This window comes from Silene latifolia, chromosome Y (genome assembly GCF_048544455.1).
Source record: "Silene latifolia isolate original U9 population chromosome Y, ASM4854445v1, whole genome shotgun sequence".
Taxonomy (NCBI): domain Eukaryota; kingdom Viridiplantae; phylum Streptophyta; class Magnoliopsida; order Caryophyllales; family Caryophyllaceae; genus Silene; species Silene latifolia.
This window is the reverse complement of record NC_133538.1, coordinates 466,235,615-466,307,703: the sequence shown is the minus strand read 5'-3', so window position 1 is coordinate 466,307,703 and position 72,089 is coordinate 466,235,615. Positions and strand designations below refer to the sequence as shown.

At 34.9% G+C, this 72,089-nt stretch overlaps 1 non-coding gene across 1 annotated transcript; it reads right to left on the bottom strand.

Moving 5' to 3' along the window:
- Positions 1–38,749: 38,749 nt before the first annotated feature.
- LOC141635284 (small nucleolar RNA R71) lies at positions 38,750–38,858 on the bottom strand. The gene has a single exon (XR_012539983.1). It is a non-coding gene; the product is annotated as a small nucleolar RNA R71 (small nucleolar RNA).
- Positions 38,859–72,089: the final 33,231 nt, after the last annotated feature.

Sequence of the window (72,089 nt, the reverse complement as noted above, 5' to 3'; positions counted from 1 at the left end):
TAGGAATTGTCCATCCCCTTGTCAGGGTTAAAACAATATCTCAGGGCCACTCGAGGAGTAATGAACTGGAAATGCGTGGCCACGCTCGGAAGGTATCCAGAGTGGATAAATCCGGTCAAACAGTTATTCTCCAGATCGAGGAAACCACTCTCGATATGATCACTTGCAAGTACGACCTGAAAGACACCTTGCATTGAGTGGGAGATAGTAATAGGACAAGAGAATTGGTGACGCACACTTGTCGAGGACAAGTGGGAGATTGTTGGGAAATGTGTCCTCAACAATAGTGCGATCACATGATTTAAATATCATTATTAAATCTCATTTTAAAGAATACAATTGGGAAGTATTTTTATCAAACTGGTCAACATATATCGGTAATGATTGGCTGACTAGAGTTTGACATTACTGTCGTGCGACGGTGGTGATCAGTTGACCCCCTAGGTCATACCTATAGGGCAACACTCTTAATTGATCATTTAATTAATCGTATAATGTTGCGAGTTAATTATTTGAAAAAATTGACGGACGATTTGGGAAGTAAAATTTACGTATCACATTGAAATGTGATTAAATGAGATACGGTCTGAGTAATCGAATTGTATCATTACTCGGATGAAATTATTGTTTAAAGAAACAATTGAAATTGAATGAATTATTATAAATACAATCAGTTGTGATTTATAATTGGTAAAATATTTTGGTACAAGTAATTATGAAATTACTAAGTCGATTTTTGTATATGACGTATTTTTATTAATACGTTGATTTTTTAATATGTTAAAAATACATAAACAAATTTATGTTACATATGACATGTGACATAAGACAAATTGACAAAAATAATATGGAATCCATATTATCTCATATACCGAAATTAAGAGGAGATTTAAGCAAATATTGTGTTTGCTTAGATTAGTGGTAAACATTATGATGACTTACTTTAGTAGCCATGCAACCCTAGTTTGCATTGTGAAGGCAAACAAGGGCATGCATTGGGTCCTTTTTCTTCCTCCTCTCCCCTTCTACACGGCTCCACAAAAGAAAAAGGCAAAAGGATTTTTGTCTTAATTTTGGTCATACACTATATGCTAGTGTGTGTTCAATTAATTCATTCATTCATTCAACTCATCTAAATAAGAATTTAGAAAGATAAAAATACTTCCTTTCCTATTTCTCTCCCAACCGGTTTTGGGGATCAAAATACCAAATTATTTTGGGTCTTTTTTCACAAGATTAATATTGTACTAGTTCATATAATATTAATTTTATTAAGAGTTAGCTTTGGGTATAATTCCTAAGGAGAGATCCTACACTTGGATCTTTGTTCATCCAAAAGGAAAGCTCAAGAACAAAAGAAAAGGAGATTTCTTTTGTGCCCATAAAACCAAAATCACCAATGTAAGAACATGATTTCTCCTCTATTTTGCTCTTTTGTTTGCATGCATAAAATCCATATTCAATTTCATGACAAATTAATTTATAACATATATGAGTATGTTTATGTATATAGATCTACTTTTTCTTCAATCATATCATTGCATTCTTTATTATATCGTATTACCTACTCAACCTCGCGGTTGACCCTGTGTATTCGTGTACGCCTGTGATGATCCATTTACTGGGGAGCAGATTGACAGGTTGTTGAGACATATGGAGCTGGCAGGGGAGAGAGCATGGATCACCTGACTTAGAGCTAGCCCACTTTTATTTCAGTTTAGCTATCAGACTTTATTTTCAGTTTTGAGACATGTTCCATTTGAGTTGTAAACATTTATAACTTTCAATTTAAAGTACTGTTTATTTTTCCTTTGTTATCTACTGCCTCGGGTTTCCGAGATGGAAACACCCTTCTTTATCTGAGGAGTCCTAGTCCAGGCCCTTAAATAAATGGGAGTGTTACAAAGTGGTATCAAAGCGAACGATCCTCAGGCCTAAACCAATGAACCCAATGAACGTAGGATGTGTCTAAATAAAATGAACCCCTGGGAATAAACTGTTAGGAGCTCACAGTGCGGTTAAGAAGGCGCCCTTAATGCGTGCTCTTTTGCCCTCTCGCCAAACCGGGTAACCCGAGATAAATTGAGTGAATGGGGTAGTTAGAAGGAAAACCTTGGATATAATCGAGTTGATGTATACCTTGAGACCCATATTTTCTAACCATTCTGCAGGACAACGTTACGGTAAGTATTTTGTATGAATGATGACGTGATCATATGATGTTGTGGAGATGAGAAATTAATTTTCGTGTTCAGGTTGATAATCAATGAAGTGTTGGATTGTGGTAATCGTGAGCGTGAAAATAATTGCGAATTGATGATATTTATCTGGATGGATGTTGAATGACGTGTTGATAGTGCTATTATGTCTAGCGATATGCGGTTATGTGATCCCGAAGCCATGCTAGTATAGTATTGTGATAGTAATCAGAAACACTATTGAATTGCATGTTTCTAGTCATAGCAATCGTGATTTAGACGTAAGGAGTAGATCGAGATGCGAAGGGATTCTATGGGATAGATGTTTACGTAAGTACAAAGTGTGGGATTTAAGTTGGGATGGGTTAGTATACATAGTATGCTCATAAGAGCTTGTAACATAGTAAAGAATGACCTAGTGCTGAAACTCGTTTTGTTTGATTTTACTCTTTAATTGACCCTACTGCCATTTCTTTTCTGTTTATTGCCTATAGATGACAATTTTTTGAGAGATAGCCTCGTGAGTAGTGTTCATTTGGCGTTGGTTTCATGCTTATAGGATATACGGATTAGGAGTAATAAATATTTTAGTGGTCTGTGGTCAGGAAGTTCCTGTGCAGTGATGTTTTGACCAACGATTTTGTAAAAATCCTCATTTAAATTGTATTAATAATTTTTGCATAATTCCAACTCCATCGATTAGAAGATTCGCATATGTTTTCAAATTGATAAGCCACGAAAATTCTTGATGTCTCTATATTAAATGGTAAGTTTTGCAAACTGACCCAAGTTTCGGACCAATTGCTGTCACATACTTGTTTGGACCAACTGAGTTGTAAAATTCTTTAAAAATGGAATTCTTGTGCTTTAGACCTAATTCTTTTTCCCCTGTGTTTTTAACTCTCCGTATTTTATAAAAGTAATATGAATCAAGTTTTAATCGAACGGTTATTTGTTCGTGGTCTTTGGAAGTTACAACGTGAATCATGACTTGTAAAATGTGCGTTCTATGTTGAGTTTCATACAATTGTTTGGTTATTTCATGAGCCTTATTAATGTGACATTATAATGTTTTTATATGATGATAGTAGCACGGATGTTCAGTAGTTATGTATCTTAACAAGTGATAAAATTAAAGTTTAGTTGATAACATTGTTGGCATGATAGTATGAGTGAAATTGAATAGCTTAATTTGATTCTTAATCGAGGGTGAAATATTTTATACGAGTCCAGTTGTTTGCATATTTTATATATGTTTGGCATGTTGTAATATCTCTGGTGTGTTCATCATATTTGTATAGTGGTCGGATATATATAAATATAAAACTATATTGTCATATCTTGGTAAAGTTGGTGGCATTAAATGTTAACTTGATTGTTCTAATATACTCGCATGAATATTTATAATAATTATGTTTAAATGTTTACACATGGATGGTAGTAACGAGTATGTCTAAATGTTCACACATGTAGGATGTCATCTGAGTTCTAATGTCTTTTATGTGAGTCTGTGTGCCTATAGTTATACTTATTACTTTCATTGCATTAATTTATTTCAGTTGAACCTAAACTTATGATATGATAATAAAATAGTGTTGTTGTTCCTTATTGGATATGTTCATAGTTGTATTGTCATGAAATGCTAAGGTGATTGTTGCAATTGTCATGATATTTGAAATATAGTTTGATATAGTTACGATATTTGAAATATATTCTCGAACCGTCGCTATGAATTATATTTTGACGGAATTTTTTTTTTTTTTTTGTATGTCAGCTATGTTGGCCAATTATAATGAGATAACCCTTTGATGATTCACATGTTATGCGTATGTTTAAATGATAGTCGTTATAGTTACGTTTAATTGAGCCGCGAGTTGCCTATTTGTTCAAACCGTGCAAACCAGAGAACTTGTTCACCTTGCTAATCTTTTATCATAGATAATGTTTTACAAGTTATATGATGGTATATGTACATGTTTAAGTTGTTTATGCGATATCTTTTATTTTTGCTGAAAATGAATTATACTGAGTTGATGGATACAATTGAATGGTATGGTTGCTAAAATGTTAAACATATGTGTGAGATGGAAGTAATTTTGTTGCTATTGTGAATCATATAACTATTAATACTCAATTGTAATTTCAGTTGTTTGACTTCTACATTATTAAGTTAATTACTCATGACGCACAGTCGATGGTTCCGTAAGGAGTTTAACTGGGAATTTTATAATGTGCCTCCGATCTAAACTAATAATCTTCTTATATTGACTATATGGTTAGACTCTTGTCTAGTTCTTATGACGTGATAAATCGTTTTAAAATTTAACATGTGATTGAGTTGGTACTTATACTTTTGTGTGACCATGCAACCTGTGATAAATAGATTTATAATAAAGAGGTAAAATTTTGATTGAACACAGTTAATTTGTAGTTACTTGCTTTACATTATGGTACGAATCGTATGCTTTGATGAGACGTCACCAGGGAATGTGTACTATCTAAAAGGTCTCCGATTAAATGTTGTAGTCGTGTTAGCCGTGAATATAACTGAGTAAAGAAGTGCAACTAAAATCCTGATGTTGAGGTAATAGTCGTTCATTAGTAAAGATAGGACTGAAATGAATAAGATGAACCTGTAAATTATGAAATATGAGTCGACACCTAAGCTTGTATTGTTTGAAGGAATTGAATTAAGTTTATCTGATTTTGAGTTTCGTAGTAAGCTGTAAATTATGAAATATGGACGGCTCTGTTATAAGATTTATGTTAAGAAAGTATTCACCGTCCAGTATGAAAGTAAAAGTTTTGAAAATGAAGTTAAATTTTGTCGTGTGAGTATAAATTCGGAATGAGATTTCCAGGCAGATGTCTGGTTGTATGGTTTCATGATATTTGCTAGTCTGGAGGAATGAAGCTAGAACGGAGTCACAAATAGTGGGTTAATTTAGTCATGTTGTTCGTTCATGTAGTGAATTGGTGGGTTGTGGTTAGTTACGAATGTCAAAACGGGAAATGTAATGTGGTGATTTAAGTGAGTTATGTGTTAACATGGTATGTTGATATTAGCATGATATGTAATGAATATTTGTAAAATTGGTGTAGTTAAATACATTTAATCTTTTATGTCATTATGTTGGGTGCAGTTTAAATATATTTAACACCAAGAACAAAATTTTATGTATGATAGTCTTGTATGTTAACTTTCCAATATCGCTGTTTACGCGCTTGATTGACTCGACCAATAAGTTTGTAAAATTTGCCAATCAATGTGCATTCGTCATTCGTGAATAAATCACAAACCCTTTGTTATGAGGATTAAAAATATTTCTAGGATGATAAGTGCTGCAAAACTGGTTGTCTTTATTTTATTGGTGATTCTGTGTCTTGACCTAAATCAACTGTACGATTATGTAAAGGAAAGTCGATCGACCTATTAGGTTACAAATTTTCATAAATCGATTTATTAAGTTTTGACCCTAATTCTTTTCTTATGTTGATTGATTCCCTATGTTTCTAAGGTATGAGATTACAATGATTAGTGAAATGAATAATTACTAATGATTTTTACTGGTAACCTTGTAAAGCATTGTTCCATTCATAATTTGATTATTCACATGAATAAATGTTACCAATATTTCTTGGAAAATATGCTGCCACGAGAATACGCCGGATAGGATTATCGTGGTATGTTATGTTAGTGATCTTGCTTAGTAACCTTGATGAAACGATGTTATTTGACATGAACCATATGTGAGCACCTAGGCATCTTCATCTTTGTAACCTGAGTAGTAATGTATAAATTAGATTGACAAGCAGATCCTGTGAATGTTATTGCATGTATTGATTGATATGAAGAGTGTCTAGATTAATACTGAAATGTCTTAAGTTATTCAACGTGGCTTTTGCTCCGATCCGTGGCGATGTGCTGTAGCAGCAGTAACTGTAGCTTCCTTGAGAGAGCTTGTATATTGATTGTCTTTAGTAGGGATTAGTTAACTTGAGCGTGAGTTGTGAATCTTTTATCCTCTTTCATTTGTTAGCGATAGTTTGAGAACTTTTGTTATAATAATGAAGGTTACGGGGGACGTAACCATGTTTAAGGAGGGTAGGATTGTAAAATCTTTATACCTTCATGTGTGATTTCTCAGTTTGGCTATATTGGTTATGTGTTGTGTGGGTTATGTTGGAGTGTTACATGATGTGTTTCTGTTATGGTTAAACTTCAGGGACGAAGTTTATTTTAAGGAGGGTGGAATGTAATACTGCGTTTAATATTCAATTTGGTGGGTGCCTTACATACTTTTGTATATGCGTTTCATAATTCGTTTGCGTTGGTTGGTAGGAGAGGGTAAACTTCGGGACGAAGTTTCTTTTAAGGAGGGTAGACTGTAATACCCGGTATTTTAATATGATATTATATTAGGCCGAGTTACCAGCTGGGTCGTGTAGTGTATTTGTGACTCGGGTAACTATGTGACTCGGGTTTTAATTAATCTAACTAGGCTAGGCCCGTATCGTCTTAATAGCACCTATTCTATATGTATAACTCATCTAACCAAACCCTAATCTCCCTATCACCATATTCACTTTAACCATGAGAAAAGAGAGAAAAGAGAAAAGAGGGAGTCGTGTGTGAAGAACTCGTGAGGCATTGCGAGGCGATTTCTCAGCCTATTCTCATCCTATTTCGTAAGTAGACTATCCTATTACCTCTTTATTCAATTATTAGCATAATTATAGTAGTATTGGAATAATTTTCGTAACCCTAGAATTTGGTTTGGGGGTTTTGATTATAAATTGTATGAGATAAATGAATAAAATAGTTACAGCAATTTACAGATTCGTTGGTCTGTGTTATTTGATTGTTTTACCTGTCTTAAATTCTTCGGATGCAAAAAGTTAAAGAAGAAACTCATGTTTATTCCAAGCCTAGTTTATGCCTGTGAAATTTAGTAGCATTTCACCGTGTAGTTTTTCCTGAATAAATTATTTGTGAACGTCTATCTAAAAAGTCCGCGAATCAGTAGAGGCTAAAAGATTACTTCTAAAACATAATTTAGATATTGAATTGGTACTGGGTCTTTTTCATATATTTAATTTAAAGAGTTTAGATGAGTTAGGCGTTGGTTTTACTTAAAAATCATTTGTCAAACTCGTTTTATGAGTCTTTACTTTTTATGCGACGAATTATGTCAGCCTTTGGAAATCAGTCTGGAAACCATCGATATGTTTGGATTTGGGAAAAGTATATGAGATAAGAACTGTAGATTAGAGTGTTATGGTTCCAACCCAATTGGCCTCGCATCGATTCAATTTTCCTAGAATTAGTTATGTATTTTATAGTAAGTCTGTCCGGTTCTGGAAAATAAGAAAGGTCGAATTTGCCCTATAAGTTAAGGTTTCTATTGAGTTATGATGAGTCTTGTTTAGGTGCATGATTAATTGATAAAATGGGTTAAGTTTCTTATCGGTTTAGTAATCGTATGCTATTAATATTAGGTGGTGATTTCCGAGTCGAGTATTTACGAGTTTCTTTGGATTAAATTCTTATTGCTATATATCGAGAGGGCGAGTTTGTTGTGGAATATTACGAGCACCGACTATTTGACTCACAGCATCGAGGTAGGGGAATACACTGATTGAGTTCTTACGATTATAAAGAGTTGGCATGTTCGATGATTATATGACATATCCGATTATCTTATTTATCTTGTTGAGCATTATTGTTTCATACGTTTCATACATTGCATTTGCATCGGAGTTGGAGTTGGAGGAGATGAGATTATTGCGATTAAGGCCCAGCGGGTTCTCAGACTTGCCCTGGTGTCCTCGGCTACGAGCTGGTATATCGACGACGGTCGATTGATATAGTCTGCCGGGGATCGGTATGGTGGGCGTTAGAGGATGTGTGTGATGGAGTTGAGATTGGAGGATCATATCATTGCATTCTTTATTATATCGTATTACCTACTCAACCTCGCGGTTGACCCCGTGTATTCGTGTACGCCCGTGATGATCCATTTCTTGGGAGCAGATTGACAGTTGTTGAGACATATGGAGTCCGGGGGGAGAGAGCATGGATCACCCGACTTAGAGCTAGCCCACTTTTATTTCAGTTTAGCTATCAGACTTTACTTTCAGCTTTGAGACATGTTCCATTTGAGTTGTAAACATTTATAACTTTCAATTTAAAGTACTGTTTATTTTTCCTTTGTTATCTACTGCCTCGGGTTTCCAAGATGGTAACACCCTTCTTTATCTGAGGAGTCCTAGTCCAGGCCCTTAAATAAATGGGGGTGTTACATAGCGTCTCGCCCCGACGTGGAAGGTACATCCTTTGCAAAAGAAAAGAAGAAAAGCGAAACCGAAGCACTTAGAGGTCTTTTTAGGCCGCTTTCAAGCCATTTCTCAAGCCCTACCATCAACAAACTCGATGGAAGAGATAAAACTGCGTTCCTACGTAGCTAAACTTAGCTTAGTTTTGGTCACGGGCCGAAAATTCGGCAGCACTTCGCTACTATAAGCCTAAACTCATACAAAAGTGTCCCGGAAGACCTGTTACAAATAAAATTTTTGCCATGGTAGGAAGTTTACCCATCATCCAAGTATTCCAGAACATCAAATTGCACCAAAAATCGACACGTTTTAAGCTATTTTCGAGCCCTTTCAAGCGGTTTAACAAAATTGTCTTATTTTCGTCTCATTTCATCAACACTCAATGAAAATTCGAAATGAATACATGGTTATGCTCCTAGCATATTCAATTATGCATTTCTAATGTCAATTTCAAGGGACAAACTCATTTGGGATGGAATCCCCAATTTTTTCGACTAATTTGGGTATTAAAACCCTAAATTTTTTTATCCTATTCAAGCTACAAATGCAAATTAAAGAAAGGACAAGATACATACCTGGATTTGCCATGATTAATGGCGGATTTTGATCAATTTTTTGTAGAATTTGGTTGAGTTTTTGGTGTTTGTCGAGAAGAAGAAGAAGAAGAAGAAGAAGAAGAAGAAGAAGAAGAAGAAGAAGAAGAAGAAGAAGAAGAAGAAGAAGAAGAAGAAGAAGAAGAAGAAGAAGAAGAAGAAGAAAGGTTTTGGTTTAAATGAAAAGAACTCGCGCTGAGTTCTGTTTTATTTTTACTCGTGCACGGATGAACCTGGGAGAAACCGCAGTCTTTGTTGTGCCTATTCCCCAGGTCTGTTGTCTGCTGTGCCTATTCTCGAGCAGGTTTTGCAGCAGCTTTCCTTTCGAGTCGTTATAAACTCGTTAAGGATGGACCCAAGCCCTATATTTTCCCGCCTTGGGATGCTTCCATTAATGCAACAGGTATTTTTACTCCGTATATTTTCTATGGGTGTACCTTTTTCCAACCGTCTAGTCTACCTTTTTTACTCACGAACGATCAAAGGTCTTGGGAGTGATTAGGGATGATGAAAGAACTTCGAAGTGATTTAGGTTTTGGTAAAAATGAAAAGTAAAACTGTAAAACATGATTTATAACTTTAATCAACCTTAATCAAACCGCGGAAATAATTCCCTTCAAACCGGATACTCGGTCGAGTACCAAGAGTACTCGACCGAATACCCCTTACTCGGCCGAGTATTACTATACTCGGCCGAGTGTTCCTGGACAGCAGCCTGACCAGAAAACACACGACACACTACTCGGCCGAGTTAGGCCTATTCGGCTGAGTAGAAGGGCATCAGAAAACCGTGGTATTACAAATATTCCTAAATTTTATCTATTATGATGAAAATATCTACCTTGCGGAATAATGAAGCCTACATATTCCCTAACTCCTAAAATCAACCGCGGAAATCTTTCTTGCTGAGGAGGAAACTGCCCAAGAGAAACCGCAGTAGGTACTGCGCTTCTTGGAAAGGTTGCAGTTCCTGCTGCGCCTCTTCCTGGGCTGCTTTTTCTCCAGTTTCCAGATTCCCTCTAGATTTCTTTCCTATTCCTACTTTTACCATAATTACTCCGTGTGATTAGTATAAATAGAGGCCTTCGCCTCACATATTTTTCTCGCGAGTATCCCCTCTTCTCTTCTCCCTTTGCATTGTAAGACCGCGCTCTTGCTTTTCGAGGCCTACGTGCTTGTTCCTTGTGACCACATAAGCTCAGATCATTCTGAGTACCAGTTACGTTTGGATGACTGACCAATTTGACCACTACAATTTAATCAACTTAATCAACTTGTTCTAAATCCTCTTTAGAGGGCACTTTCATATTACATCGAGTCGATCAATCACCAATACGACAACTTAGTTAATCTCGCTTCGTCAAAAATATAATTCCGAGGGTGTAAATCCCAATTTTATTTAATGTATTTTATTTTTCATCAATTATTTTACGAGTTTATATCACGAGTACGCCTAAACCGTTTTCAAAGCCCTTCTTTCAAACCTATTTTTTAAAATAGCAGTGAAAGACGTCCCAGAAGAAACGCATCAGCAGATGCGCCTTCTGGAAGGATCGCAACATTTGATGCGCCTCTTCCAGAGGCTGATTTTCTGTTGCTGATCTTCTTCTTCCTCCTCGAATATCTGTTCTTTTTTTTCTTTCTTTCATCTTCCGTTTAATTTTCTTATTTCTTCCAAAATTCTTATATTTTCAGTTTATAATTTATTTTCAATAACACTTTTCAATAATTCCGAAATAAATCCCTTATAATGGATATTTGCGGATATATGATTTTAATTCTGTTCCTTCTTCAATTCTCTATCTTATAATTTTCATCTCTAATTTCAAGTTTGTATATAAACCTGTTTCCGACATCGTAAATAATAACTACCTTGCAATACTTCGTTTTAATTCATTTTTATTGCTTTACGACGGTTACGATGCATATAATTTGACTAAAAAACCTTCACTCTTGTTATATATCAATAATCAATACTAATCAAACAACCAACGATAAAAATTAACGAGTCTGACTTTCACAGTCAGAACCTAACTCAAGAATAGTCGCGTAAACTGATGCGCCTCTTCTAAGGGACGCAATAGATGTTGCGCCTATTCTGAGGTGGTTTGTGCCTCTGAACTCGTTTTGTTTTGACGTAAGCCTTCTAATTGAGATTTAATCGGTTATTATCCTTATTATCACTAGTAATTTGACGTATTTTATAATCTTCTAATTCTTTTATTCTTTTCTTTTCTGTTCAAATCCCTTTTTTTAAGCGTACTCATGACGTAAATTCGTTTATCCATTGTAATTCCATTGTAACTCAGTTATTGCAATTTATTCATCTTGTATGATTTATTTACTTGGCAATTCACATGTAACAAGGCTAAATTCCAACTTCGACCCGATTAATTGCTAAATTGTTTGTCCACCGATATAGTCTAATTTCACATGCCAGGTTTAATCCATGTTTGTTGCATTGCATGCATACAATTGACAACATATCGAGTATAGACAACTTCCATGATCATTAGTAGAGGCCTCTATTGAGGTGGGCGGGATTAGGTGTTCAAATAAACGAGCTTCCTAATACGTACCCTCGCCCCTTACACAAGATCTATGTGAACATCCGTGTTCATTGACATCATGAGACTCATTTCCATCAGCCTTTGATCTGTCAAAGGCACCATCTATTTGCACTCAAACAAGACATATGAAGTACGAGCATGGTTTGATATTTCCTCTTCAGGTGGATACGTAGACAGTCCTTTTTTACGTACGAAGGACAGAACCACAACACCCAAACAAGAATGCACACCCCAACTTAAACAAAACACTTGAACTACTAGCATGGTTTGATTTTACATCTTCAGGTGGATACGTACGCAGTCCTTTCTTACACAAGAAGGATACAACCATCCCCACACACAAAAACAACAACCCATACAAACTTCAAAAAATGAATACCTATTCCTCACAACGAAAAAAACAAAAAAAAAGTCTTTTTCCCTTCTCACAAAAATCCCCTCACATGTGGAATGTTTAGGACAATTCAAACCGAATTACCTTTACAAGATGGATGGAGAAATAACAAATGTTCGCAACATTCTTTTAGCACAAGCAATCCTCTTATTTAATTAATAATAGGAAGGATTATAAACTTGACAATAATAAAGCTAAACAAGTCCGCGACTTGCCACCCTATGGTGTCGACTTGTTGGAGTATGTGTCCTCGACAATACTGCGATAACATGTTTAAATCTCATATTAAGAATACATAAGGGAATGTAACATTTTATTGTCAACTGATCCACATTAATCGGTAATGATTGGCTGACTAGAGTTTGACATTACTGTCGTGTGAGGGTGGTGATCAGTTGATCCCTTAAGGTCATACCACTAGGGAAACATTCTTAATTGACTAATTAATTAATTGTATGACGATATAAGTTAATTAATTCCTTAAAATTGAACAAATGATTTTGTGAGTTATAATACGTATCTTATTGTAATTTGATTAAATAAGATTCGTTCTAAGTAATTAAATTGTTTTATTACTTAAGGTTTATTTATTATTTATGAAACAATTGAAATAAGAATGAATTAATTATTATAAATACAAGTAGTTGTGATTTATAATTATATGACCCATTTTAAGTAATGGTATTGTGAATTACTAGTTAATTTTGTATGTGATTTATTTTATTTATATATAATGATTTTTAATTTGTTAAAAATGCATTATTTAAACAACATGTCTAGTAACATGTCCAATATGTCACACAATACAAATTAACAAATTGACAAAGTTAAAATGGGATCCATATTAACCATATGGACCGTGTAAATGGAAGAAGGAAGGAGTTTTGTGCCTTGATTATTTTAATTAGTGGGTAACATCATTATTACCTACTAATTATAGACTATTATGGCTAGTCTCTTGTGAAGAGCAACTAAAAAATTTATTGGGCACCCTACCCACCCAAAAACCGGTGGCCTCCTCCCATTCACACTCAAGTAGTGCATTTTTACACTAAACTAATTTATTCCAACATTATTCATTCACTTGAATTAGTTCTTCTCTCTAATTTTGTTGTTGAACAAAATAATTAAAACTCTCACTAAATCACTAATATTATTCCAAAATACTAGAGGTAGTATACTTATAATATTAGTAATAATTTTAAGGGAACAAATATTAATTCTAGTAATTAAATTAATATTTGTAATAAGGAGGTTTTCTTGGTACAATCCTTGAGGAGAGATTCTATATTGAATCTTGTTCATCTATTTGGAAAAGCTCAAGAACTAAGTAAGGTAGGAGACCTTACTAGTGCCCTAATAGCCGAAATATCCAACGTAAGGAACCGATTTTCCTTCACTCTTGTATTTTATTTTGCATGCATAAGATCCTTAAATTTTTATGACTAAAACTTTAAACTAAAATATGTGATATGTAAAATATGATTTCTTACAAGTGGTATCAGAGCAACAAGGTTGTTGCATGCAAAATCGGGATAGTTTTTCCGAGTTAATTTGTTAACAAATAAAACTTGTTATTTAGGATTTATGTAGATAAATCATGAAATCATTTTGCATGTTAAAAGTTTCTGGTCCTAAATGGATTTTAGGTCATATGAGACGATTTATGGATTTTTATTGTTCATTTTATATATTATTGGCATTAATATGTGATTTTTATGAGAAAAATGTCATTTTTGGACGAAAAATAGTTGAGCTTCCAATTTTTCAGTGGTTTTTGGATATGTTTTCACATATATTATCTACTGATGGCATGTTAAATCTCATGAATAACTAAGTTATTTTGCATGAAATATGGATTTTATAAGCATAAATTCAATTTAAAGGGTTTATTAGGTTAATATGAGATCAATTACAAATCTGGTCATGGAATTTTTATATGTTGTCATATGTATTTTTACTCAGTGTGTATAAAATTCTTACACGTATTGTATTTCTTATGCATGATTTATGAATTTTTGAGTAAAAATTCAATAAATAGTGACTTAAATTAGTCTATAATGCTAAAACATATTTCATGATTATAGAAAAACATCATATGTTGCATTTTATCCCATATTTCAGATCTAAAAGTGAAAAGTTGATTAAAATTATATTTCTCATATTTTAATGGTCTTGGTTGTTAAAACCGATAAATCGCAACGATGTCTTTCTCGAAAAATTTTCGAAGTTTTTAACCTAAGTTTTGAACATTATGAGTGTCATGGTATTTTTCCAGAATGTTCATGAGTTTTAATTTCAAATTTTGAAATTATTTGGAATTTTTATAATTTAATTTGAAGTTTATAGCATTATATTGTAATTCTTGTTCCATAATGAACAATATTAAGTTATCAAGTTGAGTTATTGTCAAAATATTAGTGGAAACTAAGTTTTGATTCCTAAGATGGTTAGGGTAATTAACTTGAACATAAATATAAATTTATGAGACACTTTGTGATTTTAACAAATTTATAATCACGCAACTCCATAAAAACCGATGAAATATATGATATTGGCTCTTTAAAGGCGATTTGGCATAAAATTAAGCATGTTCATATATATCATAATGCTGCATTTTATTTATGATTGTCATATTTTTTATTTTATATAATTTTTTAATTATGTAATTTTACTTAGTATGGCCCTAGTTTTTTAATTGGTATTACCCGAAATGAATGGGAATATCGATTCGGTTGTAATTATTGTGATCTCGTATCACCGTTTTGTAATTTAATAGATTTATTTTTATTTTATTACAAATGTATAATAGGGAATTATGTAATTTATTTTAAATATTACTTGTAATTCCGGAGATACTTGAAGACGATGCCATTTAGAAAGGCATTTCGACAAGACGGTATTGCCTTGGGATGCGTGCCAAGACCGATGTTCAAGGGACCAAAGGAGTTGGTTTCCGAATTTGTAATAGTTTATTAGATTTACTATTTTAGGAAGGCCATACTAGGATTTTTTTTTTTTGCTTAGCATTTTCTTTATATGTTTGCACGCATCGCTAAATCGCCACAACTAAACATGCATTTTATATAATCGAGTCATCGACCGTGTCAATTATAATTATCGTAGTTCACCACTTTCGTTCACTTAAAACGTGATAGATAATAAATTGACATGACCTCTCGCTAAATCAATAATTGAGATATAGCCTTACCAAATAGTATTACCCATGAAGTACCAATTTCATAAGGGAGTTAAGCCGGCTTCACCGTAATACAAACCTTGTTACGTTGGCAAAATGGGGTAATAAAATGTTATTACATCGAAATTTGGATTGAGCTCAACGGAAGTATTTGTGACCGTAGTCGCATGTGTTCCGGGCTAAAGATAAATATTAGAGAAATTTTATCCACCGAGAATTCTAGAAGTAGAATCGATTAAAGAGTTAATCCACCGAGTTATATTGATAAGGGATGAATCGGCTCACCGTGCCTGAATTAATATGAATTTGGATCTCGGGATCATTTATAATATTTGAGTAGAGGTCACTATATAAATGCTTAAAACTTGTTTAAAATATTAACAAGTATTATTATTATTATTATTATTGTTAAAACAATAGATGTTTATTAATTCCTTCATCTTTATTTTGTATTCAAATTTGTTTTCTGATTTGCAATGGCAACTCCAATTCCAAACGCATCCACTAACTCGAACACTCTCACCAATATTTCATGGCTTCGATCCATCATGGATCGTTGTAAACTAGAAAAGAATGGGTCAAACTTCGCCGATTGGGATGCCCAACTCCGCTTAGCCGCGGAGGGTGACGATAAGATTCGTTACCTCACCGAGGCCTCTCCCGCCGCACCAACCGCTAGGTCTACTCCCGCCGCTAGGCAAGACTATTAGACTTACCAAAAGGAGTCGGCCGCGATAAAAAATGTGTTGATCTTTTCCATGTAGGCCGAACTCCAAAGGAGTGCTATAAAGATTAGCACTGCCTATGAGATCTATACGAAGCTTGTGACCATGTTTTCACAAGCTCCTAGGATCATTCAATATGAAGTGGCATCTGCATTCTTCGATCTCAAAATTAAGGAGGGCCAAAAGGTTAGTCCTCACGTGCTCAAGTTAATGGAACATGTTGAGACGTTGAAAATGCAAAAGGTAGACATTCCCGAAGAACTCATCATTGATCGAATTCTTCATTCCTTGAACAAGGTTAAAGCATATGTTCAATTCCGGGTGAATTTTAATATGCAAAACTTGAAAGTTTCCCTCGATGATTTGCACAAAATGCTTGTGCAAGCCGAGAGGGATATGGGGCTAAATGCTAGCACCACCAAGGATGTGCTCAACATCAATCAAAAGAGCAAGGGAAAATTCAAGAAAGGTGGCGCAAAGGGTAAGAAGCCAACCCCCTTTAAGAACAAGGGAAAAGCTTGTGAAGCTAGCTCCTCTATGCCCAAGAAGGGTGCCCCGTCCGGGGACAAATGCCACTATTGTAATGGCATTGGGCATTGGAAGAGGAATTGTCCTAAGTACCTAGGCGACATCAAAGCTGGAAAAGTTATTCCAGTAGGTAATTTAATTATCCCTATCTTTTTATGTTTCGATCTCAACTTTGCTATTGTGATACAAGTTGTTAAAATTCCCTTTTTATTGTAATTAGGGCATCCGAGCAAGGACAAGTGCAAAGAAAAGCAAGCCTAGGAGATCTTGAGGTAAGCTAGATGTAGCCGCCCATGTTGCTAGATCAAAGGGAGATTGGCTTTATTTTGTCTTTATTTTGTGTTGTATTTTGGTATTTTAGAACTATTTTCAATTTCCTCGTTCGAGTTGGGAATTTGCTATTTCCTAAAACAATGGTTGTATTTTGGATTTTGGTGACTTGGTTTGCAACCCAAGTCACTTACTTTATCATATTGGTTGTTCTAAAATTTATCATTATACATTACTTGCATCTAGAAACATAAGATTATCAACTTAAATTGATTATTTAGATGATTTTAATGATCGCGTCATTATATGTCCATAAGTTATGAATTTGATTCTCCTTTTGTCATAGTGACTAAAAGTCACAATTTACTCATGAAAGATCAATTATGAAGTTAAGATTGAGCTGTTGAACTCATATAAGGGAACATTACCAACATCATTTGATTCACCTATCCAACTCAAATCGACTTATCTAAGTTATCCATTTAAAATGTCTCGAATAAATCACTATTTAATAAATATATGATTTATCTCCTTAACCATTGTTATATGTGGCTCAAAAACTATCTTTGGAGAAATATGATATTTTTCTAAAGATAGAGTGGGAGAAATTTTAGCCACAAGCCTTGAGAAGGTAGGTACTGCGCGAGGATACCAAAAGAAGATGTTCTTATAGGTACTACGCGAGGAGACCAAAATAAGATCCTCTTATAGGTACTACGCGAGGAGACTAAAAGAAGATGTTCTTGAGGATACTACTCGAGGAGACCAAAGGAAGATGTTCTTATGGATACTACGCAAGGAGACCAAAAGAAGATGTTCTTAAGGAAACTATATGAGGACACCAAAAGAAGGGGTTCTTTTAAAATATAGATCATGATCTATGAAGTTACAAGAGATTTTAAAATTCGACATTTTACTTAAGAGCCCTATGAAACTAAAATCTATGCAATTAAATGGATTTATTTGAGATTGTTGAGACCAATCCAAAGTGAATGGAAGTTTATAATTAAGAGTTGTATAGAGTGGCATGTGGATGTCTACAGAACTAAGTTAATTGTTAACTAAGCTAAGGATTCAAAACATTGCTATTCATTATGAAAGTAAGTAAAGTATCTAAGCCACTTCCTAAATGGGTATTTTGAAAGTGATATGTGAATGACATATATGGTTTTGATTAATACTTAGAGAAGCAATGAAAACTCTATTATGTTGTGTTTCCATGGAGAAACATGTGTACACATGGACTTGAGTGTGAGCAAATGACTGTCATGTTTAGACATGAAGTTCAGTGGGAGTGATCATCCTCCATGAATCGCATAACTTATTACTCATTGAAAAATGACTAGACCTGGCAAAAGTATACCGAACCCGAAAAACCGATCGAAAATACCTTAATCGACACCTGACCGTACATCCGAAAGGTATAACTGGACTTCACCCCGAAACATGAATTGACCTGAATTGATTCGAAATCGAACCGAATTTGTAATATCCGAAATATACCCAAGATCGAGTGAACCTGAATTGTTTCAACCTGAATTGTTTTAATCCGAACCGATATATACCTGAACTGATTTCAACCCGTACATTGATGACTGAAATCCAACATTGGCACCCGAAATGACCCGTATGTACCTAGGCGTCACATCTAAGGTGTCTTTTTGTACATGCGTGTCACCCACTTGACGTCAATGAATTGATATTATATCGTAGTTCTACAAAAAAAAACATTATATATATTACTTTTTTAAAAAAAGTATTTGTATTATACCGAATGTTTTGAATAAAGACCAAATCCCTTTACATCCGATCCGATTGTGACCTGACTCGAATCTCATCTGCTCTGATATTGACCCGACTCGAACCTTATTTGCTTCGATAATGACCTGACTCGAACCAGAACCGACCCGAAATATCTACAACCGATTAAATGTGAAAACTGAATCCAACCCGAGTTGAACCGAATTGAAATCGATAAAAAAGATAAACCGAAATAACCTGATCCGAAAGAACCCGAACCGAAACTGGTCCGATTGACCCGTTTGCCACCTCTAAAAATGACGTGCACATAGGTTTTTAATTCTGGATGATATTTGGCATTATGTGTATCTATTATAACATGGGATGTTGGATTGACATTCAGATAGGTATCTTATGATAATAATGATCCTTCTTAATACAATCAGTTATGTAGGTTGATCATATTGATGAAATTTGAATTATCATAGAGCTATGATTATTCACTTGAACCTAAGAACTATTGTCTACATGAATATGATTACTAATGTTTCTGCCATTAGTACAATCATGTATACCATTATGTGTAATCCCCTATAAAATCTAGTGCAAAACAGTGGCGGAAACACTATCGAATGGGATTAAATACACAAAGATAAAAGTTCTAACTGTTATAAATTGAGAATGTATAAAATTCTCAAGGATAAAAAAAACAAATGGTCAAGTCGAAACAAACAATTGCCACTTTTATAAAAAAGGGCGAAAATAAAATTCCTCAAAAGTGTTAAAACTAAAAACCATAAAAGAAAGCAGAAAACAGAGTAGGATCTGCAAACTACTCGCTAGCTCACACAGAAATCCCCAGCAAAGCAAATACCTGTCATGTTATAAACATAATAGCCACAATCAGTGGGGAGTAACTCGACGTTCTCCCAGCCATATCACATGATATAAATCTTACAGATGCAAATAATATACCAAAGTAAATTGAAATGTTATAAAACATAAGTAACAAAATATGATTACCAAATCACGTTAAAACCAACGTGCTGCATGCTTAAAAGCAAAATATTCAAAAGATAGAATGGAAATAATTTAGTTCAGGCTAGATATCCACTTTAGCTATACTTTTGACACCGCAACATCTTTACTAGTTTCGGGAACCCAGTGTCACGCTAAGATGACCAACTCCAAGCTCACTAACTAGACAACAAACTATAATAGGACACGACTTACCACGCAGTGCGAAGTCCTAGTCTAAGTACATGTACATGACTCTACGACGATCTGTACCGCCCGCAGGATACCCAACCATATAGCTGCTTTAGTAAAATCGTATGCCTTAGTTTATTATTCTTTGCCTTTACTTTCATTACTTCAAACTTAAAAATATCCCAAGTGATATAGTATATTATTCAAATGGTTCGTAAGTAAACTACACTTTTATTTTCTTCGAATTAGAAAACTTAAACTTAAAACCAAAAGTATAAAATTTATTTAAGGACTTTAAATAAATTAAGTTACTGAAATTAAACTTTAAAGACCATCCTTTGACTTAAGGTACTTTAGTAAAGACTTATTATTAAGGCTTAAATGAGACGGAGCTCCACATTAGTTTGTAAAACTGAACAACAATATTGTAAAATTCATAATTAATTAAAGAAAAATCGAAATGACGCAAGGCCAATTTTCATGGTTTCCTGTAGCTTTTGGCTAAAACTTTCATTTTTTAACAAACTTTAAATTAGGAAAGTATCAGGGGTCTAAAAATTCATTTCTAAAACCTGTCAGAAAACGTCACCCATATTGTTTCAGTTCATAAATCCACTTTTAGAAAACATTTTAAGGCAAGGCATAATTTTAAACATAATTAAACATGATAAATCTTCATTGGGGAAACGATTAGCTACTGTATCAAAAGCAAAATATCTTTTAAAAATGAATCTTTGAGAGAAGTCGGAAACGCGTTTTACAGGCGAGCGGTTCACAAATAATTTATTCTGACCAAACCGTAAGTCTAAATATTATGAAATGTTTTATGCAGACTCCACACTTTAAAATAACAGGAGTTTATTCTTTACACTTTTGCAAATTCGAAATAGAAACAGGTGATATGATTTTTACAAACAGACGAACATATTTGACAGATTTAACAATGGTTTTCATCAAACTTGTAAAATACAGTAATACACCATAAATCGAAAATAATGATTGAAGACCTACAAATTTATACACAACCTAATACTCCATGTCTCTGTCATATACTAAAATATTGTAAATTTACAATTTTATTTAGTATTTTTAAGATAATTAAAACCGAACAGAATCGCTATAATCGCAGAAACTGCGTCAATACTTTAAATTACGAAATAAATACTAAAACTGAAAAATAATTACCACGAAAATTCATGGTATTTTAAAATCTATCATTTAACCCAAAAAAATAGTTTAAACCTCCTTTAAATCATAAAAACGAATTTATTCCATCTTCATATCATATTAATCGGTTTAATCATAAAACTTGCAAATCAACCAAAATAAATTCTTATTGATAAAATAAAATTTATACATAGTCAAAATAAATTATGGATATCAAGAGATCAGAAAGTAAAGGTTTCGAAAATCATATGTATCAATAAATCTTTATAAAACCACAAAAAAGCAATAATACATACAACTACAACAATTAATCAATGCAATACCGAGTAACGTCGTAGTTACCTTGTTACGAATCCGAATCCACATATGCTAGCCTTTAATATCTCCTCTACAAACCCTTAGAATAGGATGAACGGATGATGAGGGAAGGTCGATCGAAATAAAGAAGCAAGAAGGCAAGCACGTACGTAGATTGATTTGTAAAACGAAAATAAAGAAGCAAGAAGGCAAGCACGTACGTAAATTTTAATTTTGCAAGCAGAGAACGGCGGAAGCAGTAGGGTTACGTTCCATTTTTTTTTTTTTGCAAGAGGGATAGAAATGTGAATGATAAGATATTATGTGAGTAAATAAAATAAAAAGATGTTAAACACCTTTTAAAATATCTCGAAAAAGGCTTGGATTTTGATCTTAAAATGATCATTTGAATAAAACTCGGTCCATTTGAAAAATTAGACTCCAAAACAACTAAGAATGGATTTAATTAAATAAATAAATCAAAACCGTGAATTAAAAGATAAAAATTCAAATCTCATAAATAAGAATTAAAATATATGAGATTAGAAATGAGTAAGAATAAAAATAGGGTTCAATAGAAATAATTTCCGAAGTCCAACGAATTAACTCGGAGTAGAATCAGAATACGATTAAATGAAAATATAAGACGAAGCTGAAATAGTTAGAAATAACAATAATTGTCGAAAACAAGGAAATATTCGAGACCTAAGAGAACTTAAGAATTCAAAGAAAGAAAAGAAATAGCTCAAAGATAATTCCGAGTCATACAAATATAATCGTAATCGTAAATAAAATACGGTTACGAAAATAGATTACAAAAATGGCGGGTGTTACAACCTCCCCCACTAAGAAAAAGTTTCGTCCTCGAAACTTAAAAGTAGAAAACAAACTTTAAAGAACAAGATTTTTTTTTGTTTTTTTTTTTTCTAAATCATTTGAGTTTACACTTAAATTCAGAAAAATCATCGTTGAGGTCATACAATTTTTAAACCAGTTTTCAAAATTGAACTATTAAAAATGACTTGTCTCATCTCATGGAACGAGGGAATACTGTCGCGAACCAGGGTTCTGTCGTCCAAGATAAGGGTAAGTCAACATTGAAAAAATAATTAAATCTTACAACCAAGCATCAGCAAGTACTGAACCAGTCATTAGACGTCTTTAATGACAAGTCCTAGCATCCACCAATGTCGAAATTCAAAAGTAAATGTGCCAATTTAACTTAAAACCTTTGAGCAAATCAAATTTTGAAAATACAACACCACTTTTGAAAGTTTCTCAAGGCATCAAAGTACTTGAAAAATAAAATTCGGAAGTATTTTTAAACGAATTTCAAGTCATTTCGAAACCAAACCAATTTAAATGATAGCTCAAAACTAAAAGAAAAGAGAAGTTCAAAACTTTGAAGCTAGTTATAATTCAAAATTTCCAAGATAATCAAAATATCTTTATAAAAGTCAAAATATTTTGTGTAAGATGAAATTTCTCAAAGAAAAAGGTTCACGAGAAATCAAATTCGTATATACAACATAACATTTGAATGGTTTTTTTTTATGCATTAAATAACTTTATTTGAAACAATTCCTGTATATTTCCAAACGAGTTTTAAGACATTTTGAAACAAAACCAAGTTTAGACACTAATCCAGAGTAACACTAAATATGGAATGTTTTTAAATCATAACTCAAAATTAAAATTTCCGAGAACCAAACTTGGTAAAAGCCGAAACTCTTGTATAAAATGGAAATATCCGAGGAAAAAGGTCAACGGTAAATCAAGACAAAAGTTTTAAAACTAAAGCAAGGGAGAGAAAGATTTAAGAGTCATATATAACTCTCTCAAGGATTATGAAAAGGGATAAACATCTCGAGATTCAAAAGAAGGAGTGCATATTTTACTTAAAACCTTTGTACAAATCGAATTTGTAAATACAACATAACTCTTGAAAGTTTTAGAAGCATCCAAACAAAATTTTTCGAAATAATTCCGAAATACTTTCGAACGAGTTTTAAAAACATCTCAAGACAGGACAAAATTAGATACTAACCAAGAGTAAAACGAAAATAGAAGTTTAACACTTTGAAATCATAAATTTTCAAGATAATCAAAACTTTGGAGTCAAACCTTGTATAAAAAGAAATATTCGAGGAAAAAGGCTAAAGGTAAAAAGTTTTCAAACTTTAGCCAAGGTTAAGGTTGTAACAGATGCTCAGGTGAAGAAGTGGGAATGAGAGATTCAAGAGCTATACAAAGCTCTCTCAAGGATTACAGAAGCGGTTGAAGATCTCAAGATTCTTGGTAAGACTCCTCTATGGAACCCAAGCTTTTCCTATTTCCATCGAAAACAAACCAAGGCTATTAACACTAGGCAACTAAGTTGTCAAGCTCAGAGTTGCCAAACTTCCTAGTCTACATCCTCCAAGATTATCGACTAACACAACTCCCATCTCAAATCCTTACATAACTGATCATCCTGTCAAACATCATGGTAAAAATACATCAAGTACTTCAATATCCAATCGACTAACTAAATTTCTCAAGTTATCAAATCCATAAGACTCCTCGAAACACCAAACAGAAAACATCGTCTAACAAAGCTCTGATGATTCCTCTGAACTAAAAGCAACAAGGCCTCTAATATCCACAAGTACAATCTAAAAAGATAAAGCTCTCTTAGAAGTCCATCAAACTCTTTTAGAAGTTCATTAAATTCCCAATCATAACACTTCAACAACTAGGGGGTTAAGAACTCAACCAAGCAACAATTTCGATCATATAAGGTCATCAAACAACAATTTCCTTTAAGGTAATTCATACCAAAATATTCCTCCGAGAAATACCAGTACTAAGGTTAAGACATTAAGATATGATAGGTATGCATAATTCCCAACTTCAGGTTCTTAATTCTTCAAATCAATATAATCAATCCAAACTGCTGTTGAGCTAAGACACTCCTTATTTCCAAGGTTAACACTAAACAACCCAAATAAAGTTAAGTCGCACAACCAAAAGTTCCAAGGTTACAACCTTACATCAGAACTCAACAATCTAAATCCATAAGAATCAAAACTGAGATTAATCTAGTTCAACCAATAATGATACATGGTTACTATAAAAACCTTTATCACATCTAAACCAAAATATGCAAGTTGCTTATACTTCAGGCCAACATCTAAGCTAAAATCGTAAATCCATAATCCACTAGCCACCATTCAAGTTAATCCTTATGGAAGGAAATATCTTACAAGATAAGACATTAAAGATAAAACTTACTATCCTCAAACCATAAGTAAGAAGACTTTACTAAACCTCAAACACACTTAACTTACATCAAAGCTCACCAAGGGAGGGTCAGTCTATCCAGTGAATCTCAAGGGAATAGATACCAAGGAGGAGGAATCACAAAGAAGGATTAATTCAACATATTAGGTGATGAAAATTTATAATAAGAACATAGAAAGCAGCTAAGACTGAAAAAGTAAAGGAAGAAGAATCGCAAACAAAGATTCATTCATCATGGTGGGAGATAAAGATTTTTAAGGACACATAAGCAACTAAAGCTGAAAAGAGTGAAGGAATAAGAATGATGATCGCAGACTAATAAGGTCTGAGACCAGAGAAGGGATTTCAAGGCTCTAGAGTTGCAAGAGGGCTCACTAGGTCGCACCATCTTCTTATAGAGAAATAAACACACGAGTCTTGGGTCACTTCGTCTAACAGATCTACAGTATAATCATCTCTTGGTCTACTGCACCATCATGAAACTTGAGTCTACTCTTGGCCAACATGTCTGCAGCTTGAGCAAGAATGAATCTGGGCTGAAAATACCATTGTCCCATCAAGTTCTCCACGCGGTCAGCTAGGTTGTGGAGCGAGTTCAATATCACCTTAATGATCGCGTTCTGGTCCGGGAATACACCACGTCCATGTCCACCATCGTTCATCTTCTTCATCGGAGAAATAAATCATAGATTCAATGCTAGTCATTGATTTTGCAGAAATACATAGTCTAACATCCAAGTCCTTATTGATTTCTACGCATCTCTCACTAAATCATTTATTTAGTCAAATCATTTATTAGGCATTTTCCTAAAGATCAATGTGTGAGCGTCGGGAGCAGTGATGCTCTAATACCAATTGTAATCCCCTATAAAATCTAGTGCAAAACAGTGGCGGAAACACTGTCGAATGGGATTAAATACACAAAGATAAAAGTTGTAACTGTTATAAATTGAGAATGTATAAAATTCTCAAGGATAAAAAAAACAAATGGTCAAGTCTAAACAATTGCCACTTTTATAAAAAGGGCGAAAATAAAATTCCTCAAAAGTGTTAAAACTAAAAACCATAAAAGAAAGCAGAAAACAGAGTAGGATCTGCAAACTACTAGCTAGCTCACACAGAAATCCCCAGCAAAGCTAATACATGTCATGTTATAGACATAACAGCCACAATCAGTGGGGAGTAACTCGACGTTCTCCCAGCCAAATCACATGATATAAATGTTACAGATGCAAATAATATATCAAAGTAAATTGAAATGTTATAAAACATAAGTAACAAAATATGATTACCAAATCACGTTAAAACCAACGTGCTGCATGCTTAAAAGCAAAATATTCAAAAGATAGAATGAAAATAATTTAGTTCAGGCTAGATATCCACTTTAGCTATACTTTTGACACCGCAGCATCTTTACTAGTTTCGGGAACCCAGTGTCACGCTAAGATGACCAAATCCAAGCTCACTAACTAGACAAAAAACTATAATAGGACACGACTTACCACGCAGTGCGAAGTCCTAGTCTAAGTACATGTACATGACTCTACGACGATCTGTACCGCCCACAGGATACCCAACCATATAGCTGTTTTAGTAAAACCGTATGCCTTTGTTTATTATTCTTTGCCCTTACTTTCATTACTCCAAACTTAAAAATATCCCATGTGATATAGTATATTATTCAAATGGTTCGTAAGTGAACTACACTTTTATTTTCTTCGAATTAGAAAACTTAAACTTAAAACCAAAAGTATAAAATTTATTTAAGGACTTTAAATAAATTAAGTTACTGAAATTAAACTTTAAAGACCATCCTTTGACTTAAGGTACCTTAGTAAAGACTTATTACTTAGGCTTAAATGAGACGGAGCTCTACATTAGTTTCTAAAACTGAATAGCAATATTGTAAAATTCATAATTAATTAAAGAAAAATCGAAATGATGCAAGGCAAATTTTCATGGTTTCCTGCAGCTTTTGGCTACAACTTTCATTTTTTAACAAACTTTAAATTAGGAAAGTATCAGGGGTCTAAAAATTCATTTCTAAAACCTGTCAGAAAACGTCACCCATAATGTTTCAGTTCATAAATCCACTTTTATAAAACATTTTAAGGCAAGGCATAATTTTAAACATAATTAAATATGATAAATCTTCATTGTGAAAAAGATTATCTACTGTATCAAAAGCAAAATATCTTTTAAAAATGAATCTTTGAGAGAAGTCGGAAACGCGTTTTACAGGCGAGCGGTTCACAAATAATTTATTCTGACCAAACCGTAAGTCTAAATATTATGAAATTTTTTATGCAGACTCCACACTTTAAAATAACAGGAGTTTATTCTTTACACTTTTGCAAATTCGAAATAGAAACAGGTGATATGATTTTTACAAACAGACGAACATATTTGACAGATTTAACAACGGTTTTCATCAAACTTGTAAAATACACCATAAATCGAAAATAATGATTGAAGACCTACAAATTTATTCACAACCTAATACTCCATATCTCTGCCATATACTAAAATATTGTAAATTTAAAATTTTATTTAGTATTTTTAACATAATTAAAACCGAACAGAATCGCTATAATCGCAGAAAATGCGTCAATACTTTAAATTACGAAATAAATACTAAAACTCCAAAATAATTACCACGGAAATTCATGGTATTTTAAAATCTATCATTTAACCCAGAAAAATAATTTAAACCTCCTGGAAATCATAAAAACGAATTTATACCATCTTTATATCATATTAATCGGTTTAATCATAAAACTTGCAAATCAACCAAAATAAATTCCTATTGACAAAATAAAATTTATACATAGTCAAAATAAATTATGGATATCAAGAGATCAGAAAGTAAAGGTTTCGAAAATCATATGTATCGATAAATCTTTATAAAACCAAAAAAAAAGCAATAATACATACAACTACAACAATTAATCAATGCAATACCGAGTAACGTCGTAGTTACCTTGTTACAAATCCGAATCCACATATGCTAGCCTTTAATATCTCCTCTACAAACCCTTAGAATAGGATGAACGGATGATGAGAGAAGGTCGATCGAAATAAAGAAGCAAGAAGGCAAGCACGTACATAGATTAATTTGTAAAACGAAAATAAAGAAGCAAGAAGGCAAGCACGTACGTAAATTTTATTTTTGCAAGCAGAGAACGGCGGAAGCAGTAGGGTTACGTTCCACTGTTTTTTTTTGCAAGAGGGATAGAAATGGGAATGATATGATATTATGTGAGCAAATAAAATAAAAAGATGTTAAACACCTTTTAAAATATCTCAAAAAAGGCTTGGATTTTGATCTTAAAATGATCATTTGAATAAAACTCGGTCCATTTGAAAAATTGGACTGCAAAACAACTAAGAATGGATTTAATTAAATAAGTAAATCAAAACCGTGAATTAAAAGATAAAAATTCAAATCTCATAAATAAGAATTAAAATATATGAGATTAGAAATGAGTAAGAATAAAAATAGGGTTCAATAGAAATAATTTCCGAAGTCCAACGAATTAACTCGGAGTAGAATCAGAATACGATTAAATGAATAAATAAGACGAAGCTGAAATAGTTAGAAATAACAATAATTCTCGAAAACAAGGAATATTCGAGACATAAGAGAACTTAAGAATTCAAAGAAAGAAAAGAAATAGCTCATAGATAATTCCGAGTCATACAAATATAATCGTAATCGTAAATAAAATACGGTTACGAAAATAGATTACAAAAATGGCGGGTGTTACTTTATGCATATGTCCTAGATAAATTAAATGCTTGGAGCATGATAAGTCGATAACAAGTCAACCCATATGAGAGTTATTGTTAAACCTTAAAGAACCATCATGAATTCTTTGGGAGAACTAATGATCTGTTCTATAGTTTGGAAGAAAAATAAGTTGTGTGTTAAGAAGTTACACAAACTCAAGTTTCCAAACTCATCTGGATTTGCGAAAATCCAAGGCAGATTATTGACATAAGGAGTACAAGACTAGAAAAGAATATTCTATTGTCATCCATTGCAAAGTTCTACGAAATGAACCTAAGTGCGTTGTGATTAACTGGTGGACGTGAAAAACTATAAGTAGTGTTGTCTATCGAAACCCACATCACAAGTTATGTGATAACACTAATAGCTTCTTTTAAGCTTAAGAACCTATGTCTGGTATGAAGCCTAGACATGTACTTAGTAAAATTCATGCTATAAGGGATAACATGAAGTTGAAGGAAAACGCAATTCAGAAAGTTTGGACACATGATATGTTCACAAACTAAACTTTTATTGCGTCATGCAACTGCATAAGTGCACTAATGATTATAAGACCCGGAGTAGCAACATGGTATTGACTACTCATGCGTGATAATCACATTTATTATTTGAGTTATTATTAACTCATCTTATACTTTGTTACATCCGAATGGGATTGTTGGGACAATATTGAACCCCATTAAAGTGAACTGGATCAACATAGTATTCGTCCCTAGTTACTTACATGAGGTGACATCTCGAAGCAACTAGAGTGTGATGCGATTGATAGCAAGTTCAAGTGCCATAGAGTCATAAGAGATGACTAGTCGATTACATAGGCAGACTGTGAGGGACACTCTGTCGGACGTATGACCGCTTATAGAGTTCTGACAATTTTTATAGCCTGGTCGTGGCGAGAGCTACTATGGTATTCTTATGAGTCAATTCTTTGACTAATAACTGTTCGCCTAAGATGGCACAGTTTCAAAATGACTTTGATTTATGTTCGGCGACCTTCGTAATTAGGGTCTAATGGGCATGTTTTGGGTCATGATGAGCTGTGGCTAATTGTAACACCCCACGAAAATTGAAGAGGTCCATTGATATGCTTAAATGACTAGTGCTTAAAGGGATTGAAAGTACTACCCATATCAACAAAGTGCACTTTCTTTTATGGTCATCCATGCAAAAGAACTCCACAGTTAAGCATGCTTGGCTGAGAGTAGTCTCAGGATGGGTGACCTCCTGGGAAGGTTCCCGGGATACGCATGAGTGACGACAAAATGCGCTATAAAGGACCCGTGTTGATCCGTGGGCCATGTACACAGCCTGGTGAGCTATCATAAGTAACCGCTCCCGACCCGGTTTGGGTCGGGGTGTTACACTAATCGAAGTGAAGAGTACAATAGAAATTGTCCATCCCCGTCAGGGTTATCAAATATCTCAAGGCCACTCGAGGAGCAATGAACTGGAAATGCGTGGCCACGCTCGGAAGATATCTATGGTAGATAAATTCCAGTCAGACAGTTATTCTCCGGATCGAGAAAACCACTCACGATATGATCAAATGCAAGTACGACCTGTAAGACACCTTGCATTGAGTGGGAGATAGCAATAGGACAAGAGAATTGGTGACGCACACTTGTCACGGACAAGTGGGAGATTGTTGGAGTATGTGTCCTCGACAATAATGCGATCACATGTTTAAATCTCATATTAAGAATACATAAGGGAATGTAGCATTTTATTGTCAACTGATCCACATTAATCGGTAATGATTAGCTGACTAGAGTTTGACATTACTGTCGTGTGACGGTGGTGATCAGTTGATCCCTTAAGGTCATACCTCTAGGGAAACATTCTTATTTGACTAATTAATTAATTGTATGATGATACAAGTTAATTAATTCCTTAAAATTGAACAAATGATTTTGTGAGTTATAATACGTATCTTATTGTAATTTGATTAAATAACATTCGTTCTAAGTAATTAAATGGAAATACGTATCTTATGTCACACAATACAAATTAACAAATTGACAAAGTTAAAATGGGATCCATATTAACCATATGGACCGTGTAAATTGAAGAAGGAAGGAGTTTTGTGCCTTGATTATTTTAATTAGTGGGTAACATCATCATTACCTACTAATTATAGACTATTATGGCTAGTCTCTTGTGAAGAGCAACTATACAATTTATTGAGCACCCTACCCACCCAAAAACCGGTGACTTCCTCCCCTTCACACTCAAGTAGTGCATTTTTACACTATACTAATTTATTCCAACATTATTAATTCACTTGAATTAGTTCTTCTCTCTAGTTTTGTTGTTGAAAAAATAATTAAAACACTCACTAAATCACTAATATTATTCCAAAATACTAGAGGTAGAATACTTATAATATTAGTAATAATTTTAAGGGAACAAATATTAATTCTAGTAATTAATATAATATTTGTATTAAGGAGGTTTTCTTGGTACAATCCTTGAGGAGAGATTCTATATTGAATCTTGTTCATCCATTTGGAAAAGCTCAAGAACTAAGTAAGATAGGAGACCTTACTAGTGCCCTAATAGCCGAAATATCCAATGTAAGGAACCGGTTTTCCTTCACTCTTGTATTTTATTTTGCATGCATAAGATCCTTAAGTTTTTATGACTAAAACTTTAAACTAAAATATGTGATATGTAAAATATGATTTTTTACACGACTAAGACATTATACATAACTAACACACACAATCACACAATATATAACTACTCATATATATATATATATATGTATATATATATATATATGTATATATATATATATATATGTATATATATGTATATATGTATATATATGTATATATGTATATATATATATATATGTATATATATGTATATATGTATATATATATATATATGTATATATATATATATATAAAACTGGGTTGAAGTATTGTGGATGCGCCACGTGTCAACCCTGCTTTAAATACAATATTAATTACAGCTGAACATTAAATATAAACATAATAAATGCTGTATAAATCTCAGGAAAATATTAATTATAGTTTGATAAATTTTATTAAAAAATTACATTAAAAATTACAGTTATTTGATTCTAAATTTATTAAAAAAAATATTTTGAAAAAAATTCTAAAATGTAAATAATTACGTTCATTGCGAAAAATGCTTCAAGTTGTGTATAATTTTCATTATATTTATTGAAATATTTTGATTTGTAGAGATGATTAAAGTGAATGTCATATAATGTTTATGTTTACGTAAAAAGACATTTTGAGAAAGTTATAAATTTACACCATTAAATCCTAAGAAAAATATATTGGAAGAGTCCTTTCGAGTCGTTATAAACTCGTTAAGGATGGACCCAAGCCCTATATTTTCCCGCCTTGGGATGCTTCCATTAATGCAACAGGTATTTTTACTCCGTATATTTTCTATGGGTGTACCTTTTTCCAACCGTCTAGTCTACCTTTTTTACTCACGAACGATCAAAGGTCTTGGGAGTGATTAGGGATGATGAAAGAACTTCGAAGTGATTTAGGTTTTGGTAAAAATGAAAAGTAAAACTGTAAAACATGATTTATAACTTTAATCAACCTTAATCAAACCGCGGAAATAATTCCCTTCAAACCGGATACTCGGTCGAGTACCAAGAGTACTCGACCGAATACCCCTTACTCGGCCGAGTGTTCCTGGACAACAGCCTGACCAGAAAACACACGACACACTACTCGACCGAGTTAGCCCTATTCGGCTGAGTAGCAGGGCATCAGAAAACCGTGGTATTACAAATATTCTTAAATTTTATCTATTATGATGAAAATATCTACCTTGCGGAATAAGGAAGCCTACATATTCCCTAACTCCTAAAATCAACCGCGGAAATCTTTCTTGCTGAGGAGGAAACTGCCCAAGAGAAAACGCAGTAGGTACTCAGCCTCTTCCTGGGCTGCTTTTTCTCCAGTTTCCAGATTCCCTCTGGATTTCTTTCCTATTCGTACTTTTACCATAATTACTCCGTGTGATTAGTATAAATAGAGGCCTTCGCCTCACATATTTTTCACGCGAGTATCCGCTCGTCTCTTCTCCCTTTGAATTGTAAGATCGCGCTCTTGCTTTTCGACGCCTACGTGCTTGTTCCTTGCGACCACATAAGCTCAGATCATTCTGAGTACCAGTCACGTTTGCATGACTGACTAATTTGACCACTACACTTTAATCAACTTAATCAACTTGTTCTAAATCCTCTTTAGAGGGCACTTTCATATAACATCGAGTCGATCAATCACCAATATGACAACTTAGTTAATCTCGCTTCGTCAAACATGTAATTCCGAGGGTGTAAATCCCAATTTTATTTAATGTATTTTATTTTTCATCAATTAATTTACGAGTTTATATCACGAGTACGCCTAAAACCGTTTTCAAAGCCCTTCTTTCAAACCTATTTTTCAAAACAGTAGTGAAAGACGTCCCAGAAGAAACGCATCAGCAGATGCGCCTTCTGGAAGGATCGCAACATTTGATGCGCCTCTTCCAGAGGCTGATTTTCTGTTGCTGATCTTCTTCTTCCTCCTCGGATATCGGTTCTTTTTTTTTCTTTCTTTCATCTTCCGTTTAATTTTCTTATTTCTTTCAAAATTCTTATATTTTCAGTTTATAATTTATTTTCAATAACACTTTTCAATAATTCCGAACTAAATCCCTTATAATCGATATTTGCGGATGTACGATTTTAATTCTGTTCCTTCTTCAATTCTCTATCTTATAATTTTCATCTCTAATTTCAAGTTTGTATATAAACCTGTTTCCGACATCGTAAATAATAACTACCTTGCAATACTTCGTTTTAATTCATTTTTATTACTTTACGACGGTTACGATGCATATAATTTGACTAAAAAACCTTCACTCTTGTTATATATCAATAATCCATACTAATCAAACAACCAACGATAAAAATTAACGAGTCTGACTTTCACAGTCAGAACCCAACTCAAGAATAGTCGCATAAACTGATGCGCCTCTTCTAAGGGACGCAACAGATGTTGCGCCTGTTCTGAGGTGGTTTGTGCCTCTGAACTCGTTTTGTTTTGACGTAAGCCTTCTAATTAAGATTTAATCGGTTATTATCCTTATTATCACTAGTAATTTGACGTGTTTTATAATCTTCTAATTCTTTTATTTTTTTCTTTTCTGTTCAAATCCCTTTTTTTTAAGCGTACTCGTGACGTAAATTCGTTTATCCATTGTAATTCCGTTGTAACTCATTTATTGCAATTTATTCATCTTGTATGATTTATTTACTTGGCAATTCACATGTAACAAAGCTAAATTCCAACTTCGACCCGATTAATTGTTAAATTGTTTGTCCACCGATATAGTCTAATTTCACATGCTAGGTTTAATCCATGTTTGGTGTATTGTATGCATACAATTGACAACATATCGAGTATAGACAACTTCCATGATCATTAGTAGAGGCCGCTATTGAGGTGGGCGGTATTAGGTGTTCAAATAAACGAGCTTCCTAATACGTACCCTCGCCCCTTACACAAGATCAATGTGAACATCCGAGTTCATTGGCATCATGAGAGTCATTTCCATCAGCCTTTGATTTGTCAAAGGCACCATCTATTTGCACTCAAACAAGACATATGAAGTACGAGCATGGTTTGATATTTCCTCTTCAGGTGGATACGTAGACAGTCCTTTCTTACGTAAGAAGGACAGAACCACAACACCCAAACAAGAATGCACACCCCAACTTAAACAAAACACTTGAACTACTAGCATGGTTTGATTTTACATCTTCAGGTGGATACGTAGGCAGTCTTTTCTTACACAAGAAGGATACAACCATCCCCACACACAAAAACAACAACCCATACAAACTTCAAAAAACGAATCCCCTTTCCTCACAACGAAAAAAACAAAAAAAAAAGTCTTTTTCCCTTCCCACAAAAATCCCCTCACATGTGGAATGTTTAGGACAATTCAAACCGAATTACCTTTACAAGATGGATGGAAAAATAACAAATGTTCGCAACATTTTTTTAGCACAAGCAATCCTCTTATTTAACTAATAATAGGAAGGATTATAAACTTGATAATAATAAAGCTAAACAAGTCCGCGACTTGCCACCCTATAGTGTCGACTTGTTGGAGTATGTGTCCTCGACAATAATGCGATCACATGTTTAAATCTCATATTAAGAATACATAAGGGAATCTAACATTTTATTGTCAACTGATCCACATTAATCGGTAATGATAGGCTGACTAGAGTTTGACATTACTGTCGTGTGACGGTGGTGATCAGTTGATCCCTTAAGGTCATACCTCTAGGGAAACATTCTTAATTGACTAATTAATTAATTGTATGATGATACAAGTTAATTAATTCCTTAAAATTGAACAAATGATTTTGTGAGTTATAATACGTATCTTATTGTAATTTGATTAAATAAGATTCGTTCTAAGAAATTAAATTGTTTTATTACTTAAGGTTTATTTATAGTTTATGAAATAATTGAAATAAGAATGAATTAATTATTATAAATACAAGTAGTTGTGATTTATAATTATATGACCCATTTTAAGTAATGGTATTGTGAATTACTAGTTAATTTTGTATGTGATTTATTTTATTTATATATAATGATTTTTAATTTGTTAAAAATGCATTATTTAACCAACATGTCTAGTAACATGTCCAATATGTCACACAATACAAATTAACAAATTGACAAAGTTAAAATGGGATCCATATTAACCATATGGACCGTGTAAATGGAAGAAGGAAGGAGTTTTGTGCCTTGATTATTTTAATTAGTGGGTAACATCATTATTACCTACTAATTATAGACTATTATGGCTAGTCTCTTGTGAAGAACAACAAAAAAATTTATTGGGCACCCTACCCACCCAAAAACCGGTGGCCTCCTCCCCTTCACACTCAAGTAGTGCATTTTTACACTATACTAATTTATTCCAACCTTATTCATTCACTTGAATTAGTTCTTCTCTCTAATTTTGTTGTTGAACAAAATAATTAAAACTCTCACTAAATCACTAATATTATTCCAAAATACTAGAGGTAGTATACTTATAATATTAGTAATAATTTTAAGGGAACAAATATTAATTCTAGTAATTAAATTAATATTTGTATTAAGGAGGTTTTCTTGGTACAATCCTTGAGGAGAGATTCTATATTGAATCTTGTTCATCCATTTGGAAAACCTCAAGAACTAAGTAAGGTAGGAGACCTTACTAGTGCCCTAATAGCCGAAATATCCAACGTAAGGAACCGGTTTTCCTTCACTTTTGTATTTTATTTTGCATGCATAAGATCCTTAAGTTTTTATGACTAAAATTTTAAACCAAAATATGTGATATGTAAAATATGATTTCTTACAAGTGGTATCAGAGCAACACGGTTGTTGCATGCAGAATCGGGATAGTTTTTCCGAGTTAATTTGTTAACAAATAAAACTTGTTATTTAGGATTTATGTAGATAAATCATGAAATCATTTTGCATGTTAAAAGTTTCTGGTCCTAAATAGATTTTAGGTCATATGAGACGATTTATGGATTTTTATTGTTCATTTTATATATTATTGGCATTAAAATGTGATTTTTATAAGAAAAATGTCATTTTTGGACGAAAAATAGTTGAGCTTCTAATTTTTCAGTGGTTTTTGGATATGTTTTCACATATATTATCTACTGATGGCATGTTAAATCTCATGAATAACTAAGTTATTTTGCATGAAATATGGATTTTATAAGCATAAATTCAATTTAAAGGGTTTATTAGGTTAATATGAGATCAATTACAAATATGGTCATGGAATTTTTATATGTTGTCATATGTATTTTTACTCAGTGTGTATAAAAGTCTTACACGTATTGTATTTCTTATGCATGATTTATGAATTTTTGAGTAAAAATTCAATAAATAGTGACTTAAATTAGTCTATAATGCTAAAACATATTTCATTATTATAGAAAAACATCATATGTTGCATTTTATCCCATATTTCAGATCTAAAAGTGAAAAGTTGATTAAAATTATATTTCTCATATTTTAATGGTCTTGGTTGTTAAAACCGATAAATCGCAACGATGTCTTTCTCGAAAAATTTTCGAAGTTTTTAACCTAAGTTTTGAACATTATGAGTGTCATGGTATTTTTCAATAATGTTCATGAGTTTTAATTTCAAATTTTGAAATTATTTGGAATTTTTATAATTTAATTTGAAGTTTATAGCATTATATTGTAATTCTTGGTCCATAATGAACAATATTAAGTTATCAAGTTGAGTTATTGTCAAAATATTAGTGAAAACTAAGTTTTGATTCCTAAGATGGTTAGGGTAATTAACTTGAACATAAATATAAATTTATGAGACACTTTGTGATTTTAACAAGTTTATAATCACGCAACTCCATAAAAACCGATGAAATATACGATATTGGCTCTTTCAAGGCGAATTGGCATAAAATTAAGCATGTTCATACATATCATAATGCTGCATTTTATTTATAATTGTCATATTTTTTATTTTATATAATTTTTGAATTATGTAATTTTACTTAGTATGGCCTTAGTTTTTTAATTGATATTGATACGTGCATAGTCTATACACTTTATTTACAGTTTTGGCACGTATTTTCATGCATAATTGTTGGCTTAAGGCCACTATTTCTCCCGAAACGGTTTACTTTGCATTTTATATGATTTATTGTAGGAATGAATGGAAGTGAGCTAATTCAAGCCTAAACCGTCCTCCGGAGGCAACTTCAGGGAAGCTTTGAAGAAGGGAGTCCGGATTCATCCACCTTGGGACGCGTGCATTGGGGTGAAGAGTTGATTTGAAGAGGGAAAGAAACCCTTGCACAGCTCAGTCCAGTCGATCGACCATGCTGACTAGTCGATCGACCATTGAAGTACAGCAGACGCTACTGTTCTGAGGAGACCAGTCGATCGACCATGCTGACCGGTCGATCGACCAGTCTGCGTGCTGATATTGATTTTTCGTTTAAGACTTTTAAAAGCCCAACTTGTAATTAACTTTTGGTATCTTTTTATCAGTAGAACGCAGCAATTATTAGGTTATGTTTTTCATTATTGAAGAACTCAGTTTTTAGATCTAGTTTTGGGAACGGAAAACCTCGAATTCGATTACGTTGTTCATCTTTTCAATTAGTAAGTTTTATGCAATTTTCCTCTTCTTTTAATTCTTGTTATTTCAATTCTTGTTTTACCGATTTAATTCCAGCAATTCATCTCTTGTCTTTTGCCTTTTATTCAAATTCAATCATGTCAATCTTGTTCTTTGTTATCAATTTAGCAATTGTTTTAGTTTTAGTCATGCGTAGCTAATTGTTTTGATTGGGAACGAGGTGAGCCATGGCATAAATTAGGATTGTTTGTTAGCATGAATTCTTCCGTATCGATCTTGTTGTCTTTTGATAAGCCTTTTTACTAGATTGAAAGATTAGTAATTAGAATTATCATTAGATTGGAATTTCCTTTGAGCGAAAGCTTTGAGAAATTTCGGGGAATTAGAAGACCGCAAGGTTAATTTGAGCATAGATCGAAAGGCTTGCTTATACCCCCGAGACCGTATTATAGGATTTACGCTACCTTATTGCCCGACCATTGCCATGGTGAACCGAATTTCCCGATCTTCCTTTTATCTTGAAATTCTTATTTAAGCGATTAGTCATTAGAATCAACCAAATTCACCCCCTCCCCCTTAATTGTTCTTGTTGTAGACCTGAAATAAGCAAATAGAATTGATCTTGTCTCTCTGTGGTTCGACCCTTGCTATCACTAGCTATAGTTTTAGTTTGGAATTATAAATTTAATTTTGATACAAAACGACGGTATCAAATTTTGGCGCCGTTGCCGGGGAGACGGTGTAATTCTGTTTGCTTTATTTTTAGTTTATTTTTCTTGTCTCAAGGAACCTTGGTTCCTTGAGGCCGTCGCTTACCTTTACTTCTAGTTTTGCTTTCGCACAGTTAGAAGACAGGTTTTTGGGAGGAAGGCTTGAGTACTCTCAGTTCTGTGAATATGGCTACGATATATGATAATCTTCAGCCAAAGGAACACCATCTTCCAAAGGGGCACCAGTTACCTACCCCTACTACGGGTAACTTCGAATTTCGCTCCTCTTATATCGATTTATTGGAGCGAAATCAGTTTGCTGGTCTACCAGATGAGGATCCCTTGAAGCATATGGAATTTTTCACGGACTCATCATTGCCCATACCTATACCACCGGGGTGACTCGGGATGAAGTAAAGGGGTTGATGTTCTTATACTCCTTGAAAGATTCGGCGCGAGATTGGTACCGCTACCTTGATAGGGTAGCAGCTGGAGTCACGGATTGGACATCTCTAGCATTAGCCTTCTACAAGAAGTACTTCCCACTTTCAAAGACTGACGCCTTGAGAAACAAAATCACAAGTTTCCAGCAAGGAGTTGATGAGGATTTTTGTGAAGCATGGGGACGTTTCAAAAGTTTGGTCCGAGTTGTCCCTCACCATGGCTTCCAGCAGTGGTATCTTTGCAACTTATTCTACAATGATTTATATGATGATTACAAGGTTATCCTGGACGCAGCTGCGAATGGTAGGTTTCAAAACAATACCGGTCAGAATAGAGGTTGGAACACTATTGAGGAGATGGCGGTCCATAGAGCTGAGTTTGGGAGTTCACGTGGGAATTCACGGAAGCAAAGTGACGAAATGAGTACCGTCGTGACACTCATTACTTCTATTACTGCCCGTCTTGAGAGGCTCGAGGCCTCCGAAGCTTCCAAGAAAAAAGTTGAAATTCCTGTCCATAATTCAGATGAGACCGCGGAGTTGAGAGAAACGGTCCAAACTCTTTTGATTCAAGTGGCGAATATGGAAGCAGCCGGGATTGAGTCCTCAAAGAATTTTGTGAAGCAGTTGGAAAATATAGAGGCTAAGCAAGTCGCAAATTCTTCAAACAAATGTGAAGGGCCAATGGAAACGATTAATGCCATTAATCTCAGAAGTGGCCTCTCTTATGAAGGTTCCGACAAGCAAAGAGGAGACTCGGAAAATGATGAAGAGGCTAGTTTAATTTTTGGTGCAAAAACGAGCTCAATCGCGATTTCAAGATTTTCCGGTCGATCGACCAACATTGTCGGTCGATCGATCGACCGTCGAGATAAAATAGTTTCTGATCGAAACTATTCACACCAAATCTGAAAGTCGATCGACCAACATTGTCGGTCGATCGAAAGTCACCCGACGAAATCAAATCAACAGAACTGCTTTCACGCCCGGGGTTGGTCGATCGACCACTCATATCGATCGATCGACCGAGATCCCGATCTGAGGATGCAAATCCGTCAACTAGTTTGCTTGATTCTTCACTCATTGATGATTTGATGAGGGGTTTTAAACCTACGGAAGCCGAAGGTTACGATCCTACGGCCGGTGTTGCCGTCCCGTATCCTGGAGCGTTTGAAGGCTACTAAGCTGGAGCGTAAGTTTGGTAAGTTTACGGAGATGGTCCGAATCTCGAGGTAACGGTTCCTTTCACCGATTTAATTACCCAGGTACCCTCTTACGCTAAATTTATGAAAGACATTTTAAATCGTAAGAGAAACTTTCGTGGTGATGGTAATGTTGCTTTTGTGGAAGAATGTAATGCTCTTTCGCAAATTAATGTACCACCTAAATTAAAGGACCCGGGTAGTTTTTTAATTCCTTGCACTATAGGTAACCACGAAATTGGAAAGGACCTTTGTGACTTAGGGGCCAGTGTCAGTGTCATGTCGTATTCTGTTTGCGAAAGGTTAAATATTGGTAGACTTAAGGTGACTGATATTACCGTTCAAATGGCAAATAGATCGACTCAGAGACCTATAGGAGTTCTAGAGGATGTACCCGTTCGAGTGGGTAAGTTTTTTATTCCCTGTCGATTTCGTTGTTTTGGACATTGCGAGGACAAAATGTCGATACCTATAATTTTAGGTAGACCGTTTTTACATACAACTGGGTTTGTAATAGATGTCAAACGCGGAACCATCACCATAGAGGTAGGGGATGCCACCATTGAGTTCGATCTTGCTCACAAGGCAACTCGCCGACGATGATACGTGTTATTCCTTTGATATTGTTGATGTGGCTGTTAGTTATAATTGGAGGGAATCCTTAGCCAAGGATCCCTTAGCCGATCTAACCGGTTCGGATGAGTGTGCGGTACTACAAAGGAGAATGCTTTGAGGAGCCGGATGCTTTGGTAGCCTCAATGGAGAGTTATGAGCTCACATAGGAAGAAGATGAGATGCTCTTGAGCCTAGCCAACGAGAACTTGGTAAACACTTGCTACACCATTGAAGCTGATTCTGTCTATGCTGTAGAGGTAAAAGTGCCGGGCGTAAGCCACTTCCTCCTAATCTTAAGTATGTTTTTCTAGATGATACGGAGCAAGGCCCGGCTATTGTTAGCTCTAAGCTTAATGATGACCAAATGGTATGCTTTGATGTGTGTACTTAAGAAAAACAGGAAGGCTTTGGGTTACTCTTTGGATGACATTAAGGGCATCATCCCTGATGTTTGTATGCACAGGATAGAGCTGGAGGACGACCACAAGCCTTACAGACAGGGTCAACGCAAGTTGAACCCAAAGATGCAGGAAGTTGTTATGGCTGAGGTGATGAAACTACTCGATGCAGGTATTATTTATACAGTTGGCAACTCCAAGTGGGTTAGCTCAGTTCAGGTAGTCCCGAAGAAAGGAGGGACTACCGTGGTTAAAAATGAGAAAAATGAATTAATACCAACTCGAGTAGTGACGGGGTGGCGGATGTGCATTGATTATAGACAGTTAAATGCCGCCACCAAGAAAGACCATGTCCCCCTCCCTTTTGTTGACCAAATGACTGAAAGACTGGCCTCTAACAAATTTTTCTGTTTTCTAGACGGATATTCAGGGTTCTTTCAGATCCCTATTCATCCGGACGATCGTAGTAAGACCACTTTTACCTCCCACAGGGTGTTTTTTTGCATATCGTAGAATGCCTTTCGATCGTGTAATGCCCCCGCTACCTTTCGAGGGTGCATGATGGGGATTTTTTCTGATTATATAGAGAATATTATGGAGGTATTCATGGATGATTTCTCAGTTTATGGTAATGACTTTGATCGTTGTTTAGCTAATCTTGATAAAGTCATGCAGCGTTGTATAGATGTTAATCTTGTTTTAAACTGGGAAAAGTGTCAGTTTATGGTCACTGAGGGAGTTGTGTTAGGGCATCTGATTTCTAATAAAGGTATACATGTTGATAAGGCAAAGGTGCAGGTGATTGAGCAATTACCTCCTCCCGTGAATGTTAAAAGAGTGAGGAGTTTCCTTGGTCACGCTGGGTTTTACCGGCGTTTCATTAAGGATTTTTCAAAAATTGCTAAACCACTTACACATTTGCTCCTTAAGGATGCTGTCTTTGAATTTACTGATGAGTGCCTTACCGCTTTTAACAGGTTAAAGGAGGCTCTAGTTTCTGCGCCAATCATTCAGCCGCCTGATTGGGACCTCCCATTTGAGATCATGTATGATGCCAGCGATTATGCGGTCGATGCAGTTTTGGGATAGCGGAAGAATAAAGCTTTGAATGCCATATATTATGCGAGCCGAACTCTGGATGATGCTCAAATTAATTATTTTACCACTGAGAAGGAGCTTCTAGCCGTAGTTTTTGCCTTAGACAAATTTCGGTCTTATTTGTTAGGTTCTAAGGTTATTGTTTATACTGACCATGCAGCGTTGAAGACTCTCTTTGTTAAGAAAGACGCGAAGCCGAGGCTTTTGAGGTGGATACTCCTTTTACAGGAGTTTGATTTGGAGATCAAAGACAAGAAAGGAGCTGAGAATGTGGTGGCTGACCACTTATCTCGTCTGCAGCTGACAGAAAGGGAGGATTCGTTACCTATTAATGATTCCTTTTCTGATGAGAGTTTGTTAGCTATTACTACTTCAGGGTCTTATCCACCTCCGTGGTTTGCTGATTTTGCTAACTTTGCTGTGACAGGTAGGATACCACCCGAGCTTTCATGGCAGCAGACGAAGCGGTTTGCTTATGATGCTAGACAATATTTTTGGGATGATCCTTATGTTTTCAAGGAATGCGTAGACGGTCTCATCCGGAGATGCATGCCTCAATGGGAGGTGAAGGATATCCTAGAAGCTTGCCACTCTTCTGCTTATGGTGGTCACCATGGTCCATCCCGGACTGTGGCTAAGGTACTCCAATCTGGTTTCTATTGGCCAACTTTGCATGCAGATTGTCGCAATTTTGTTGCTGAGTGCGATGCTTGTCAAAGATTGGGGAATATTTCCAAGAGACATGAGATGCCACAGGTAGGCATTCTTGAGGTTGAGATTTTCGATGTCTGGGGCATTGATTATCAAGGACCTTTTCCAATCAGTCAAGGTAATAAATATATCCTCGTAGCTGTAGATTATGTATCCAAATGGGTGGAAGCTATTGCTACTACCCATTGCGATGCAAAAGCCGTGATTAAACTGTTTAAAAAGATTATTTTCCCTCGTTTTGGTGTCCCTCGGGTTGTCATTAGCGATGGGGGATTGCATTTTAAAGAGAAACAACTTAGTGCTTTATTGACTAAATTCGGTGTCTAACATCGTAGAGGTTTGGGGTATCATCCCCAAACTAGTGGTCAGGTTGAGGTTTCTAACAGAGAATTGAAAGAAGTCTTAGCTAAAGTTGTTTCTAAATCACGGAAAGATTGGAGTCTTAAGTTAGATGATGTCTTATGGGCTTATAGAACTGCGTTTAAGACGCCAATCGGGATGTCACCATACCGATTGATTTATGGTAAGACATGTCATTTGCCTGTTGAGTTAGAGCGTAAGTCTTGGTGGGCTATATGTGACTTGAATTTGGATCCTAACCTCTCTCGTGAGAAACGCATGACACATCTGAATGAGCTAGAGGAATTTAGGCTACTGGCCTATGACAATGCAAGGATCTACAAAGAGAAAACAAAGCGCTGGCACGACAAGAGAATCATCAAGCGCGAATTCAATATTGGCGATAAGGTACTTCTTTTTAACGCTCGTATCCGTCTATTTCCTGGTAAGCTGAAATCCAGGTGGACTGGCCCTTACACGGTCACAGCGGTCACAAAGTTCGGATCAGTTGAATTGGAGACCTCTACTGGAGAAAGGTTCAAGGTTAATGGCCAATATGTGAAGCATTATCACGGATCAGATGCATATGTTGGGAAAGTCGAGGTATTGTACTTCGACCCGTTATCGGATGATGCAAAGTGAGGTAAAAAGGTCGTGCGGGACCTCTTAAACCAGCGCTAACCGGGAGGCAACTCGGGTTGTAATTAATTGTAATTAGGAATTTTATTTCGTTATTTCTTTCAATTTGCATTTTGAGTTTTCTGTTTTTTTTTTAATTTCTTTTAATTTGCAATTTCTTGGTTTGGAAAATATGAGCGCCTTTGATAATTTTTGCAGGAATTTATTTTATGCAAAGTGCATAGGTGGTTTACTGGATGTTTGTGAGAGAAAGACGGGAATTTTTGATGGCAAAATGAATTTTTGACGAGTTAAAGTTTAATTGCCAGCGTTGGCAGTCGATCGACTAAGAGATTTAGTCGATCGACTGAGGTGGAGAAAGCAGAAGCTACTGTGTATAGGGGAGTGGTCGATCGACTGGGTCATATAGTCGATCGACCACCACAGGAAGTCCAGAAGCTGTGTAAATGGAAGACTGGTCGATCGACCGGGTCAGATGGTCGATCGACCATAGCGCGGGTTCAGAATGCAACCTATTAAGGGAGTTTTCTTTCTTTTTTCATTCATTCACTCTTACACTCCCTCTAAATCAGAAACTCAAGAACAAACCTTAATTCCATCCCCCTTTTAGCGATTTTCACCTGCAATCCCATCTTATTTTCGATTTTTCTTGCTTTCATCGTCAAGTTTCTTCAAGGTATGTCTCTAATCCTTTTTCCATGCTCTATTTTCGATTTTTACTGCGGTTTCATGCGAAATTTTCGAGTATTGTGCCTTTGAGACGGAAAAATCAATTTGGGGAAATCGATTTTGGGGATTGTTTTCTTGCCATTTTGTGCTTTAATTGCTTGTTCTACCCTTCCCCTCTGATTTTCGAACCTAATTAGCAACAAGGATGTGTTTAAAGCCGTTTTCCCCAAATTTCGAACCCTAATTTGGATTTCAAATTCTGATTTTGTTCGGATTTTCGTAATTCGACAATGTTAAGGGATTTTTGTTGCTAATGGAGATTCTTTTGCAGGTAACAACAATGTCAAAAGGTAAGGAACACATGTTTGAAGGGCAGTCGAGTCAAGGAGCTGCCAAACGGCGACGAGGACCGCCACTGATGATTGAGGCTACCACGGATAGTCTACCTGACTATCCGCAGGTTATCTTTGCTAATTCTACTCAGCGTGCTAAGTTTTCTCTTTTTGTTTCGAGAATGAAAGTTACAGCTACCCGATTTCTTCATAAACCTACTTTGGAGAAATTAGGCAGTTATGAGTCGGTTGTGTCCCTGCTAAACGGGACAGGTATGATGGGTCTAGTGGACATGGCTGAGTTCACGTATTACATTTTGACCCTCGAGTTGTTTTCGGCTTATGCTTTTAACTCAGCTTCTTTTGCGGAAAATAAGACTAGTGCTTGCATCTCTTTTCGGCTATTCAATGTCAATTACTCCTTGACATTAGCCGATTTTTCTGGATTTTAGGGTCTTTATTTCGAGGGCAGAACCTCGGAAGCTTCTGATATTCACCGAGTCATGTGGTCTTGCATCAGTGACTTTTACGGGCCTAAGAGGACGGGCACTTCCGTCCATTTGCCCCCTCTTCGTTATTTTCTACGGCTAATGGGTAATACCATTTTTGGCCGTAAAGAGTCAAATAATGTGAATTCTATTGAACTGTCTATTTTGGCGGGCTATCTGAACATTACCAGTCGGGTAGCCCGTATATATAACATTGCCTATTTGATCGCTCTCACTTTCGGTTCATAGTGAGGGCACCTTGGCCACCATTGCTTGTGGCGGGTTGGTAACGCGTCTCGCCAACCGTCTTGTTTTACTTTTCTCTCGACAGGAGGACCCTATAGACCCTGACCTATGCTTCATGGACCTTTCCTACGCGCGGTCCGTGAAGTGGATCGATAGTAGGAGACGGTGGAAGATTGATTCTTTCATCTGCGACCCCATCCCAGTCACAGGGTACCCTCCTGTCCTGCCCCTCACTACTGTCTCGGGGGCAGCTCGGCCGCCCTTGCCTAGTTACAGGCTTCCTATCGTGCCGGCCACTGCTACTACTACCACCTCGAGGAGAGCTCATGCCTCCTCTTCGCAGGCACCCTCTTCCTCTACTCCTGCTCCCACTGGCTACCCGGCCACTTTTCGACCACCCACACCTTTGGTCGTCCCTCCGGTCATGGACCAAAGGGCAATGTCACGTGTACTGGGTGATTTGTGCAGGAGCTTTGACCAGCACAGGCTAGACACGGCTCTAGCCCTGTACCCAGTCTACGAAGAGTTAGCCCGGGGGGAGGGGATGCTCCCACAGGGTGCTTGGACTCACCCTTCCTACTTTGTTCCCCCTGTGGGCGGCTACCCTCAGCCTGCCAGGAGACCCCCTCCTACTACTACTGCTGGTGCGTCCACTTCCAGGAGAGCCACTGCCGCTGCTACTGAGGCGGAAGAGGAGAGCGACTCGGGGTCCGGAGAGTCTAGTGGTGAGGAGTACGATGGTGGAGATTAGATGCTGGTGACCTCCCCGTTTTTGGCTGGTTTGGGGAGGTCGATTTTTGTGAGTTCCGAACCTTCTTTATTAGCTTCGTTTTTATTTTATTATGCTTTTATTCTTCCCTATTTCTGCTGATGATTTGCTGCTGAGCACAATGAGGGCATTGTGCGTTTTGGTTTGGGGAGGGTATTTGCATATGCCTTTTGTTTTGCATCTGCATTTGTTTTTTATTGCATTTCCGTCACATGTTTAGTGCATTTCTGTTTGCATTTGTTTTTCAGTTCAAAAAAAAAAATCAAAAATATCACGTTTACTTTTGCATATAGTTGAGTCGGATTGGAGTTATTAATGATGATTTTTCACTATTAGTCAAATATGCCATTCCTTGCCTTTTCATAGCTGCTTAGCAAGAATTAAAAGTGATTTCTCAAATTTTGTTATGGAATTCATTTCGGGTAATTAGACTTGACTCATTACTTTTGGCAAACTACTTATACTTTCTGAGATATAGAGCCTATAACTGGTGACATTCATGACCGGTTAATTTAGGATTGAGAGTAGTACTCCCTTCATTTCATGTTTTGCACGTGTATGAGTTTTGATTTCTTATTGCCTATACACATTGGTTTGTGGTCGGTATTGCATGTTTTGAGAACTACTGCATCTTCCCCTTTTTCATTTTACCCCATTAACTCCACTATAAGCCATAACTGCCGGTTGCCCTCAACTACATCCCATACTTAGCCTACCATTGTGCCAAGCTAGGAAGTAGTAGAGGAATTTGTCGAATTATAAGCTGTTTTGGTTTGCTTTTGTAATGTTGGAGCGAGTATTTTTGAGAAGAGGAGGAGATGTTTCAGCCTGGAAACAAGAAAGAAAGAAAGAAAAAAAAAAGTCAGAAAAAAAAAATGAAAAAAAAAAGAGAAGATGTTTACCAGGCAGAGAGCACTGGATTGCACAGGGTGGTCGATCGACTGCCCTCACTAGTCGATCGACCACCAGCTCAGAAGTTGAAAAAAAAAGGAAAGAATAATAGGAAATTTGAAAAAAAAAATAATAATTTGGTTGAATTGAGAATACACCTCATGTGCTTATTTCATGATATGAAGGTGTTCGTTTTGGGATTTTGTGTCGCCTAGTCCTTTAAAGGCATGGTTTATTTTTTTTTTTTAAGTTGAAGGAATGGGATGCGGTTTTTGTTGGTTTGTTAGGTACTAGCTTGGCTTCTTACCTTCACATTTCCATATTTGTTTTTCCCTTCTTTCCCACTTAGCCTCACATATCCAAATCTTGCAATAGTTCGGCATGTAGTAGTCCTTGACGGTGGTTATGCGTATGTACGGTAGCTAGAATCATTATTCATGCTAGTCAAGCATACATGTTTTGTCGGTCGCAGTCTAGGTGAGAGTCTGTATTTTCTTCCCTCTCTTTTACATATGTTCTTACCATTTGCTTTGCTGAGGGAAGAGTGACCAGGGAGAGTCCGAATGTATGAGTCTTGCAAGGTCGAACGCCCGATTTAATTCCATGATATGCATAAGTTTGTTCACTTGATTTGAGCTTTGCAGTAGTTGACTATGTGCACTAAACGGTTTGGCATTGACTTGTAGTTAGCTCTGAGATATACTCCTTTCCATTTGGTTTTTATACGGGTCATAGTGCTTGCTTGGGGACAAGCAAGGTTTGGTTTGGGGAGATTTAATACGTGCATATTCTATACACTTTATTTGCAGTTTTGGCACGTATTTTCATGCATAATTGTTGGCTTAAGGCCACTATTTCTCCCGAAACGGTTTACTTTGCATTTTCTATGATTTATTGTAGGAATGAATGGAAGTGAGCTAATTCAAGCCTAAACCGTCCTCCGGAGGCAACTTCAGGGAAGCTTTGAAGAAGGGAGTTCGGATTCATCCACCTTAGGACGCGTGCATTGGGGTGAAGAGCTGATTTGAAGAGAGAAAAAAGCCCTTGCACAGCTCAGTCCAGTCGATCGACCATGCTGACTAGTCGATCGACCATTGAAGTACAACAGACGCTACTGTTCTGAGGAGACCAGTCGATCGACCATGCTGACCGGTCGATCGACCAGTCTGCGTGCTGATATTGATTTTTCGTTTAAGACTTTTAAAAGCCCAACTTGTAATTAACTTTTGGTATCTTTTTATCAGTAGAACGCAGCAATTATTAGGTTATGTTTTTCATTATTGAAGAACTCAGTTTTTAGATCTAGTTTTGGGAATGGAAAACCTCGAATTCGATTACGTTGTTCATCTTTTCAATTAGTAAGTTTTATGCAATTTTCCTCTTCTTTTAATTCTTGTTATTTCAATTCTTGTTTTACCGATTTAATTCCAGCAATTCATCTCTTGTCTTTTGCCTTTTATTCAAATTCAATCATGTCAATCTTGTTCTTTGTTATCAATTTAGCAATTGTTTTAGTTTTAGTCATGCGTAGCTAATTGTTTTGATTGGGAACGAGGTGAGCCATGGCATAAATTAGGATTGTTTGTTAGCATGAATTCTTCCATATCGATCTTGTTGTCTTTTGATAAGCCTTTTTACTAGATTGAAAGATTAGTAATTAGAATTATCATTAGATTGGAATTTCCTTTGAGCGAAAGCTTTGAGAAATTTCGGGGAATTAGAAGACCGCAAGGTTAATTTGAGCATAGATCAAAAGGCTTGCTTATACCCCCTGAGACCGTATTATAGGATTTCTGCTACCTTATTGCCCTGACCATTGCCATGGTGAACCGAATTTCCCGATCTTCCTTTTATCTTGAAATTCTTATTTAAGCAGTTAGTCATTAGAATCAACCAAATTCACCCCCCCCCCCCCTTAATTGTTACTGTTGTAGACTAAAATAAGCAAATAGAATTGATCTGGTCTCTCTGTGGTTCGACCCTTTCTATCACTAGCTATAGTTTTAGTTTGGAATTATAAATTTAATTTTGATACAAAACGACGGTATCAGGTATTACCCGAAATGAATGGGAATATCGATTCGGTTGCAATTATTGTGATCTCGTATCACCATTTTGTAATTTAATAGATTTATTTTTATTTTATTACAAATGTATAATAGGGAATTATGTAATTTATTTTAAATATTACTTGTAATTCCGGAGATACTTGAAGACGATGCCATTTAGAAAGGCGTTTCGACAAGACGGTATTGCCTTAGGTTGCGTGCCAAGACCGATGTTCAAGAGACCAAAGGAGTTGTTTTCCGAATTTGTAATAGTTTATTAGATTTACTATTTTAGGAAGGCCATACTAGGAATTTTTTGTTTTTTGCTTAGCATTTTCTTTATATGTTTGCATGCATCGCTCAATCGCCACAACTAAACATGCATTTTATTTAATCGAGTCATCGACCGTGTCAATTATAGTTATCGTAGTTCACCGCTTTAGTTCACTTAAAACGTGATAGATAATAAATTGACATGACGTCTCACTAAATCAATAATTAAGATATAGCCTTACCAAATAGTAGAACCCATGAATTACCAATTTCATAAGGGAGTTAAGCCGGCTTCACCGTAATACAAACCTTGTTACGTTGGCGAAATGGGGTAATAAAATTTTATTACATCGAAATTTGGATTGAGCTCAACGGAAGTATTCGTGACCGTATTCGCATGTGTTCCGGGCTAAAGATAAATATTAGAGTAATTTTATCCACCGAGAGTTCTAGAAATAGAATCGATTAAAGAGTTAATCCACCGAGTTATATTGATAAGGGATGAATCGGCTCACCGTGCCCGAATTAATATGAATTTGGATCTCGGGATCATTTATAATAGTTGAGTAGAGGTCACTATATAAATGCTTAAAACTTGTTTAAAATATTAACAAGTATTATTATTATTGTTAAAACAATAGATGTTTATTAATTCCTTCATCTTTATTTTGTAGTCAAATTTGTTTTCTGATTTGCAATGGCAACTCCAATTCCAAACGCATCCACTAACTCGAACACTCTCACCAATGTTTCATGGCTCTGATCCATCATGGATCGTTGTAAACTAGAAAAGAATGGGTCAAACTTCGCCGATTCGGACGCCCAACTCCGCTTAGCCGCGGAGGGTGACGATAAGATTCGTTACCTCACCGAGGCCTCTCCAGCCGCACCAACCGCTAGGTCTACTCCCGCCGCTAGGTAAGCCTATGACACTTACCAAAAGGAGTCGGCCGCGATAAAAAATGTGTTGATCTTTTCCATGGAGGCCGAACTCCAAAGGAGTGCTATAAAGATTAGCACCGCTTATGAGATCTATACGAAGCTTGTGACCATGTTTTCACAAGCTCCGAGGATCATTCAATATGAAGTGGCATCCGCATTCTTCGATCTCGAAATTAAGAAGGGCCAAAAGGTTAGTCCTCACGTGCTCAAGTTGATGGAACATGTTGAGACGTTGAAAATGCAAAAGGTAGACATTCCCGAAGCACTCATCATTGATCGAATTCTTCATTCCTTGAACAAGGTTAAAGCATATGTTCAATTCCGGGTGAATTTTAATATGCAAAACTTGAAAGTTTCCCTCGATGATTTGCACAAAATTCTTGTGCAAGCCGAGAGGGATATGGGGTTAAATGCTAGCACCACCAAGGATGTGCTCATCATCAATCAAAAGAGCAAGGGAAAATTCAAGAAAGGTGGCGCAAAGGGTAAGAAGCCAATCCCCTTTAAGAACAAGGGAAAAGCTTGTGAAGCTAGCTCCTCTATGCCCAAGAAGGGTGCCCCGTCCGGGGACAAATGCCACTATTGTAATGGTATTGGGCATTGGAAGAGGAATTGTCCTAAGTACCTAGGCGACATCAAAGCTGGAAAAGTTATTCCAGTAGGTAATTTAATTATCCCTATCTTTTTATGTTTCGATCTCAACTTTGCTATTGTGATACAAGTTGTTAAAATTCCCTTTTTATTGTAATTAGAGCATCCGAGCAAGGACAAGGGCAAAGAAAAGCAAGCCTAGGAGATCTTGAGGTAAGCTAGATGTAGCCGCCCATGTTGCTAGATCAAAGGGAGAATGGCTTTATTTTGTCTTTATTTTGTGTTATATTTTGGAATTTTAGAACTATTTTCAATTTCCTCGTTTGACTTGGGAATTTGCTATTTCCTAAACCAATGGTTGTATTTTGGATTTTGGTGACTTGGTTTGCAACCCAAGTCACTTACTTTATCATATTGGTTGTTCTAAAATTTATCATCATACATTACTTGCATCTAGAAACATAAGATTATCAACTTAAATTGATTATTTAGATGATTATAATGATCGCGTCATTATATGTCCATAAGTTATGAATTCGATTCTCCTTATGTCATAGTGACTAAAAGTCACAATTTACTCATGAAAGATCAATTATGAGATTAAGATTGAGCTGTTTAACTCATATAAGGGAACATTACCAACATCATTTGATTCACCTATCCAACTCAAATCGACTTGTCTAAGTTATCCCTTTAAAATGTCTCGAATAAATCACTATTTAATAAATATCTGATTTATCTCCTTAACAATTGTTATATGTGGCTCAAAAGCTATCTTTGGAGAAATATGATATTTTTCTAAAGATAGAGTGGGAGAAATTTTAGCCACAAGCCTTGAGAAGGTAGGTACTACGCGAGGATACCAAAAGAAGATGTTCTTATAGGTACTACGCGAGGAGACCAAAATAAGATGCTCTTATAGGTACTACGCGAGGAGACTAAAAGAAGATGTTCTTGAGGATACTACTCGAGAAGACCAAAGGAAGATGTTCTTATGGATACTACGCAAGGAGACCAAAAGAAGATGTTCTTAAGGAAACTATATGAGGACACCAAAAGAAGGGGTTCTTTTGAAATATAGATCATGATCTATGAAGTTACAAGAGATCTTAAAATTCGACATTTTACTTAAGAGCCCTATGAAACTAAAATCTATGCAATTAAATGGATTTATTTGAGATTGTTGAGACCAATCCAAAGTGAATAGAAGTTTATAATTAAGAGTTGCATAGAGTGGCATGTGGATGTCTACAGAACTAAGTTAACTGTTATCTAAGCTAAGGATTCAAAACATTGCTATTCATTATGAAAGTAAGTAAAGTATCAACGCCACTTCCTAAATGGGTATTTTAAAAGTGATATGTGAATGACATACATGGTTTTGATTAATACTTAGAGAGGCAATGAAAATTCTATTATGTTGTGTTTCCATGGAGAAACATGTGTACACATGGACTTGAGTGTGAGCAAATGACTGTCATGTTTAGACATGAAGTTCAGTGGGAGCGATCATCCTCCACGAATCACATAACTTATTACTCATTGAAAAATGACGTGCACATAGGTTTTCAATTCTGGATGATATTTGGCATTATGTGTATCTATTATAACATGGGATGTTGGATTGACATTCAGATAGGTATCTTATGATGATAATGATCCTTCTTAATACAATCAGTTATGTAGGTTGTTCATATTGATGAAATTTGAATTATCATAGAGCTATGATTATTCACTTGAACCTAAGAACTATTGTCTACATGAATATGATTACTAATGTTTCCGCCATTAGTACAATCATGTATACCATTATGCATATGTCCTAGATAAATTAAATGCTTGGAGATTGATAAGTCAATAACAAGTCAACCCATATGAGAGTTATTGGTAAACCTTAAAGAACCGTCATGAATTCTCTGGGAGAACTAATGATCTGTTCTATAGTTTGGAAGAAAAATAAGTTGTGTGTTAAGAAGTTACACAAACTCAAGTTTCCAAACTCATCTGGATTTGCGAAAATCCAAGGCAGATTATTGACATAAGGAGTACAAGACTAGAAAAGAATATTCTATTGTCATCCATTGCAAATTTCTATGAAATGAACCTAAGTGCGTTGTGATTAACTGGTGGACGTGAACAACTATAAGTAGTGTTGTCTACCGAAACCCACATCACAAGTTATGTGATAACACTAATAGCTTCTTTTAAGCTTAAGAACCTATGTCTGGTATGAAGTCTAGACATGTACTTAGTAAAATTCATGCTATAAGGGATAACATGAAGTTGAAGGAAAACGAAATTCAGAAAGTTTGGGCACATGGACACATGATATGTTCACAAACTAAACTTTTATTGCGCCATGCAACTGCATAAGTGCACTAATGATTATAAGATATGGAGTAGCAACATGGTATTGACTACTCATGTGTGATAATCACATTTATTATTTGAGTTATTATTAACTCATCTTATACTTTGTTACATCCGAATGGGATTGTTGGGACAATATTGAACCCCATTAAAGAGAACTGGATCAACATATTATTCGTCCCAAGTTACTTACATGAGGTGACATCTCAAAGCAACTAGAGTGTGATGCAATTGATGGCAAGTTCAAGTGCCATAGAGTCATAAGAGATGACTAGTCGATTACATAGGTACACTGTGAGGGACACTCTGTCAGACTTATGACCGCTTATAGAGTTCTGACAATTTTTATAGCCTGGTCGTGGCGAGAGCTACTATGGTATTCTTATGACTCAATTCTTTGACTAATAATTGTTCGCCTAAGATGGCACAGTTTCAGAATGACTTTGATTTATGTTCGGCGACCTTCGTAATTAGGGTCTAATGGGCATGTTTTGGGTCATGATGAGCTGTGGCTAATTGTAACACCCCATGAAAATTGAAGAGGTCCATTGATATGCTTAAATGACTAGTGCTTAAAGGGATTGAAAGTACTACTCATATCAACAAAGTGCACTTTCTTTTATGGCCATCCATGCAAAAGAACTCCACAGTTAAGCGTGCTTGGTTGAGAGTAGTCTTAGGATGGGTGACCTCCTGGGAAGGTTCCCGGGATACGCATGAGTGAGGACAAAATGCGCTATAAAGGACCCGTGTTGATCTGTGGGCCATGTACACAGCTTGGTGAGCTATCATAAGTAACCGCACCCGACCCGGTTTGGGTCGGGGTGTTACACTAATCGAAGTGAAGAGTGCAATAGGAATTGTCCATCCCCGTCAGGGTTATCAAATATCTCAAGGCCACTCGAGGAGCAATGAACTGGAAATGCGTCGCCACGCTCGGAAGGTATTTATGGTAGATAAATTCCGGTCAGACAGTTATTCTCCGGATCGAGAAAACCACTCACGATATGATCAAATGCAAGTACGACCTGTAAGACACCTTGCATTGAGTGGGAGATAACAATAGGACAAGAGAATTGATGACGCACACTTGTCACGGACAAGTGGGAGATTGTTGGAGTATGTGTCCTCGACAATAATGCGATCACATGTTTAAATCTTATATTAAGAATACATAAGGGAATGTAACATTTTATTGTCAACTGATCCACATTAATCGGTAATGATTGGCTAACTAGAGTTTGACATTACTGTCGTGTGACGATGGTGATCAGTTGATCCCTTAAGGTCATACCTCTAGGGAAACATTCTTAATTGACTAATTAATTAATTGTATGATGATACAAGTTAATTAATTCCTTAAAATTGAACAAATGATTTTGTGAGTTATAATACGTATCTTATTGTAATTTGATTAAATAAGATTCGTTCTAAGTAATTAAATGGAAATACGTATCTTATGTCACACAATACAAATTAACAAATTGACAAAGTTAAAATGGGATCCATATTAACCATATGGACCGTGTAAATGGAAGAAGGAAGGAGTTTTGTGCCTTGATTATTTTAATTAGTGGGTAACATCATCATTACCTACTAATTATAGACTATTATGGCTAGTCTCTTGTGAAGAGCAACTAAACAATTTATTGGGCACCCTACCCACCCAAAAACCGGTGGCCTCCTCCCCTTCGCACTCAAGTAGTGCATTTTTACACTATACTAATTTATTCCAACATTATTCATTCATTTGAATTAGTTCTTCTCTCTAGTTTTGTTGTTGAACCAAATAATTAAAACACTCACTAAATCACTAATATTATTCCAAAATACTAGAGGTAGCATACTTATAATATTAGTAAAAATTTTAAGGGAACAAATATTAATTCTAGTAATTAAATTAATATTTGTATTAAAGAGGTTTTCTTGGTACAATCCTTGAGGAGAGATTCTATATTGAATCTTGTTCATCCATTTGGAAAAGCTCAAGAACCAAGTAAGATAAGAGACCTTACTAGTGCCCTAATAGCCGAAATATCCAACGTAAGGAACCGGTTTTCCTTCACTCTTGTATTTTATTTTGCATGCATAAGATCCTTAAGTTTTTATGACTAAAACTTTAAACTAAAATATGTGATATGTAAAATATGATTTTTTACACGACTAAGACATTATACATAACTAACACACACAATCACACAATATATAACTAATCTTATGTATGTATATATATATATATATATATATATATATATATATATATATATATATATATGGGTTGAAGCATTGTGGATGCGCCACGTGTCAACCCTGCTTTAAATACAATATTAATTACAGCTGAACATTAAATATAAACATAATAAATGCTGTATAAATCTCAGGAAAATATTAATTATAGTTTGATAAATTTTATTAAAAAATTACATTAAAAATTACGGTTATTTGATTCTAAATTTATTAAAAAGAATATTTTGATAAAAATTCTAAAATGTAAATAATTAGGTTCATTGCGAAAAATGCTTCAAATTGAGTATAATTTTCATTATATTTATTGAAATATTTTGATTTGTAGAGATGATTAAAGTGAATGTCATATAATGTTTATGTTTACGTAAAAAGACATTTTGAGAAAGTTATAAAATTTAGACCATTAAATCCTAAGAAAAATATATTGGAAGAGTAATTTTATTTATTAAAACATAACTTAAAGAAAAGTACTAAGAGATAAGTTTTTATGTGGGAATGAAAAAAATTATATTGCGAAAAATTGAATACATATGAGATTTTGATAAGATTAAATAGTGCGATAACGAGTATGTGTACGAGTATGTATGTACACAGTGATCGCTAGTGCATTTGAATAATCAAAATAAAAGTAATGATTATTAAATAATATAGTATTATAAACGACATGATAAAGTAGAAAAAACATTATATTTTTCTTTAATATCTTCAATTAAAATATGTATACTTGAAGTATAAATAATGATTATGACTAGCTAAGTATTACTTTTAGTTAAATATGTTATATGTTATATTTTAAATAAATTAAACCCCAAAAAATATTATTTGAGAATGTTTAACCTATTTTATTTATAGGTAAACTCTTAAACATCATTTATATATAGTTGTTTAAAAATACAAAAGGTTCAATTCTTATAGATATATTTGACACATAACACGTGCAAGACACAATCAAAACATTTGAATAAGTTAAGTTTGAACTCTATATGTTTAATAGATAAATATCACACGTTATACATAAAAAAATAAAAATTACATAAAATTATATTCACATCATTTTGAACAAACATTAATTGATTTGGAAACGCATCGTGAAATGATACAATTTGAAAGCTTAATGTTGATTGTTGCGTTATTTGAATAAACATTACTTAATTAATATGATATTTGATCAGTCACAAAATAGTTTATAAAATGTTGATCATGCATAATTAATTATCACTTATTAGTTATAATTAAAATTGTATGTATTTTATTTTTAAAACATTGAAGTTAAACCTAAAAAAAATTAAATTTGGGAAAAATTAATTTATTTTTATTTATAAGTAAAAATATTAAAGGTCATATATAAATTATGTTATTTTTCTTCAATTATAATAATTACATTTTAAAACAGGCCGCGCGAAGCGCGGGATACTACCTAGTACAACATAATAAAAACGCACACAAATGCTAATACGATATAGTAATAAAGCGGGTAATGGAGGTCTTCACTCTTCCATTCTACCATTGCCTTTGCCTTCGGGATGCATCTTCCCCTTGTTCTTCTTGCTAGCTCGCCTAACATTGGCTTCTCCTCGGAACGGATCAACAACGGCAACGACACCCGGGCTCTTACACGACCTTATGCTCGGCCCAAGCCGAGCCCACACGTAGCTCACCGCCTACTTGGGACCCAAGCTCCTCTTCTTCGTTGGCCTCATCACATCCGGGCTCACATTATCGCCAACGTCTACAAGGTAGGCACGATTTCCCTTGGCCGCCTTCCTATACTTCAAGCCGATGACTTCATCATTGCGGAAATTTGCCATATCTTCCAAGGTTGAGGCTCTTGACCATTTTGTTGGAGTATGTGTCCTTGATAATAATGCGATCACATGTTTAACTCTCATATTAAGAATACTAAAGGGAAAGTAACATTTTATCGTCAACTGATCCACATTAATCGGTAATGATTGGCTGACTAGAGTTTGACATTACTGTCGTGTGACGGTGGTGATTAGTTGATCCCTTAAGGTCATACCTCTAGGGAAACATTCTTAATTGACTAATTAATTAATTGTATGACGATACAAGTTAATTAGTTCCTTAAATTTGAACGAATGGTTTTGTGAGTTATAATACGTATCTTATTATAATTCGATTAAATAAGATTCGTACTAAGTAATTAAATTGTTTTATTACTTAGGTTATTATTGTTTATGTAACAATTGATGAAAGAATGAATTCCTTATTATAAATACAAGTAGTTGTGATTTATAATTCTATGGCCCTTTTTAAGTAATTGTAATTGTGAATTACTAGTTAATTTTTGTATGTGATATATTTCATTTATATATAATGATTTTTAATTTGTTAAAAATGCATTATTCAAACTACATGTCTAGTAACATGTCCAATTTGTCACACAATACAAATTAACAAATTGACAAAGTTAAAATGGATCCATATTACACACATGAACATTGTAAAATGGGAGAGGAAGGAGGATTTGTGTTTTGTTATTTTAATTAGTGGGTAACTGTAATGCCCCGTATCTTAATGATAAGTTATGAGAATAGTTTATGTAATTTAATAATTAATTAAAGGCATTTCTAATAATGAATTACAAATAAGACGATAATTAAATAATAAAATAAGTAAAACAAGTCGGGAATTGGGCTTAGCTAATAATTTAGTATTGGACCAAGTGACATTAAGTAATTGGACTGAAATTTAGTATAATAAGGTTAGAGTATAATCGGGATTTGCATCGGAAAATAATTATAATATAATATGGAAAGGTAGTAATAATATTATTACTAATAATAATTTATGACAATAATAAATTAGTAAAAGATAAAATACAGGAATCCTACCTATGATATATGCAATAATAATAATATAATTGTGATAATAATAATATAGTGATAATTATAATAATGATAATTCCTATACTAATTAGAATAACGTAAATTATTTAGTTTCCTAATTGACCTCGCTTTCTCTATAATCCTACCCTATAAATACCCTATTAAATCTGAGAAATAAATCACAAATTAAGAGGAGGAGCTTTTGGAGACGAAATTAGCAAGCGATAATTAATAGGTAACAACTTTTAATCTCGTTTTATTTTCTTATACAGCTGAATGTCAGACGATCTTATGATACTTAGAAACTGACCCAAACCTTGACGGAATGAGACCAAACTTTGGGAGGTGGTTCATGGGGTTGCAAGGGTTGGAATGGGTGTAGTGGTGGTGTCAGGGATGGCCTAGGGTGGCGGTGTCAGGCGGCTAAAGGTGGCTGGTCAGGAGGTGTTGCGGGTTAGGTCGTGGGTATTTGTAGTGGGTAATTGAACCCCTAATTGGCCGAGTATTGACCTGGGCATGGTATGGTTGTGATGGGGGGAGGTAGTCGACCATGTTGTTGTTGTTGGCGTGGCGGCAGGTGGTGGTTTTTGCGGGTGGTGGCCGGAAAACGCGAAAATAGAGGATTTGACGCGGCTGTTTTTAGACGCGCACTATAGCCGTGTTTCTGATTGTGAGTGGGCATGGAGGGTACCATTAGAACCATCATAGACCAGGGATGACAATAGTGGTGGCCGTTGGGTGTGGGAGTGGCTGTAGTGGTCGTGGTGATGGTGTAAGATGGTGAGTGAGGGAGTGGTGTTGGTTGTGATGGTTTGAAGAGGGTTGTTAGGGCAGGGTGTTTGTGGGCTGTTGGTAGCGGGTTGGCTGGTGGTTTTGGTCGTGGGTGCTCGTCGTGGTGTGGGCTAGGAGGTGGCAGAACTAGGTGGTGGTCATGGTGGCTTGTGGTTGCATTTTTGGGCGTGTTTATGGGGGGTGTTGAACACGGTTTCGACGGGTTGTGTGTGGTTTGTGTCGTGGGTTTTCACAGGGATACTTGGGTGTTTGTGGAGTTTTGTTTATGGGTATTAGTTATGGGTTGACTTATTTGTTTTTGACGGGTTTTGACTTGGGTGACTCGGGTTTATTTTGTAAGCGGGTTTTTAATATCGTAACCTTTAATAATTAATAATAATAATAATAAGTAATCAATTTAAATAATGAATATAATTTATAATTAAAAATGAAAAGTAATAATAAATAAATAATTGAATTATAATATTTTATGATTAGGTGACGGTATTGTTGAGAAGCTTATATTGGATTTCTACTAATTGGATTGCGTAATTGGAGTGCTTGCTTTCGAGGTAGGATAACTACTCAACTCGTCTTGTCTTTGTTGGTTTGTGGAATTTATAAAAGTATTGTGAGATTGGATGGATTAATGGATGTGGATTATATATCATTGGATTGTTTATTATTGATTATTTATATTGGAATTTCGTTTGCATTGGATACCTCAGCTCGTGTCTGAGATGGTTTTATAATTGGCATGGTGCATAAATGAATACCTCAACTTTGGTTAGGATGATGAATACCTCAACTTCGGTTGGGATGATGAATACCTCAACTTCGGTTGGGATGGTGAATATCTCAACTTTGGTTGGGATGGTGAATACTTCAACTTCGGTTGGAATGATGAATACCCCGGGCCAGGGATTGGCGGGATGAATCGGTGTTTCGGGTGATGAGCTCAGTCGTATTTGTATTATATATCCTATCATTTTACTTTGACTTGTTGTTGGTTATTCCTACTCAACCATTGGTTGACGTGTTTGCTTCTGTGTCAAAATAAAATTGATGCCTGCTTTAATTGATGGCATCCTGTGGTGAACCATTTAATATTTCCGGTTACATGGGGAGCAGATTTAAATAGCAGGTTTTGAGTTAGCTGGATATGGGGAGCTTGCGCGTGTGAGCTTTCGGACCTACAGGAGTCTAGATCACAAATGTAGTTATATCACTTATTTAATTTCCGCTGCGAGTTGTATTTATTTTTACATTAAGTTCTAGTTGATTAAAAATTGTAAGACATATGTAATCATTAAAGTTTTTTATTAAAGTACTTTGGTGAGTTGGACTTTGTTATTCACTACCTCGGGAAACCGAGATGGTAACAGTCCTATTTATTTGGGAATGTCTAGCTAAAGGCTCCTTAATAAATGGGGGTGTTACAAAGTGGTATCAGAGCAAAACGATCCTCAGGCCTAACCAATGAATAATAATGAACTTAGGATGTGTCTAAATAAAATGAACCCCAGGTAGAAACTGTTAGGAGCCCCTCTTAGTGCGGTTAAGAAGCGCGCCTTAATTCGTACCATTGCCCTCTCAGTTTCAAACCGGGAACCTTGAGAGAATACTTGAGAGTTGGGGTAATTTAAAAGGAACATTGGTTATTTTGTTTTGAAAGTTTTGTTGCCTTGTTTGAATGTTGTTTCATTAATGCTTGCGATTACGTGGGCATAACTTTGCTTTTTCGGTGAAGGGATGTGACATGATTTATTTCAAGCATTGTTATAAGTATGTTGATATGAGGAAGTATGTTGGCATATATGTGGAAGGTGTGAGTATGATTAACATGTGAAGTATTAAGGGAATTGTGTGAAATTGTGAAGAACGTAATTTTGGTTGATTTCCCGGAATCGTTCCCTTGATTGTTTTAGCTGCCATTTACTACCTGTTTAAAATTATCGTACGCACATTTTATGAGTAATATCTTTATGAGTTAAATTTCATATGCCAGTGGTCTCATGTTCAAATAATATACGGTTTAGGAGAAATAAATATTTTAGTGGACAGTAGTCGAAATATTCCTGTACAGTGATGTTTTCGCGCCATATTTTTGTAAAATTTGCCATTTAAAAACTACGTAATTATTTGTTATAATTCCAACGCCAATGTTTAATAGACTCATGTATGTTTCTAAATTGGTAAGCCACGTTGTAAGAAAATATTTTGACAATTTATAGTGATTTTTACAATTTGACCTAAGTTTCTGACAAGTTGCTGTAAAATTTCTGTTTCGACCAAGTAGCTTGTAAAATGCATTATAAATTGACCCTTTGAATTTTTCACTTGATTCTTTTTCTCATGGTTTATTAACTCTCTATATTTTCTAAAAAATTATAAGTTCTCGAGAATTAATTACGTTATTATTTATCTATGATTTTTTTAGAAGTAACAACATGTTTTCTTAGCCTTGAGAAAATGTAAGTCTTGTTTCTTGTCTTTTGTAGTTTGATACTATGTTGTCAATTATGTGAAGTAGATTGACATGTCTAGTGATATGCGGAACATGTTTCCCTAAGCCTATATATCTGTTAGCTATAATTGCATCCATGTTTAAGTTAGATATAATTATTAAGAAAAGATTAACTAATTAATTATGCGTATTTTGTTATAGATTATTATTTATCTTGGTAATGTATTTGTTGATAGCTAAAGTAATAAATTGGAGTTTATGTAAAGATAAGTTCGAATATCCTATATGATGTGGTTTGCTATTTGAAAGAAAATTAATGATTTTGTTATTCATTTAATCATTACTTGGAATTGTGTTTGAAATAATAGTTGATTTGTGTTACGGTGTGCGTTCTTGATTTTGTGGCATTTCACCAAGGATTTGGTTTTTCCTATTGTTTGTTATTTCGAACTTCGGGGACGAAGTTTATTTTTAGGGGGAAGGAATGTAATACTACGAGTGTTTTAAGTTATTATTGTGATACCTTGTTATAAGATTGGCATGAGTGATAATCGTAAATTGCATAATTGTGTTGGATGATGCTTAGTTATGAGAATGTCTATGTATGCTGTGGTAGTAGTTGTGGGCGAACTTCGGGACGAAGTTCATTTTAAGGGCGGAAGACTGTAATGCCCCGTATCTTAATGATAAGTTATGAGAATAGTTTATGTAATTTAATAATTAATTAAAGGCATTTCTAATAATGAATTACAAATAAGACGATAATTAAATAATAAAATAAGTAAAACAAGTCGGGAATTGGGCTTAGCTAATAATTGAGTATTGGACCATGTGACATTAAGTAATTGGACTGAAATTTAGTATAATAAGGTTAGAGTATAATCGGGATTTGCATCGGAAAATAATTATAATATAATATGGAAAGGTAGTAATAATATTATTACTAATAATAATTTATGACAATAATAAATTAGTAAAGATAAAATACGGGAATCCTACCTATGATATATGTAATAATAATAATAATATAATTGTGATAATAATAATATAGTGATAATTATAATAATGATAATTCCTATACTAATTAGAATAAGGTAAATTATTTAGTTTCCTAATTGACCTCGCTTTCTCTATAATCCTACCCTATAAATACCCTATTAAATCTGAGAAATAAATCACAAATTAAGAGGAGGAGCTTTTGGAGACGGAATTAGCAAGCGATAATTAATAGGTAACAACTTTTAATCTCGTTTTATTTTCTTATACAGCTGAATGTCAGACGATCTTAAGATACTTAGAAACTGACCCAAACCTTGACGGAATGAGACCAAACTTTGGGAGGTGGTTCGTGGGGTTGCAAGGGTTGGAATGGGTGTAGTGGTGGTGTCAGGGATGGCCTAGGGTGGCGGTGTCAGGCGTCTAAAGGTGGCTGGTCATGGGGTGTTGCGGGTTAGGTCGTGGGTATTTGTAGTGGGTAATTGAACCCCTAATTGGCCGAGTATTGACCTGGGCATGGTAGGGTTGTGATGGGGGGGGGGGAGGTAGTCGACCATGTTGTTGTTGTTGGCGTGGCGGCAGGTGGTGGTTTTTGCGGGTGGTGACCGGAAAACACGAAAACAGAGGATTTGACGTGGCTGTTTTTAGACGCGCACTATTGCCGTGTTTCTGATTGTGAGTGGGCATGGAGGGTACCATTCGAACCATCATAGACCAGGGATGACAATAGTGGTGGCCGTTGGGTGTGGGAGTGGCTGTAGTGGTCGTGGTGATGGTGTAAGATGGTGAGTGAGGGAGTGGTGTTGGTTGTGACGGTTTGAAGAGGGTTGTTAGGGCAGGGTGTTTGTGGGCTGTTGGTAGCGGGTTGGCTGGTGGTTGTGGTCGTGGGTGCTTGTCGTGGTGTGGGCTAGGAGGTGGCAGAACTAGGTGGTGGTCGTGGTGGCTTGTGGTTGCGTTTTTGGGCGTGTTTATGGGGGGGGGGGGTGTTGAACACGGTTTCGACGGGTTGTGTGTGGTTTGTGTCGTGGGTTTTCACAGGGATACTTGGGTGTTTGTGGAGTTTTGTTTATGGGTATTAGTTATAGGTTGACTTATTTTTTTGTGACGGGTTTTGACTTGGGTGACTCGGGTTTATTTTGTAAGCGGGTTTTTAATATCGTAACCTTTAATAATTAATAATAATAATAAGTAATCAATTTGAATAATGAATATAATTTATAATTAAAAATGAAAAGTAATAATAAATAAATAATTGAATTATAATATTTTATGATTAGGTGACGGTATTGTTGAGAAGCTTATATTGGATTTCTACTAATTGGATTGCGTAATTGGAATGCTTGCTTTCGAGGTAGGATAACTACTCAACTCGTCTTGTCTTTGTTGGTTTGTGGAATTTATAAAAGTATTGTGAGATTGGATGGATTAATGGATGTGGATTATATATCATTGGATTGTTTATTATTGATTATTTATATTGGAATTTCGTTTGCATTGGATACCTCAGCTCGTATCTGAGATGGTTTTATAATTGGCATGGTGTATAAATGAATACCTCAACTTTGGTTGGGATGATGAATACCTCAACTTCGGTTAGGATGATGAATACCTCAACTTCGGTTGGGATGGTGAATACCTCAACTTTGGTTGGGATGGTGAATACTTCAACTTCGGTTGGAATGATGAATACCCCGGGCGAGGGATTGGCGGGATGAATGGGTGTTTCGGGTGATGAGCTCAGTCGTATTTGTATTATATATCCTATCATTTTACTTTGACTTGTTGTTGGTTATTCCTACTCAACCATTGGTTGACGTGTTTGCTTCTGTGTCAAAATAAAATTGATGCCTACTTTAATTGATGGCATCCTGTGGTGAACCATTTAATATTTCCGGTTAAATGGGGAGCAGATTTAAATAGCAGGTTTTGAGTTAGCTGGATATGGGGAGCTTGGGCGTGTGAGCTTTCGGACCTGCAGGAGTCTAGATCACAAATGTAGTTATATCACTTATTTAGTTTCCGCTGCGAGTGGTATTTATTTTTACATTAAGTTCTAGTTGATTAAAAATTGTAAGACATATGTAATCATTAAAGTTTTTTATTAAAGTACTTTGGTGAGTTGGACTTTGTTATTCACTACCTCGGGAAACCGAGATGGTAACAGTCCTATTTATTTGGGAATGTCTAGCTAAATGCTCTTTAATAAATGGGGGTGTTACAAAGTGGTAACATCATGATTACCTACTAATGATCGGCATGCAAATCTAAACTCTTGAGAAGAGTAACTAGCAAAGTTATTGGGCACTTTTCCCTTCCCAACCACCCGGCCACCCTAATCAAGTACAGGAGTTTTTCTCTTATAATATGATTCATTCATTCATATAAGTTTCTTACATGAATAAGAACTTATCTCTCTAGTTTTTGTTGTTGAACAAAATAATAAACTCTCACATAAATCTCTAATATTATTAGAATATTATTTAAATAATACTAGAAGTAGTATACTAATAATATTAGTATTTTTAAGGACACAAATATTAATTTCTAGTAACCAAATTAACATTTGTATTAAGAAGGATTTCCTTGGTTCAATCCTTGAGGAGTAGATCTTGCAATTAGATCTAAGTTTTTAGGGCATTTGGATTATTCTTAAGAAGACTAACTTGGTAGGAGACCAATTTAGTATAAACCAAATTTCGGCCCTCCATGTAAGAAAGACCAAATTTATTCTCTTTTATTTAAATTGTTATGCATGCATAAGTTCCTTTAAGTTTTATGTTTAAACTTATAAACACTTAGATATTAGAGGAGTTTAATAAGAGATATACGAATCTAAAAATTGGTATCAGAGCAAGAGTTGTTGCATGCTTAATCGGTTTTGTTTTTTCGAGTTAATATGTTAACATATAAAACTTAAATTTTGTGATTTATGAAGATAAATGTCACAAAAATTTTGCATGTTAAACATTCTGGTCCTAAATTGATTTTAGGTCATTTTGATGACTTATGGTAATTATTTCTCTTTAAAATGATTATTAGAATTTTTATCACATTTTTTTGAGTAAAATGACAATTAAAATGCTAAAAATGGTTAGACTATGATTCTGACGTTGAAAGTTTTACACGACCTCACATGCATATTTTACAAGTTGTATGTAAAATTTCATATAAAATGGTTTTATGTAGCATGATTTATGATTTTTACATGTTAAAAGTCGATTAAACAGAGGTATTTATGTTAAAAAATGGTTAGACTTTGTTCCTGCCCATGAAAATTTAGTATATTATCACATGAAATATTTAAAAACTGTATGTAAATTTTTACATCAAATGATTTAATTTTGCATGATTTATGATTTTTAGATGTAAAAATCGAATAAATAGTGACTATTTTGGCAAAAATAGCTAAAATAAATTTTATGGCATGAAAATTTTTCCCAATGCTGTATAAATGATATGAACTTCAGATCTAAAGTTGCATGTTAATTTTCGTATGATTTTAATAATTATTAATTTTTATGGGATATAAGTTGATAAATAGCAACTTTAATAGTCATTAAAAATGAAAATTTGACTTTTGGGCATAAAATTCGTCAATTCCAGGTTCTATAAACTTGTTAAAAATATTCAAAATTTTAATTTTGATTTATTACATATTTTTATGTTTAATTTTGAAGTAAAGGGTTAAAATTATGTTTTATACGATTTATTTGTGAAATAAATTAAAATAAACTAAAGGGAAAATTTTATTAAAATTTTGGGATGTTGGGAATTTTTCAGAATATACAAAATTATGATTTTGATTTTTTTTCTCGAATTTTTATGACTTTTTGGGAATTATTTCCTTATTATTATGAATAATAGTGATTAAAGAGCAATTGTATAATATCAAGTTGAATTATTCTCAAATGTTTAGTGAAGACTAAATTTTGAGTCCTAAGAGGTTAGGGTAATTAACTTGGACATAGATGTGATTTTTGTAATATTTTGTGCTTTTAATAGGTTAATTGTCACAATAATCCATAAAATCGGACCATATATATGATATTAGCTTAAATAGGGCGATTTGGCACATAACATGGCATGGCATGTTTTATACATATTTTAATGCTGCATTTTAGTATGATTGTCATATTTTATTTTATATAATTTTTGAATTATGTAATTTGTACTTAGTATGGCCTTAGTTTTTAATTGGTATTTCACGAAATGAATAGGGATATCGATTTGGTTGTAATTAATGTGATCTCGTATCACTTTTATTTTATTTAGTTTTGTTTTTCTTTTTATATTGTATAAAGTAGAAAAGCTTTGTAATTTATCTATTCCGGAGTTCCTTGAAGACGGTGCCATTCGAGGAGGCGGTCCATCAAAGATGGTGTTTCCTAGAAGTGCGTTCCATATGAAGTTCAAGGGACCAAAGGAGTTGGTTTCCGAATTTTTAAATAGTTTATTTGATTTACTATTTTTAGGAAGGCCATACTAGGATTTTATCATGTTTTTGTTTTGCATTTGTTTTATATGTTTGCATGCATAGCCAAACCGCCATAACTACACATGCATATCTTTTTAATCGAGTCATCGGCCGTGTCAATTATAATTATCGTAGTTCATTGCTTTAGTTCACTTAAAACGTGATAGATAATAAATTGACAAGACCTCTCACTAAATAATAATTGAGAATTAGCCTTACCAAATAGTAGAAACCATGAATCCCAATTTCATAAGGAAGTAGGCTCGGCTCACCGAGGTGCTAAACTTATTACGTTGGGTAAGTGGGTAGTAAAATGTTATTACATCGAAATTTGGATTGAGATCAACGGAAGTATTCGTGACCGTAGTCGCATGTGTTCCGGGCTAAAGATAAATATTAGAGTAATTTTATCGACGGAGAGTTCTAGAAGTAGAATCGATTAAAGAGTTAATCCACCGAGTTATATTAATAAGGGATGAATCGGCTCACCGTTCCCGAATTGATATGAATTTGGATCTCGGGATCATTTGTAATATTTGGGTAGAGGTCACTATATGAATGCTTAAAACTTGTTTAAAATGTTTACAAGTATTATTAAAACGATAGATGTTTATTAAATCCTTCACTTTTGATTTTGTAGTCAAATTTGTTTTCTCAATTGCAATGGCAACTCCAAATTCCAACGCCACCACTAGCTCGAACACTCTCACCAATGTTTCATGGCTCCGATCTTTCATGGATCGTTGTAAATTAGAAAAGAATGGGTCCAATTTTGCCGATTGGGACGCACAACTTTGCTTGGCCGTGGAGGGTGACGATAAGATTCGTTACCTTACCGAGGCCTCTCCCGCCGCACCTAATGCAAGGTCTACCCCTGCCGCTAGGCAAGCCTATGAGACTTACCAAAAGGAGTCGGCCGCGATCAAAAATGTGTTGATCTTCTCTATGGAGGCCGAATTCCAAAGGAGTGCTATTAAGATTAGCACCGCCTATGAGATCTATACGAAGCTTGTGACCAAGTTTTCACAAGCTCCGAGGATCATTCAATATGAAGCGGCTTCCGCATTCTTTGATCTCAACATTAAGGAGGGCCAAAATGTTAGCCCTTATGTGCTCAAGTTGATGGAGCATGTTGAGACCTTAAAGATGCAAAAGGTAGAGATTCCCGAAGAACTCATCATTGATCGAATTCTTCATTCCGTAAACAAGGTTAAGGCATATGTTCGATTCAGGGTGAATTTTAATATGCAAAACTTGAAAGTGTCCCTTGATGAATTGCACAAAATGCTTTTGCAAGCCGAGAGGGACATGGGGCTAAATGCTAGCACCACCAAGGATGTGCTCAACATTAATTATAAGAGCAAGGGGAATTTCATGAAAGGTGGTCACAAGGGAATGAAGCAAATTCCTTACAAGAACAAAGGAAAAGCTTTTGAAGCTAGCTCCTCTAAGCCCAAGAAGGGTGCCCCCTTCCGGGGACAAATGTGTTAGAAATCTATATCTCATTTTTAACATATCCATATATGTGAGAAATTATTTAGTCATAAAATAATTACAAATCTTATGCATGCAAACATAAATAAAAGTAAAGAAGAAATCATGTTCCTTACTATGTAATTTCGGCTTTATGGGCACCAACAAGATCTCCTTCTTATTAGTTCTCGAGCATTCAAAATAATGGATGAACAAAGATTGAAGTATAGAATCTCTCCCAAAAGTGAATACCCAAGGAATACTCTTAAAGACTAAAATAATATGATCTAGTATTAGGATTAGTCTTACTTAAAATATGACACAAAAATAAATTTTGTGTTCTTGAAAAAATCGGTTCAAGAGGAAAGATTTTGTGAGGCTTTATTTTTCTCTAAGATTCTTCACAAGATGGAGAGTTAATTTTTCTTTCACTAGAAAAATATTTGTGTGATGAATGAATAATAAAATGATAGATGAAAAAACTCTATCCTTTTACTATGGCAAAACCGGTTGGAGTAGGGAAGGTGGCCAATCCATGAGGCCAATTTTCTTCCCAAGAAACAACTAGGCATGCAAGGCTAGGAGACTAGGATATAATTGTGTTTTCCACTAAAAATATAGAAACACAATATAAACCTAATACACCCTCCTATTTTCGGCACTCTTAATAAAATGGGTAGTCCATTTTATTTTGTCATTTGTCAATTGTGACAAATGTGACATGTTACTTGACATGTGAAATTGTAATGTATTTTTAACATATTAAAAATCAACATACTCATAAAATATATCATATACAAAATCGACTTGTAATTCGTAATTACTTGTGCCAAAACGGTTTATCAAATTATAAATTACAACGTCTTGTATTTATAATAAATTATTCATTCAATTTCTATTTCAATTGTTTCGTAAACAATAATTTTATCCAAGTAATAAAACAATTTAATTACTTAGACCGTATCTAATATAATCGAATTACAGTAAGACACGTTAATTTTACTCACAAGATCATCCGTCAATTTTAAGCAATTTAATTAACTCGTATCGGCATACGATTAATTAAATAATCAATTAAGAGTATTTCCCTATAGGTATGACCTAAGGGGATCAACTGATCACCCTCGTCGCACGACAGTAATGTCAAACTCTAGTCAGCGAATCATTACCGATATGTGTGGACCAGTTGACAGTAAAATATTACATCCCACACGTATTCTTAAAATGAGATTTAAACGTGTGATCATCATGATCGACAGTTGTGATCGCATTATTGTCGGAGGACACATGTTCCAACAATCTCCCACTTGTCCTCGACAAGTGTGCGTCACCAATTCTCTTGTCCTATTACTATCTCCCACTCAATGCAAGGTGTCTTCCGGGTCGTACTTGCAAGTGATCATATCGAGAGTGGTTTCCTCGATCTGGAGAATAACTGATTGGCCAGAATTTTCTACCATAGAAACCTTCCGAGTGTGGCCACGCATTTCCAGTTCATTACTCCTCGAGTGGCCCTGAGATATTGTTTTAACCCTGATAAGGCGGTGGACAGTTCCTATCGCACTATTCCCTTCGACTAGCCACAACCATCATAACCCAAAATATGCCCATTTGACCCCATTTACGAAGGTCGTAGTAACACAAATCAAAGTTAATCTGAAACTGTGCCACCTTAGGCGAACAGTCTTTAGTCAAAAGAATCGACTCATTAGAATACTATAGTAGCTCTTGCCACAACCAGGCTATATAAATTTGCCAGAACTCTATAAGCGGTCATAAGGCCCGACAAAGTGTTCCTAACAGTCTGCCTATGTGATCGGCTAGTCATCTCACATGACTGTATGACACTTGAACTTGCTATCAATCGCATCACACTCTAGTCACTTCGAGACGTCACCTCATACAAGTGACTATGGGAGAATATTATGTTAATCCGAGTTCACTTTAACGGGGTTCAATTGTCTTTACAACCCGTTTGGATGTAACAAAGTATGAAAGGAGTTTTTAGATTTAAAAACTCGAACGACAAATGTGATTATCACATATGAATAGTCAATGCTTGATTACCATTTCATATTCTATAATCTAATTTGATCTTTTATGTAGTTATAAATCTCAATCCAATTGAAATGACATGGCTCATCATGTTAAGCCTATGAAAAGGCTTTGGTTAGTAGGTTTTATCAACTTCTTGTACCTAACTCAACCTTACTACATACTCGTTTTCCTTTGTAATGTATACATTTGCATTACAAATTTTTTGAGCACGTGTCGAGATCCAATCAAGACATAGGCCCTCTAGCCTTAGAATAGCTCCCACTGTTTTCACAGTGTGCGGGACTTATCCTTCTTGCACATCTCATGATTCCAAGTGTACTCAATTTCCGTTGTAAATATTTCTCATTGTTCTTTATTGCGTAGAACGATTCTAGAAAATATATTTCTTAGATAACATAGCCACAATGGTATCTTAACCATACTAATGTATTTTGATTTTGGTTTTGTCGGAATTCATGCGCAATCTCAATTGTCAATTGTCATTTGTGTAACACTCTTACACAAAATTGCATCAAAAACACTTTGCATTACATCCTTAATGCTTCTGCAAGCACTTAAGTGTAATCTTTGTGGCTTACTTGGTAACTATTACTTAAATTCGATTTGAAACAATTCATCATACTCAAAGTATATGAAGTGTTATACATCACTTCCTATTAAATTGATTCGGTAGCGGAAGCAAATGGAATCAATCAAATATGTTAAACTTGATTGAACTAGTCATGAATCTTATCAACATAAGACTCCTTATTTGACATTAATATTATGTAGATTTATCTCCATAAATCCGGATATTAAAGATGTACTATATTTCTCCAAAGTCTTAAATCATTCGCAATGATCAATATGTCATCCACATATAGGACTACTAAAAATTTTCGTAACTCCCACTAAACTTCATGTATAAACACAACTTCTCGACTTATCGGGAAAAATTTAATACCATGATCAAATCATTGATTTCCACTCATTGATGTCCTACTTAAGACCCTCTCTTAAGTTTCAAATTATCTTAGGATTGCAAGAATCTACAAAACTCAAGACATGTATTGAATACATTCCTTCTGATTGAAGAAGTGGGTTTTAGATTCACTTGCTATATGTATATCATCATAATGAAACACAATCCCTAAGAAGATCCAAATAGACTTAAGCATTTCAACTTAGTGCAAAAACCTTTGCCACCAATCAAGCTTTGATATCTCTCTTTGATATCCAACAATTCCACTTGGAATTTATTTCGGATTTTCATGGCTCGAAGCCTTGTATTGAGTTGTGACTTAAACACTCTCATGTAAGTCATATGTTCATTACTTTCCAGAAGTAATCAACTTGAATCAAACAATTTCTTTGTAAGTTACAAGCTATTACTTTCTAAAAGTAACACTAATTCATCATCTTCAACAATTGATGACTTTAACCTCCTAGGTTTTGAAGAAACAATGTTTTCCACAAAACGTCTCATGCAGCCAAGAAAGACTAGTTTCTTGCGACATAAC